The following is a 58794-nucleotide window of genomic DNA, read 5'->3' as shown; positions in this document are numbered from 1 at the left end:
TGAGGGAGGTGCTCCAGTCCCCTGATCATCCTCGTGGCCCTCCTCTGGACTTGTTCCAACAGTTCCATGTCCTTTTTATGTTAAGGACACCAGAACTGCACACAATACTCCAAGTGAGGTCTCATGAGAGCAGAGTAGATGGGCAGGATCACCTCCTTCGACCTGCTGGTCACGCTCCTTTTGATGCAGCCCAGGATACATTTATAGGTACAATCAGGTTTGTTGGTACAAATTTGAGGAAGTATGAGAGCTCCTATTAAAACTCCTTTGTCTTCCATCCTTTCTCTTCCCCTCTGTGCTCCTCCCCCTCTCTCTGTTCCTCTTGTCAGCTTGGGCTAGGACCATGCAGGGAATAAGCTTACTGTACGTTTTCTGTGCGTATATGGCCAACCAGGTCTGTTCACTTTTCTGTATATGAGCCCAATACTCTTTTTCCATCTCGTGGATAGGGTTAGGTATCTCCGTGTTTGAAAGCAACCACTACTTCCATCAAAGAGCTAGTTAACAGGCTGCTAGAGAATTGTTGCCCAAGATGTGGGCTGTACCTATTAATAAGGTTGTAAGACATGATTGGGAAGGTAGCTGGGGCATGAGAAAGATCAGCTGGAGGTAGATTAATACATTATTTGAGTAGTTAGGGAGAAAGGTATGAATGACTGAGTTTGCCTAGAGCATAAGCATGGAGCAAAACCATCTAAAAGGCTGCTGTATAGCCAAGTCAGTAGGAAATACTGAAGTTTTCCTTACATCCCACTTAATCAAGGTTGTTAGAGAATCTTGTGTCCTCTCAGGAGTTCTGTGTGACTACTGAGAGAGCTGGGCAGGCTTCACCCTTTTGCCAAGCAACACAGCGAGATGGCTGCAGCTGGTCTAGCAGTCTTCTGTGCAATGCTATTGTGTTTGAAGGGCTCGCACAGGAAGCTGAAGACTTCAGTTCAGTTGCATGCTCAGCCACTAGCAACCACCCCGCAGGAGGAGCCACTAGGCTTGGTCAAGGCTCTCTCGAAAGGAGGCCATGTGTAGGCCTGGTGACTGGGAGTTTACCTGCCAGGGAAGAGGTCTGAGTGGTCCATGTTCTTTTCTTCTGTAGTTTACTTGTGACTGCTGAATGACTGTGAATACTGGTCCAGGCCCCAAACCCCAGGACTCCTGACCCAGCACCTGCCTGCTAGGATGCAGCCCTTTCTTTCTCCTATGCCCTCTTCTCAATTAACCTTCAATTGTGCAAGAGCACAGCTTCTAACCCGCAAGAAGCTGCCTGTCTTCGGTGCCAAATCATACCAGAGACTGTTTTCTCCCTGGCAGATGTGAATGCTCAGGGAAAGAACATGAGAAAAAGCTGATACAAAACGATTCTTCCCTGACATATTTCCCACATGCCAGCAGCCTGTGGTTTGGGGATTTCCTTGCCACGTCAACCAGAATGCTGAGTATTAAAGCAGATAATAACAGTAATAGTAATGACAATGATGTTGATGCCACTATCTAACAACTGTAGCTACATTTTTTCCATTGATTTGGCTAATCACCTGCCAAAACCTGCCTCTATAACATCTTGCAGTGATCAGTTCCACAGTTAACTTAGTCGATTTAATTCTACATACACCTATCATATTAACCCCTTCACCCCCCAAGATGTCTATTCTCCAAGAGAAAAACTTCTAACTTATTTGTCTCCCTTGTTACAAAAGACCTTATAGTCTTCTTAAAACCCCCTTTGGCCTTGGTCATCTCTTGCTCTCTTTTATGCTTTTTGAGGTTAGGCAGGAAGAACACTGCGCAGTAATGAAGATGTCAGCACATTGCATATTTTTACAGGGGTTTAAAAACATCATTTGTTTTGTTCTCTGTGGTAGCAAAGTCCAATAAAAAAGATGGAGACTTTCCATCCTGTCCAGATACCCTTTTAAAAATATGTTAAGGAATTTGTTTAGATACTCTATGTGAAGATGATGTGCACTTGAATCCTCTGAGGCAGCAGAGCACCTGACCTTCCACTTTCTGAGGAGTGCTCTCAACACAAGGGTCTCGTATGAACTTTGAGACATCTTTTTCTGCTAAGCCCTTCTTGAGATAAAGAAAGCAACCACAATTGCAATTCGTGGATTGCCGTTGCTTGTTGCCTACCTTCCAAACTGAGTCCCTCTGTCTGGGACTTGGGGATTGCTGGTTTGGGCAGTTGTGTTTTAAGCCTATACAGGTCTCTTGGTGCTCTATCTAGAGAAGTGTGCTCTGAGATGCCTGGGAAACTTGGAGGTCAAATGTGAGAGGAGTCTGGAGCTCAGACCTCTGCAGAAGACAGCAAAGGAGCAAGGGTCTGATCATAGAATCATAGAATAGTTAGGGTTGGAAAGGACCTTAAGATCATCAAGTTCCAACCCCCCTGCCATGGGCAGGGACACCTCACACTAAACCATGCCACCCAAGGCCTCATCCAACCTGGCCTTGAACACCGCCAAGGATGGAGCAATCACAACCTCCCTGGGCAACCCATTCCAGTGCCTCACCACCCTCTCAGTAAAGAATTTCTTCCTTATATCCAATCTAAACTTCCCCTGTTTAAGTTTGAACCCGTTACCTCTTGTCCTGTCACTGCAGTCCCTGATGGATAGTCCCTCCCCAGCATCCTTGTAGGCCCCCTTCAGATACTGGAAGGCTGCTCTGAGGTCTCCATGCAGCCTTCTCTTCTCCAGGCTCAACAGCCCCAGCTTTCTAAGTCTATCTTCATCAGATGGGTCTGATGCCTCGACCCATCTTGGAAAAACATGTCTACATAAACGGACTTGTACCACTCTTTATCTGGATAAAAATACTGCTGTAATCCTGCGAGGAGCCAGTGCCAAGTCCCAACATTTCAACAGAGACCAGCAGCCTGGTGTCCCTATCGAAGTGCCACTTTATCACAGAAATGCTTCATTCCTCTTCAGTTTCTATCCACCACACAGGAAGAAGAAGAGGGAGGATGGAAACCTTTCCTAAGGAAGAAGGAATTGCTGGGATTTCTGGAGAAGAGTTGCCAGTTTCATGTCCAAAACCAGTTCCACAGTAGCCAGGCACAGAGGAGTTCTGGCCTGCCTTGCTGTGTGCTGAAGCTAACAAGGTAAGAGCACGCAAGCATTCCTTGGCAGCCACTTGAGGATGTCGAAGTTGGAAGGAGTGGCTCAGAATTAGAGGAGCTTCTCTTTCTTTCTTTCTTTCTTTCTTTCTTTCTTTCTTTCTTTCTTTCTTTCTTTCTTTCTTTCTTTCTTTCTTTCTTTCTTTCTCTTTCTTTCTTTCTTTCTTTCTTTCTTTCTTTCTTTCTTTCTTTCTTTCTCTTTCTTTCTTTCTTTCTTTCTCTTTCTTTCTTTCTTTCTTTCTTTCTTTCTCTTTCTTTCTTTCTTTCTTTCTTTCTTTCTTTCTTTCTTTCTTTCTTTCTTTCTTTCTTTCTTTCTTTCTTTCTTTCTTTCTTTCTTTCTTTCTTTTGTTTTATTTTAAATGTAGTATTTTGCAAACAAAAAGGCCTTCCATCCCAAACTATATGCCAGCCTTGTCTCCCTTGGACCATCAGGCTTCACAAACATTGCTGAACTCTCCCTGCTATCTAATCTTCCCTGGCTTTCTCCTGTTCTGGCCACTCTTGGGTTCCCTTCTGACTATCTCCTTGCTCCACCAGGAACCCTTTGGTGGGTTCTCCTCACCTCCTCACCTCTCCTGCATGGCCTGTGTGTCTCTTTTTCTGCTGTCTACTCTCCTCTGGATAAAAGTGGAATTTCATCTGTCTGTCTCCTTGCTCACTCTCTATGCCAGACCTGCTGCTGCCTTCTGCCCACACTGAATTTTCAGTTCCTTTGAGATAAGCTGCCAGATAAGTGATCTTGGCCAAACTGGAGCTCTTCAGCATCTGCCTTGTTTCTTTTCTGTCTTCCTTTTTGGTTTTACTGGTTAACCAAGAACAAAAAGACAACACACATCTGTAGCTTGGCCACTCGTTCCCTGTGTCCAGGCTGCCTAAGCCTTGCAGAGTCTTCCTTTGTAATGACAAGTAATGAGTCATTTTAAGATGACTATAGGGCATCCCATGCCTGTGTCTGGCTCTTTACAGGTCTCTTCCACCCTTAAGCAGTGGGAAGCAAGGATGGCCTCCCAGTTTGCATCCTTAGGGAGCAGGGTTGCCGGTGTACAGCTGCAGAGGGGCAGGCAGCCTTCTTCCTCCAAGGCAGGCAGGGTAAAAGGAGACAGAGTTTATAATAGGAGCAAAAGAAGCAGTTGGTCAGGAGACTCTACCATGTCCTACCTGGGGAGAGGGAGGGAGATGGAGGAGGTGTGCAGAAGGTAAGACAGGCAAAGAGGGAAGTAATGATGAAACTAGCCTTTTTCCCTGAGAACCATCTTTGCGGCTCCTCTCAAATAGGTTTAGCTTTGCTTCTGGGAGCAAGCAGAGCTTATGGGAGCAGTAGGACAGAGCAGCTGGGATTTGCTGGGCACATGTGTTTTTTTCTCCTATGCCTACCCCCAAGGGAATCGTCAGGCAGGTCACAAAGCTGGGAATTTGGTGTTACTTCCTTCAGTCTTTCCTACCCCAACAAAAAAGTTTTGGAAAGTAGCTGCTAAATCGCCAGCCTCTGCTGTAGGACTTACTTATCATAGCAGCTGGTCTCCAACTGGAGGTATGCCATGAAGGCACAGCACGGGTATTTAGTGATTTCAGCGCTGCTTGCAGTATCCCCTGGGAGGCACATGCCACCTGTGGTGTCCCAGGACACAGCCCACGGATGTCTTTTCTTGGTAGGTATCATATAAACACACAAGTCTGGCTGATTACAGGTCCTCGCTGCCAGTGGGCTCCACCAGTAAAAGTTGTTTAGAAGGAATTATCTAGTACAGGCCAAGTTTCTTCATGCTCTGTGTTTATCCATTATAAAAGCTAGGAAATGGGTGTGCAAGGCTGTTCACTATGTCATCTCTCTCAAACGCTGGCATGGCTGAGAAAATGTTCTAAAGACAGAGCAGTTTGATAATAAAATTGATCATAATGAGTTTCACTTTAATTGCAATTAGAAAACCATACTCAGCACAGCACATCATCCTGTGGGCTCTTCTAGGTCAGCATCATGCCTCTGATTGCCATACATCAACAGGAGGCTCTAACTGTGCGGTGTTGTGGCATGCCATTGCAGCAGCAAACACGCCTGACACCAACGTTTTCATACTAGAAAAGTCTGTTGGCTGCACTAGGACAAAAGGGAGATAAAACCTCCCTTTCAGGACGGAAGCTGAGCTGGAAACAGAAACCAGCTCTGCTGATGTTCTGACTGGTGATGTGCCTGGCAAATCGTGCCCTTCAGGACAGCATGGTCCTGAAGGAAGTGCTCCTCTCCCCCAGAGAACAGCTTGCCCTGGTATATCTTAAACTGCATTACAGGGCTTTGTGCAGACATGTGAGCACAGAAGGCAGCTACTGAAAACCAGAGCAGCCTGCAGAGCTTTTCCCCTGTATACCCTTGTTGCACAGTTTGAACCTCCTGAGTTTCCTGTTGTGTGGATTTTGCTTCTCCAAGGTATGGTGAAAATTAAAGGCTTGTCCTAGTGCTGGGTTTGGATTCAGGGCAGCGTCATTCTATCAGCTCACAGCAAGGCCAAAATACGCTGCATTGCTGGAAGCTGGAGTCACAGACAGAGAGGATCTGGCCCACCCAGCCATGACACATCATCAAATCCTTGTGGCCTGCATGGGAATGGGCAGATAGCAATAACATCACATGTGCTGGGATGATTGGGAAGTGGGAAGTCAGAATGAGTTTCCAGGAACACATGGACACTCCCTTCTAGAGCTCTGCTGTTCACCTGTGCCTCTGGAAATGCCCTATCCCTGTCCCAGCAGAAGCAATGGGATTTGTGCCAGTCAAGCCGTGGCATAAGTAGAGTGGAAAGACAATTTGAAATGTGTTATTTTGTGCCATTCTCTGAGGAACCTGTTGTGGTTTAAGCCCAGCCAGTAACTCAGAACCACGCAGCTGCTCACTCACTCCCCCCTCCTTCCTCCCCCCCCCAGCTCCCGGAGGGATGGAGAGGAGAATGGAAAGAATGTAACTCCCATGGGTTGAGATAAGAACATTCCAGTAACTAAGGTATAACACAAATCACTACTGCTACCACCAATAATAATAATAATGATAAGGGACATAACAAGGGAAGAGAATACAACCACTCACCACCCGCCAACCAATACCCAGCCTGACCCAAGCAGTGATCTAACCCTTCCGGGTAACTGCCCCCAGTTTATATACCGGGCATGATGTGCTGTGGTATGGAATACCTCTTTGGCTAGTTTGGGTCAGGTGTCCTGCCCCTGCTTCCTCCCGGCTTCCCCTCCTCCCTGGCAGAGCATGAGACTCACAAAGTCCTTGGTCAGACTAAACATTACTGAGCAACAACTAAAAACATCGGTGTTATCAGCGCTGTTCTCAGGCTGAAAGTGAAAAACCACAGCGCTGCACCAGCTACTCAGAAGGAGAAAAAATGACTGCTACTGCTGAACCCAGGACAGAGGCCCAGACAGATCTGGTTTTAAACAGTGAGTGAAGTTTGTTGTCTAGAATTGATTACTTTAAGAGCAAGACCTAACGGCATTTGAAAGGGGAATCCTCCTCTCCACCCCACATGGCTGTTCAGGATGTTTCATGTCTGGCAGTGCTTGGATGTTGCACATTCTAATTCAGATGGTGGCAGGTTTGCTCTCAGCAGAGCAACTGTGCAGCTGAACTGAACCTCTGCAGGGGACAGGGTGGTCTATTTCCAGCCTGTGCTGTTGCACACCCTCTGAAACACACACCGGGTCTGCCCTGCTCTGGGACGTTTGCACACCCCGGCAACCCGGAGGGCTCGTGGCCAGGGTGTCCCGCGGGGCAGCCCCTCTCCTGGGGCAAAGGCAGCAGGGAGGGTGCATAGTCACTGGGGCACCAGGACGTGAAGAGGTTTGCACCGGCCGCAGAGACTGAGGCTGAGCCCAGGAGTAGGAACTTGGGCCAAAATGGGCAGAGGGTTTGGACCTGAAATACCGCTGTGGCTCTGCCTCCTTTTTCTCATTACACCCCAGAGAACAGTTAATTTTCCTCCTCCAGCCCGCTGCGCTGTTGCTTAACTTAGGAGGACACCTAGGGCTGGCCCTGGGCGTAGCAGTGAGCTTTTCCCTGCCTCATCCCTGCCTGTGCCACCAGCACGCCCCGGCGGGAGCCCTGGCTCGTTTTCCACTCTCCGTGCCGGAGTTATTGCTGTTTGCTTGGCGATGTTAACACTGCTGTAGCTCAGGGACCACATCAGAGTTTATATTGCGCTGCTCTAGTTCACCCCGCAGCGGTGGGGAATTACAGACAGACATCGTTCGTACCAAGGAGTCCAGTTTGTGCCCGAGGCGAAGCACCACACAGACACATCTCCTGCTCACCAGCATCAGGGGCGTCCGGAGACCCAGCTGCCAGCGTGGCCTCCCGCCAGTAACATCTATCCTACTGGCGTTTAAAAACAGATGTGCTATAGCTGATGCCAGAGGCATGAGTAATGCACAGGAATGCTGCAGGGTGGGGTGAAGGGTATGACATGTGGGTGATGCCAACCCTTGCTTCCCCTCAGTGGAGAGGGTTTTTTGTCTAGGAGGCTTTCCTGTTTTTCATTAGGCAGCTGTGTGACAGTCTCCGGGCAAGGAGTCCCAGTCCTTACACTGCCAAGGAGAATACTGCAGGTTCTTGGCCTCTGAATGCCCATGCTGTGAGTCAGCTGGCAGGGATTAGATGTCCAGCACTGCCAGATGGAATGGATGGGAAGGCATATAGTCCAACCTAGTAAATGGTTAAAGGGAAAGAACAAACCTGGTTTTAAAAGCTTGAGGTTATCTTGGCACAGCTGCTTCCCCAGCGCAAATCAGAGAGTGAGGAGAAAGTGGGATAGGCTTCACCCCTTTATGTGTTCTTCCCTGCTGCCCCCAGCCTCTACTGAACATGACCTGCCAGAGCAACATACACAGAGCAACTCCTTGCTTCCACACAGACTGGCTGTAGACAGAGAGCAAGGCACTCTTTAAGATGCCTTCATCAAAGTCTGTACTCTCATAAAGGACTGCTTTGTTGTGATCTAATGCGTTTAATAGGAGCTTGGACCTTCTCTAGGATAGGAACAGTTGTTCTTGCTTACGTGTTTTGTAAACTAGCAGTTTTCCAGCCAGAACACAAACTCTTGGAAATCAGTGATGAGGAGCCGTCAAGCACCAACACTTTCATTTGTGTTTTTTGAACACAACGTGCCTCTGGATATTGCCCTCACTTTGCTTCACTGGGGTCACTTTTACCTTGTCACTGCCATCCTGATTACAGCTTTCCCTTTAGGTCATGTAACAGGGGTAGCTGTAGGAGTATCTTTGAGATACATAACTAAATTAACATACTGTATTCTAAGTCAGACTTTGAAGACTTCATTGCCATTTCTTGCTTAACATAAGCCATAGATTTCACCCAGTTGTTTAATTTGTTGCCAGCATTTATGGACAGTCACACTTTTCTTCAGGAAAGGCATTGCACTGTTTAAGGGGAAAGGAGATGCTGTCACTGCCATCTCTTAGCTCATGTGATGGGAACCACAAAACTCGCTACTCAGTCACCTGCCCACAGCGGGAGCCACACTGTCCCTCTCTTCCATCAGGGTTCAAGTATGCTCATTGCAAAGGTCACAGTTTACAAATGTTGTTTCTCTACAAAGTGGCTTCAAGGTTCTGATGATGCATCAGGTCTTTCAGACCTTGGGAGCCTAGGTTTCTGCTGTAATGCTCAAAATGCATCTTCTGGCTTCTGTTCTCTTGTAAAGCACAGGCTCTTGCACTGCTCAGCATTACAGTCATCTTCCCATACCCCCTGCAGCAAGGGGAACTATTGTATTTCTGATCTCTATCTGCTGTCCTGGAATAGAGAACATCCACATTAGCCTGTTATTGCATGGGTTAATGTGCTGCTGTTTATCCTTAAGAGCCAGATAGAAGGGCCTGGGTCCTGGAAAGGAATTGCAGCAATCCTTTCCTGCTGAAATCCAGCTCACAACATCCAGATAACTGCTGAAATAATCTCAGCTGTCACCGCTCCTCTGACCAGTTTCCCATGCAGCAGGAAGTCTCTCACAATTTGCTATCAGCACACCAAATATAATCCACTTCAAATATTAAACAAAGTTATTGCAAACAAAAGGCGAGGTCATTTTCCAAGAAAGCCCAGTGCACCCCCTACAAGCTGCATGATGCTTGTTTCAGAGGTCAGATTGCTTTTGCAGGACTGAATTATCATACAAAGCTCTTGAAGCACCAGTACCCAGAAAGGCAAACTGCTCACAGAGCTCTGTGCACACACAAAAGGAACCACATTTTCACGATCTAGGCCATGATAAAAGCATAGCTAAAATAATCCAGAAATAAAGGCACTCGTACTCAAGGAGTTTGACTCCCAGGAGAAAACTGGGTATCAGAGTACTGTTTATAGACCTCTGGAAATCCCAACAAGATCTTCTAGCTGAGAACCGAGTTGAAAGCATAAAGCAAATTACTGGCGTTGAGCTGGGGCCAACACATTAGTGATTACAGGAAGTGCCATGACTGATGCATTACTAAGGTCTTTGAGCAAGGAACAATCATGTTTCACCTCAGGTGCTCAGTGCTTCTTCCTTTCCCTTTGTTCAGGTGGCTGTTGGAAAGGTCACTTATTTCCATGGAAAAACCTCATGACCGCAGGACCAGGAATCCTGAATTCATAACCCAAGGGAGCTTCTCATGCTCTCTGCAAAAGGGCAGCCAGAGCTTGAGGCTCGGCCCAAGGCTCGCTGCTTCACCTTGGAGCAGGTGCTGATACCACACAGCCACTTCTAAGGCATATTCAGAACTAATGGTAAAGCCTGTCCCTCCCTGCAGCAGCTCTGGTTTGCCCAGAGCCTTCACCATGCCAGACCATGGAGAACAGGCTGGAGCACATACCTTAACTCTTCACCTGGGGAATGTAAGCTCCTTAAGACACTGCAACCACAGACACCTCAACAAATAAGCAGCAGCTTTGTGTTTGACCTTCCTCACCCTTTCCAAAATCACACATGCAAGAATTCATGAGGGAAACTTTCCAGCCACATCTCTCAGGCATTATGACAAAATTTGCTTTCACTTACAAGACACACACTTGCAGCCACCTACAAGGTCAAGAAGGGTGACTTAATGTCAACTGAAAGGGAAAAATGACATTTGCTGATGCAGTAACAGCAGGAAAACATTTAACTATTGTAGGGGTCGTCCAAGCATAGCAGCTGAGGCCACGCAATCAGACAGATGCTACCATGGCAATGGCAATGTTGCAGAGGTGGTAAACCATTTTAACGTGAACGAAGCGAGTCTAGGCAAGATGAGCTGCACTTGTCAGGTACTGCACTCCTCCTTCTTTTAATCTGAAAACATGGGCTCAAGTCATGCAAGTGACCAACATGTACTGCAAATTTTATTTTTTATTTCCTTATTACAGAAACTAAATGAGCACAGGCCTACAGCTTGAGTAAAACAAATCCACCACAGCGACAGAGCTCTTCTTATTCTCTAAAGCACACCTGTGAGCACGGAACAAAGGCTAATGTCAGTACATAAAAGCTTCTTAGTGCACCCCTCCATTGCAGCTTCTCCATTAGTTCTTTGTAAAAATTCATTACACCGTAGGTATTTCATGTGTGCTTGCATAAAGCTTTGCATTATCTACCCATAATGCAATTCACTTCTAGAAGTCAGTTAAGAAGCTAAATCAAAACGGCCCCATTAGGTTGCTTTATTTACAGTTGCAATGGCTAAATTTTAAATACTTTACAGTCACTCCGAGCATCGACTCGCACTTCAAAGGAGTAGCTGTAATTTCTTTATAACTATTTTCTAGAGGAGATTAAGTTGTCCATACCTAACGGACCTAAACATGCTGACAGAAGTATTTATTATAATGAATGACAAATGAGAAACTCAACTTTCAGGAAGAATGAACAGATGTTTGGTTTTGGGCTGTACCACTGTTGCCTGTGGGAACAGCAGCAATGTGGGAGAACAAGCAGTGAAGGAGTGCTGAAGGACAGAGCAGGACTCTCTGGCTCCTCTGTAAGGAGAGCTTTATGTTCAGCTCTCATTTCCTCCTCCCTGTACCATGCCTGCGCTGTTACTGGTTTTTTGTTAAATCAGACAAATTTCTGACCCACAATAGTGTACACATTTACTTCAGCAGGGAAAAAAATAACAATGCGTCTGCAAGTTATTCAAATAAAGACAGATCTGCTCCTCTGAATTTTACAGTTGAAGGATGCAGGTCTTGTGGCAGCTGAGAAACTGCTGTAAAGATTAACAAAGAGGATGTACATGCATTTGTGTGTTCTTACACGCTTTCAAAACCCAAATGGAAGGAAGAAGTATCTGCGATTCAGGTAGGTCCAGAAGATTTTTTCCTTTTTCTTACACAAGAAGGTAGATTACTTAAGCACATTCCAGGTTAAAAAAATTACAGTAAACATTCAGTAACTGGAATGCATATAATATACAAGTACCATTACATTTACAAAGGACAATTTTTCTTTCTAGAATAGGCATAAAAAAGTTGCAAGCTAATTCACAATAACTTTAGATACAATGTTATTAAAATACATTGATGTTAATCATAAAAATATTTTACTATTTACATGTATATTGTATAAACCTTAAGAATATGCCCATTTTAGGATGCCTTAATGAATATTTAGGCAGATTGGCCCACTTTATAGTGCAGTATCCCTGTTTTGGTCTTCACACCATGAAACTGTACCAGATTCACAGTATCTTTGCTAGTGCTTTGCTAAAGGCTTAAACTTTCTTTTAAGAAACATAAATTCATTACAAAGAGCCTGTTTTGTTTCCGCTTTGTTTCTTATTAAACCCTATCCCCAATAGTTCAGGGCACTCTGCTTGGCCTTGTGCGATTTGGTTGCATTTCCAAATAAGGCTGTAATTCATTTCATCAGTTATCACGCTGTCTTGCTTGTAGTCTGGATGCTGTGCGATAAATTCCCTCATCCATCGAGCAACTGTCATCAGTTCTCCTGTGGGCGAGGGGAAGTCAAATCTCACAGTTAGACACCTACTTTAGCAGTATGACACCTCAAGTTCTATGCATTATGTACACAATTAATGAATAGCCCATGCTTTAATGAGAAACACATTCCAATATATATTTTTTTCCTGGATACAGCTAAACTGCAGTCATAAATAAGCTATGGCCGATATAGTCTAAAGCTCACTTGTTCAGTGAGATCTTCAAATTTTCAGATGTTGCAATGAGACAGTGCAGAGAGAAATAGCAACTGGAACAGGTGTTACCAACCGATTTTATAGCAAGATGTTTTAAATATGTCATTTAACAATCTGGCTTAGATGAACCAATAGACATCCCTACAACAGCTGCATAGAAATATATAGGTATATATAAAACAATTTTGTAGTTGATCCATCCAACTCAGCTGCTAGTTTTGCTCTGTCTACCTTGACTTACTATTCTTTCTCCCTCTGGCAGCTCTCATAGCAAAAACCAGGCAAGTTCACCATTATACCAGCTCTTGGTTTGTTAACTGTGCAGTAAGAAGGGAGAGCAGCCCAGCTCTCACCAACACAGACACCTAGTGGTCAGGCAGACCAATCCCTCCCCATCCTTTGCAAAACCATGAATGTTGATGAGAAGCGAGTAGAGAAACATTATCCTACAATGTAGGAACTAGAAGGTATATCATGAAATAACTGTGAAGAGCATTTAAACATGCAAAACTACAGGAATTATGTGCCGTTTGAAAAAATGGAAAATTAGTATTTCTTATTATATGATGTTATGGTGACCAAAAGCCTAACTGCGTGAAGACGGGTAGGGCAACAATCACAAAGTCACATTTGTGAACAGTCAAACACTGCTATTATTGCACCACCTTCGGCCAAGAACATGCTGATGCTGTAGCCAGCCAGGAACCAGGACAGCACATCAGGATCACTTGATGCTGCTGTCATAATACTGCCTTCATTAATATTTAGTGGTGGTCAGCCGCTGCTGCCTGCCTACCAGTCCGTAATATCACTGAGAAGTGTCAATCATGTACCAGCTAGACAAAGACCAAGAGGACAATACCTAGCTGTGCTACGGGGAAGATGCAACTGAAGAACAGATAAAACTACAACAGAGCAAGGTTAAAGCCACAGCAGCTAAGGTGCCAGAGTTTAACTCTGAGTGCTTTGTGTTCATCATGTGAGGAGAGAAATCTGAAAAATGGTCACTCTCCGTGGACATGTCTCATGCTAGACAGGCTGCAGTTAGGAGCATTTGATTTAAGATTGCGATTAAACTGGAATAATCCAAAACTCACAACCGAGAAACATCATGGCACAGTAATACAATACCCTAATGCCTTTTATTCTGGGAATACTGGTTCATAAGAAGCATCATTTAAAAATCATTTCAGCTCACCAGAGTTAAGATACAGTAATAAAAACTTACTACCATTCTGAACTACTGCTGAAGTACTGAATTACCAGGCAAGAGAAAGTCCTGATTTCTGCCTCAGCTTTAAAAAGGTCTTCTACAGCAATTTTCAAGAATTACAGAGGAAGAATTTATAAAGGAATAAACACTTTAGTTTAAAATTCAGGTGAGGTGGGGGAAGGAGTCCTGACTTATGAGGTAAAATCAACTGCCTAGCTAAATTTACAGCAAGGCAGGCGTACATGGGATGTGTACACAGAAAGGTATAAAGCTGCTGCAGACTTTGCTTACGTGCCCAGCTCTGAATTCCCCAGTTTAGCCTGCATCTTTTACTCATTCTACTGCTGCATTTTAAAAAGGAGCATAAAGAGTCATTATACTGCCTGTCTTCAAAAACACTGCAGCATGTGGAAGAAGGGAGAAGTCTGGTTTGCTCTGCCTTGAAGGAATTTTGCTACTTACAGAAGGGCTTTCTTATCAGAGAGCTAAAGACAAGGTCCCATGCTCTAGCATACCAGAATTTAGACTTATGAATGATTTGGAGTCATACCAGTAACACTAGGCTATTGGACCCAGTCCCACATACTCTTACAATAATCAAGTGACCAGCAAATGGGATTACTGTAATGTGCAAACTACTAAGAAGTGGAAAATACATTGGGAAAAGCAGCAGTAAGTGCTGAAAAGAGCAATCTTGGACTGGAGATACAATTACAGCTTAGAAGGTAATGTAACTGTATCAGTTACTCCTAATTTAAGTTCTAAAATGGATCACAAAACAATCGGAATTATACAGGACCAGATTTAAGCCAGAGAACACACTCCAGTCCTTTGCTCCTGTAATTTAACACTAAACCAGACAGCCACAGCTGCCACCAGGTTTACCCAACTGAAAACTACAGACCAGCCCAACTACCATCCAAGTAGAAAAATGCCAGGAAAAATCAATGTCCAACAGTGTCAAACATACCAGATGCTCTCTTTTTTATTAGCTTCAGGTAGTTTAGGATGGTGCACCTTGTGTCCACATCCACTTCCATGTTTTCAAGATAGGAATTCAAAATTGGGATCAAACCAGGAAAGACTCCTTCCTGTGTAAGAGAATAGAGTCAGCATACAAAACATACTCAATCTGGTTTCTGGGAGGGCAGAACAGAGGGGAACACGTTGTGCTCCAGGCAGAATTGGCTATGACCTTCCCATTGATAATTGTATCAATGCTCATTAAGGTGTACTCTTCGGCACTGGTGCCTGTCCCATTCTGTGCAGAGCTACATCCATCCACAACAGCGTTTCCACCTTCATGGATGACAAAGGGAAAGGAAGAAATGATTAGAAGGCAGGAGATGTACTTATCATCCACAAGAATGTTAACCAGATTGCTTCTTTTCCTACCTTTGCAGATATCTTTTCTAAAGTAAAACATTCCCTGTCGGACAGCATCTCTTTTCTGGGCCACCGTCATGTTTTCATCCACCTGGCAAAAGAAGTATTTCAGAGATTTGTGACATTTTTAGAAAAATCAGGGTTCTCCCAGACCCCCCAAATTTTGGTCTTGTTAGTTGAAACATCTACTATTACTATTTCATCATACAAGGTTAAGCTGTGGAGTTTTATTTCATTCTTCAGTGCTCCTGGACAAAACCACAAAGATATGATGCTCTGTGTAACTGGGTCTCCAGCAGAAAAAGTAATGGTGTTACATTAGAACATGCTATGCTAGTATTTTAAGTTTGGGTGAAAACACAGGAACAGCTGTGATTAACAAATTGCATCCCACCTGGCAGACTTCTTGGCATATTTAGATGCAATGTGAAAGAGTACAGGAGAAAAATCACACTTCCCTAGCCATAGTTTGCTGCTTTTATTAACACAACATCATTGAAGTCTTTAGAAGAGCCCTCACTGTATTAAGCAAACTTACAGAAACGGAATTCCAGTAACTTTGTATGGGAATCATATCTATTCCATACCCAAACAAACACCAACTTAGACTGCTAGTAAAGAAGTTCTAAATTGCAGGCTTCTCAAAAAGTCAAACTACAAAGCACTGCTCATATGTTCTGCAAATAGCATAAGCACTGCTCTGTCTTTCTGAATAGAAGATTTTTGTCCAAATTCTTTGGTTGGTATGTTCTCATAGATTCAGCATCACACAGCTTTCAGACATTAGCTTTACTGTATTGTTTTCCGAAGAAGGGATATGATCTACTGAATTATTTGTCTGACCTTTTCCTAAGGGCAATGCAAAATCTTCACTTCTTACCTTTCAAACCTTTGTTTTCAAAAGTGTTTTCATTCATTTGATATTATGAAACCTACTTACACAACAGGCTGTTTTGAAAGTTTGAAAGCACTGCAGTCCTAGTTGATGGGAGTACAACGCACTCAATCCGACAGCAAAGATTAGTGTGAGGTTAGCCCCATAAACCCGTATTATTTACTTGAAACAGGCAGGCTTACCAATGGTTGTGCAATTCTGTGCTGCATTACCTGCCAAACTGCTTGGCAAGCTCAATTCTATGCCCTCCCCAGCCCCCCAAAATTCTTATTAATGTTTTCAGCACCTCATCTCTTTTTCAGCCTTACCTAGTATTCATCAGTTAAAAAATTTGTGCTTTTGAGGTATTCCAAATAACAATGTAATTATACACTCTAAGTGCTAAATTGCTGCTCTATTTATGAAGTCTGAACTCCCTGACATCAGGAAGAGAATTTCTCCTTTTAGAAATCATACCAACTGTATAGTATGATTACTGTTAATTTACAACTTAGGTATTTCTCTATTTTAATTAAAAACATGAAGAAAAACCACACAGTTATGTGCTGGTAGTATTTTCTAGTATCTGGTCTGTTAAAAGCCTTAGCCAGTGCAATTCTGCACTGATTTTACATATAACATTGCAAAGCTATCCATTTTAAAAGACATTTTCAGGTCAGGTGCCTGAGAAAGATGATGTGCAAGGACAGTTTCACACAAAACAGTTCAACAATTGTGAGAACAAGATTAAGGAAAAGGCACATTTTGCATGGCCGGTCTGCCTAAACACAAGTCACAGCTCTGACCAGAATCAGCAGTATTTGTTTTCACTCAAATATACTGTAACATTAAGCATGCTGAACTCCTCCTTTCCCTCTCCATCTGATACAAGCAAAATAAAAAGTAAGACACAGGCAACAGCCATGTTAAAATAAGTGTCTAAAGTTTTTATTTTGACCTCCACAGGGCATTTCCCCTCTCATGTGTAAAATGGTGGAAACATTCCCTTTCCCAGTCTCAAAAGCAGTCTCATGACAATGGCATTTCTCAGCATTCCTGCACTAGTCAGACACTGTTAGGCACCACAGAAATTCCAACAGTACTTGCCTATAAACTTAATTCCATGCGACAGCAGTAAAATATCCGTTTTAACACTGCAGAGCTGAAATTGATTGAAAGTACTGGTACAGATAAAAACTGACTGAAAAATAAAATTGACTATTCTGTAAGTACACAAGTGTTATTAGTTCCTAGCTTGCAGAGGATAAAAATCAGACTTGATGCAAATACCTTGCATTTAGCTCTAATAGATCTGATCTTTCACACCTACCTTGGACAAAGGAATGAGAAAATCCAGTTTGTATGACAGAATCACTCTGGTTAGCAACACCACAAACACAACATATGCAGAGTTTTCAAAGTCCGTTAACTGGACCTAGACATGAAAGGATTAGAGATTAAATTAATTTAGTGGGAACACACTTACGGCAGTAAGTAAATACCTGGGAGAGTTTAAAACAATTTGATTTGAACGTTCATGTTGGTACCTGTATTCACACACACTCTGCTAGCAGAGATGGTGATGGACAAGCAGGAATCATCCAGTGACTTCAAATGCACAACACACACACATCCATCAACAATTAATCCAATACCAAAACACACTTGGATTTCAAAAGACTAACAACCTCCATCTTCAGGTTCATTGTGTAATTACAAATGTACAATAGCTTTTAGGTTTCACCTTTAAAAGGATTAAATTCAGAGAGCTCAGAAATAGTTATGAAATAAAACCACTTGTGAAAAACAAAACAATGACAGTGGAATTATTCAGTACCAGGAAAAGTACTACAGAAATACAGTCCCTGGAAGCTAAATGGGGATTTGTTTACTGTTGTTTAATACAAGCCTAATTCCTTTCCCCATCATTCAAAATCCATTAGCATGCTTTGCTCTGCTGCAGTGGATTCCCCTGTCAGTTACATTCCCACAGTCCATGTCTGATTAAAAACTGCTGTCCATTTCACTTGCATCCAACAATTCAGAGGGGAGAAAACACTGCATAAGTAATAAGGGTTTGAGACTGGATATCAAGATGCCTGGTACTTCTCCACTTAAAAGAAAACATGCTTTTGTGCGTACTGATGCCTTTCTTACCTCCATAGGTCTGAATTCCACTCTCCATCCAATATCTGAATTTGGAGGAGGTGGCTTAAACCTCATTGTCTGCCAGTTTGTAGACTGAATATTCTGCAAAGCACATGAAATAATCTGTCAGGATCAAGATATTCATCATTCTATAATATAATCAAAGAAAAAGCAGGTAACTAGAGCCCTAATATTTTCCCAGGAACAGCCAATCGAGTTAGAGAAGTGCTTCTAAACTAAGTGGCATGACTTCCTAAAAACCATAATATAACTACCCAACCTAGGAGCAAATACATTACACTTTCTCATGCTATTTTGTTTGAGGATTACATATAAGATACTAAGGGAGCTGAGATTCAGCTGACTTGATTAAATAAACTAAGGCTTGATGCATCCCAAACTAAAAATACCTAATATTACCATAGTAGTTATTTCGTAAAGCTGTGCAAGAGACATTTATAGACAAATGTAATGCAAAACAGTTTTTAGGAAGCCATGAAAATAACATCACTATAGTTTGGGCTCTTCATATTTTATTTGGTTTAAAGTATAAGCCACCACCTTCTCCTAAATAAATCGTAAAACAAATAAATAAATAGTGATTATAACTGCAGTCCTATGCTAGAGAACTAGTTGAAGTGAAAAATCCAGGAGAAACCTTCTTCGCTAATATAGCTATGCTCCAATTAAGCAGTACTATAAAGAATAAGCAATTTCATGTATATATGTATTAAATTCCTCTAAATCAGACACAACCTCAAAATGGTCGGATTCATTTGCATCATCTAGATGTATTTTCTCCTCAAACAAAGTCAATGGGTCTCGAATGAACAAGTGTGCAATATGCTGTGCCAAAAGGTGGTCAATACCTAAAAATGAAAATTCAAACAAACAATTCACACATAGCAAAGCAGGCTCTAGGAAATGATTTGTTTTACAAGACTGAAAACATCCAACTCTGCAATGCTACCTCAACCCACCACATCCTGTTAAACGATGACTTTGGGAAGGAAGGAAATGATTAAAGAGGAAAAAAGAAAAACCCAAAACAAAGCAGGTTCTTGTTTGGAAATGGCAGCTGAACACTGGTGTGGCTGCCATTCTTCCTGTTTTCTGATGCACCTCTGTGCCATGTTTCCTACAGCAGTTCTGCTCTCTCCACAAAGATAAAACATTAATGGGTCAAATGCTGAGCTTCTCAAGCTGGAACTGGGGACAGTTTCTGTTACAAACGAATACTTTTTAAAGAACTCTCAAGACCATGCTACACAGGTACTTCCTGAGTAGGAGTCACTGTGAGGGATGCACAAGGATTGAAACAGACAAGAACAAAAATGTAAAATATCCCCACACACTGCAAGCATAATTCTTAACCTGCTCATAATGAAGCAAACACTTACCTTCCTTTATTAGATGCTCGTAGATATCTTTGTCTATTGTCAAATCAATGTCATTGTATTTCTCACCACATTCAGATAGATAACTGTCTATGGAATCATATCTGGATTTACTGATTCTATAAAGGTTGTTCTTCAGTGGCTATATAATTTAAGAATACAATATTTAACAGCTTGTTAGCAATGTTACCTAAGTTTTGCTCACTAATGACACTTATGTGAGATTTATTATCCTATTTAAAACCCTACAGCCTCAATTAAAATTATCCAAAGCACAAGTATTAAACAGGCTTACTAGAAAGCAATCCTGGAATTATGACTGTTTTGTTTGCAGATGTATGTATCTGAGCCAAAAACCAGTCATCACACAATGATTAGAGTTCTCTAGTGGAAAGCATTATTATACCTATTGCAAAACATATTAACACACAGTTTCACTATGCACACATTACTAGAGATGCTCTTAAAATTGGTAGTTCAAAAAATACTTCAAGTAGGTATTTTTATTATATTCTTTTTTCTACAATTATGTAAGTGCCTTGAATCCCAATTCCTGCTTGGAGAGACTCCTTAAATTCTGACAACTGATCTTTTCACATAGTTCTAGTTTATATTACTGGGTTACTCATCAGCACATGCTATTTAATCCAAAGCAATTTTTGCTTTTTGAGCTCAAGCACAGGCTGCAAAGTTTCATCACCGCGGGACCTTCCAGCAAGCTGTAGAGGAGTGAGTGGAATTCTACTGGGATTTCATACCTAACTAAAAATATATATTTGCTAATGTAAATTGTACAGCCAAGGCGAACGTTCATACCATCTCCTCCATTTACCATGAAGACTGCCATGTTCCCTTGTTAGCGATTTTGATGAGCACAAGCAGAATTTGATACTAAAGGAGATTTGACTTTTTTGACTGAAAAAAGTCAGACATCTGCTGCCTGACATTACTTACCTCTAGCCCCCTTTCTTCTCGCGTTCGATCATCTACAGATGCAGAGATTACTCCCCAGCGACAGTCAATATCAGACACATAGCCTCTGTAGAATGGAGATGCAGCACTCAACGCCATCTAAAATAAAACAGCCTGATATGAGAACAAAGGACAAGCCGAAGAACCAAAAGCAAAATATAATCCCACTGGAAAAGGAAACTTGGTGATCCAGAAGCAATTCAAGTATGTACTTCATTTTAACGTACAGCCAAAGCCATATAGCCACAAATCTCTTTACTGCCATCTCCAGAATATGCCTAGATGAAGGGTTAGTATTACTCAAAGAGCATTTGACTCTTCAAATTTATTAAGTCTTCAGATCAGCATTTAAGAAATATGAAGATGATACAGGCAGAAGCAGTTTCACGAGGAATCAGCAAATATGCTGCTTGCACACTTCCAAACTCCAAAAGCTCACCTGGCAATCATTTTGTTTATTTTTGTTTGGCCAAGCACCTTAGCAACAGTGCTGGAATATACCTCGCCTGGAGCACGATCTGCTCACCACTGAGCCCAGACCAGTACTTCATTTTCATAACACCTGTTTATGACCACATTCTTACAAAGGGAACAGATTTAAACAACTTAAGCTGAAAACCTTTGTAACACCAGAGTTGACCCATTAAAAATTGCTTTAAGGAGTGAGTTTGTCTTGTTTTTGTGAAAAACTGCCCCAAATGTATTTCTAGAACTATTCAGCAGGAGTCTCATGCACGTGGGAAGGAGGGCAGAGGACAGAAGAACCAGACATAATTCATTTTGTGGTGTCATTTGGACATTAACTGAATCACACTGCTCATGTGACAACCTAGGAAGAGACTGACACTTCTCCCAGAGTACCAAATTTGTGAGCAGCATTCAAGTTGGGGGGTTTTTTTACACTAGATTCTGGTTTTTCTTTTTACATGTAGCAGCTTTTGCACAATGTAGAGCTGATGTAATAGAAGTCCATTACTTACCACAATGGGACAGATCGTGGCTAGCTGATCATAGAGATACCTTGCTTCAGAAATGCTGCAAGCTTGGAACGTCACCTGTTGGAAGAACAGCAACTCCTATCATAACTTCTACAATCATAGCGCAAGCACGGTATTCTTAGATTCAGAATGTGTGATATAATAAAACAATTTAAATACCAGGACTTTTAAGGGGGTTTACGTTTGGTTGGGTTTGGGTGTTGGTTTTGGGGTTTTTTTTGTGGATTTCGAACCCCAATTCTTGGACAAACTGTTTTCCCCATCTATCAGCAGTGTGCTTATCACAAGCTTCTTTCCACACCATTTCCATGTTCATTAGAAGATTTCAGACCACAACACTTTGGCTGTGAGGCTAAACCACTTGTCAGAACCAAAGAAAACCGAGTCAACATCTACAATACATGTGGGTCAGTAATGCACCTTTAGGACCTAAGCCAGGAATCTATCTGCAACAGTCAGAAACTATTGTAAATGTGGTATTGGTTTTATGTGATAGCTAATCCTGGTTTATAGGACATTTCAAGACTCCCTTTGATCTGGAAAAAATGCAAAAAATAAGTCTTAGTGTCTACTGTAACCTCTATTAAAAACTCCCAAAAGAGTTCAGTTTTGCATGTATTACAGGCCAGGACATAGTGAAAGATGGAAAAAAATTTATTTGCAGAAGCCATTGATGATGTGGAAGCCCTACCACACATGGGCCACTGCAAAATGTAACTCCTTTGCAACTTTTGGTGAAATTTGCTCAGAGGAGCATCAAACAGGAGATGCATTTCTAGTGCCAGGCCTTAGCTTCCAAGACTTCCCAAACCAACACTTCATGCAGTTTAAAAATGAAGAAGGGGAACAATCACCGCAAAACTGTTAAAAGATGCTAAACTGAAAGCCTCTCTCTCCTTCAGTTTACATATTCTAGATCAGATGATAATGTAGATAGGAGTGTACCCCTGTACCATATCATCATATCATACTACAGGCTTCAGCTCTAAGCCACTAAGTGATGCCTGCTGGTCCAGAAGAATGCTAGCCAAACACACATCTTCCTTTTCCATGGATTGCAATTAGAGTCCCACAAGACATAGAGGTTCTTCTCAGTCTGCCACTGAAGCCAAATCTAACCCCCAGTAAGCCGTAAAAAACCCCCCCAAAACCAAAAAAAAAAGCAACCCAACAACAAAACACCTAAACACCTCAAAACCTCCCGAGTTCACTGGTGGGCTCAGAGATGGATTACTTTTGGGGGTGGGGTGGTGGTGTAGGTGGAATATAGGATTTGTTTGAGTTTGTTTTGTTTGTCTTCTTAAATTTGCAGCCGACATTCATTAAAACATCCCAAGTTAGAAAAAGGGCGGGTGGCCGAGAAATGCGTCTATCCTTCAAGCAGCTATCAGAAAAGAAAACCCAACAAAACACACTTCGAAAAGACAAGATTATTGCTCTGGCAGAGAAGCAGCTAACTGATTTCTCATCACTAATTTCGGATTTTCAGCACTAGGAAGCTTGCATTGGGATGGAACGACAGGACACCTACACTCCTTCCCCTGACAGTGGTACTGGACTTTCCTTCCTGTTTATTTCAGATCACATTAAATCTGGGAATCAACCCAGTTTCTAGCCAAACACCCCATTACAGAGGAAAAGTGCACAGCAGTCTTCTCCAGAGAAGGGTTGCAGGCAGCACAAGACTGCAGAGGCAGCACCTCCCACCCCCCAGTTGCTGTGGGCTGTCCCAGCCCAGCTCATCAGGACATTATTTTTAACCTTGGAAACATATCAAAGTTGTAGCTTGGTGCATAATGAGAAAAGAAAGCAAAAGGAAGTTGCTTATAGCACCTGCCAGCCTTGTTTTCATTCTCCCTTTATGATAACAAGGCTAAAGTATTAGATCACTGATTACAAGAAGGGGAATAGTAAAACACTATTCCTTAAAAAGGATTTTAATATATTTTTAAACAAGTTCTGAATAGTAAGGCTGTGTTTCTTTTACTGATCTTTAATAAGGTAGTGCAAAATACACCATACCAAACTTAACACCTTGTAAAACCACGCAGTATTATGTATGCTTTACTACTATTACGTCGGATTCTCCCCAGTTTACCCTTAGCTAGAAGAAATCATACTCAAGGAGCTGTCAAGAACATTTCATTTACTCAGCTTTTGTAGTTTCTCAATTTCAAAGGGAAGTGCTTTGAATGGAGTTATTTCTGCCACTGCTGTGAAACAAGAGATTAGAGAATTTCCTTTAATCCCTTAGAGACTTAACACTAGCTACTTCCTAGCTCTGCTTCCAAGACTGCAGTGGCAACAGACAGATTTTTCTCAACAGTCAAATATAGCACTACTACCTAAGGTACCAGCCCATAGCATCAGGCTACTGCCGTAGGGAAACATTTAAAATAAACAGATATTGAAAGGATTAAAGCACAACACTTTGACTTAAGCAGAGAATACTATAAAACTGCAGTAACTCGGACAAATGAGTGAAAACAATACAAAGTAGGCACACAAAAATGGGAGAAAACAACCAAGAATGTCTCCCAGCACACAATAACAGAAGACAGCTACCCATGTGGATTTGGCAGCTTCATGGTACAAGCAGTGAGGAGACTTCTTAGCAGATCGCTAAACGTATTTAAGAAGTTTTATACAGGAGTTCATGTGGTTTGTAAATAAAATAAAACTACACAAAAGAGAAAGCTCTGCTCCTGCAGCGGCACAGCCTGCCTCACTGTGGCTGCAGCGGAATCTCTGCTCTGGCACCTGGAGCACCTCCTGCCCTTCTTCTACACGGACCTTCATGTCTGCAGAGCTGTTTCTGACACATACTCACTCCTCTCTCCAGCTGCAATTGCTCCTGGTGCAGTAACTTTTCCCCTTTCTTAAATACATTACCCCAGAGGTACGTTATACCACCATCCCTGATGGGCTTGGCCATGGCCGTTGGTGGGTCCATCTTGGAGCCATGTGGTACTAGCTGTACTGGACACTGGGGAAACTTCTAGCAGCTTCTCATAGAAACCATCGCTGTAGCCCTCCCACTACCAAATCCTTGCCATGCAAATCCAATACACCTGATTTTAAGACTAGATTACTACGTATAAGATTTAATTTGTTGTTTTATTCCCTATGTTGCCATTCTGAAAATGCATCTGTTGAATTAAGCTAGAGAAATTAGACATAAGGCAAGTCTTAAGAAGGGAAGAATTTAGGAAAGACACCTTGATGTATTTTACCTGAAGACAGCAGTTTCCCATTCCAAATCCCATAGCATCCATATATATGTAGTCTGGCTTAGCTGCCTTTGCTGCTTCTCCATCATCATCAGGAAATGTTTCGATAAATGGTGAAGGCGTGTTCTTATCTTTAAAGACTGAGTGGAAAATGCAGGTACTCAGTAACCCAGAGCATTAGACTGAACAATTATTTTGAAAAAGAAAAAGAAACAGACTGTTTACTTACTTGGTACATTTATCACAACCTTCTCTCCTCTTCGGTGCCGAATGTTTCTGGTCAGTGTGCTACAATAAAAGGAGTTTTATGAAATATCTGAAAGTTTCTCTTGCACTTAGTTTCTCAGCAACTCTCAAGGTTTCAGAATGTCAATTTTCTATTTATTTTGAGCATTTTACTTTTAGACACTTATTTTCCTAGTTTAAGATAGATCATAACAGATCCAATGCTGAATTTCTCTTCAGTAAAGCCAGTCTTACTTTAACGGACTTCACAGTACTATGCTGATAGAACAGGCAGAAGCAAAAGGCTACTGACATGAAGCATACAAGGGCAAGTGAAAATTGTATGCCTAGTTTCTAAATACAGTGATTTTCTGTCTCCAAAGTTTCGCCTTACAATGAAAACTCCTCTCAGACTATACAAGCAGCTTGACACCATGCTCCATTTCAGAGTTTCTAGGGCAAGTTGATGAGTACACTGAGATGTTGCTGGGACATACCTGAGTGAGAGCTGGATTAACTGTGATGGAAGCAGTTAGCAGTGGGATTTCAAACTGGAAACAGTTCTGCGGTAGCACAATCAACATGAACTACTGTACAATCAATAGCATCAACTGCTATGTAAAGTTACTTGAATGTAACAGTTTACTTTAAGTCACTTTGACAGAAAATACATGTCACAGCCATTTCTGTCCAAGTCCTTGTGGTATCTGCAGCAACAAGCCACAAAGCTCTCTATTCCAGTAATGTAAAGAAGTTGCAGGTATGCTGATGACATTTAGGCACAGAAAAATATTCAGCTTCTCATTCTTATTCCCTGAACCCTCTTACCTAAATCTAGGATGTTTATTGATGGCTTCATCTGGAAAAAACAGGGATTTTGAAGCTCCTCCTTCTACAGGCGTTGGCTTATATTCCGGCACTGTAAACCCAGGACACCCTAACCTATGTAACACAACAATGAGATCCAAACTGTAATGAAAACAGACTGTGATTTTAAAATGGTCAGATGATTGGAGATTAGGATTGTAGAAGACAAAGGCATGAAAACAGATTTTATCTTTTTTTTTTTTTTTTTTTTTTTAAACGCTTACATTTACTGTATTTCTGAAGTGTTTTTCAAGACTGCTACCTATGCATGTGGAATTGCCAGAAAGATATCTTAAAACAGTTGCCCTTACAAGGCCCTTACAACCAGCTTCCTGGTGGATGAAACAGACCCTATTTTTTTTTAACCACTTCTCTATTATCATTACAGTGTAAACATGGACCTTTACAATAGCAGAAGCAGGAAACTTCATAGTGTTATGCAGAGCACACATGCATTCTTGTGTGTTAGCAACTGTTATTAATACTGACATGCAGCTGCATTCTAGAGGGTTCAGGCTAATGTTGACTGCTGAAGTAATTTATTCCAACAATCTACCCCTGTTAAAAAGATGTATCTAACCAACTTTATGAGAATTAGAGATAGTTTCAAAGTGATACACACATCCCAAGCCTCACATGGATTTGTGATTTTAGAACTCAGAAAAATCCCATGGGAGAAATGCAATAAGCAAAAAAAAAAGAAAGCTATTAGGTGTAAAATGCAGAGATATTCAAATAGATTAGAATATAACCCTCCCCTCCGGAAACTCTGTTGTAAGTTTGAGAGTCATTGGAAATAAGAATAAGGAGGCTTTCAGTACAACTGAGACAAAGGAACATTTGAGAAGTTGGAGGTAGAGTTGTAGATTAATTTAGAAATATTAATTTCCCCATGCTGCACAGTATGAAGAGCAAGACTTGTGCCATTTCAAGCTCTGGTATTTGGCTGTATAAAAAGGGTTAGCTGATACAACTACAATCAAACTATTCAATATACCAGGAACACGCACATTTCTGGAAACACTGTTTATGGTCAACATGTACTTCACTATTGGTTTCTTCTTCTTGGTTTAAGTATGCAAGCTGTCCTACAAGATGTACACCCAACCTCATCACTTACATAAGAACAACATTGTAAATTTCATCACTCCTCGAGAAAGAAAACACCTTTCTGATCCAGGAGCGAGAGCTCACAAATTTAAGAACCAGGGATACTCAAGTTAGCTTCTAAACTGGTATTTATTTATTTTTTTTTTAATATTTAAGCATTTTCAGGTTTGTTCATCTTTAACTGAGTTACGCTAATTTGAATAAGCCTACTTCTTTACCTTTCTTCTATTAGCACTCTACCAAGTTTCTCACTTCAGATGCACAGATTTATTTTTATTATACACACATCTATACGCACAGATGCAGACAGGCATATGTACACACTGTTGCAAAGAGAAGGTAGCCAAAAAACCCAAACCCACAAAACTCCAGTCGAACCAACAGGGACTTGAGCGGCAAGATAGCAAAAGGCAGAAATAAGAAACTAAATAGGCTAGGGAGAGAAATCTCTGAAAGATGAAACTATGTTTGGGATGATCCACATGTAATAAGCTACATTTTATTATTTACTGGTTTTCACTGAAGTCCACTGTATTGCTCCTACAGTGATGCAGAAATTATTTATCTGTATTGACAAAGTGATGACCTCCTCCCTTTACTCCTTGTGAGACTGCATCTGAAACATTTGTATACAGAATTTATTGACTGACAATCTATTAGTAAGGTTGTAGGGAGAAAAAAAAACCCTAATTCTGTAACATGTTGAGAACTAATCATTAACTACTGGATTTTAAATAAGCTCTTATTAAAGATTTCTAGCACAGCTCTCATAAATAGGAAGCATATTTTGTCAAGAGTGTTCTCAAAACAGCATTCATGGGACATAATGCAAGCATTTTCATACCTGAACTTTGCTGCTAAGTCACATTTAGTACCATTCCTGCTCTCAGCAAGCATTTAGGGCCACTGTGTTCCATACCATACAAGAAACCAGCTAGTAAAGGCTGCTTCTCTTCGACTGCAGAGCAATTACTATTTATTTTTTTTTTTTTACTATTTTAAGCATAACTATCTTCATCCATTTGACTGACCAAGCTAGTGAGAGAGAACACAAATGCCTGACGTTTGAAAGGAAGGGTCACAGAGTACAGTTTCTCCAGGATAATGAAGCACATCCTAAATTTAACTTTAGGAGTCTTTTTACAACAGTAAAAATGAGGAAATCTATCCTCTGTAAGTGTGTTATGAAGCCAGGAGAGATGCTCTTCTTTCTAGATTCAGTAAGCACAGCATTATAGAAGTTTGAAGTCTTCATTTTGTAAGGATAATAACATTCCTGTTCTCCTGTGTGCTCCAAGCCACCAAAACAAGTTTGCATGTGCTTCAATGAAGAAGTAGCGTTAAAAAAAAGACCAAGTTAGCCATGTTTTACAAAACTGCTATTTATAAAGATAAAAGCTTGCAAAATAGGTAAAAAGAAACCTTTTGCATATGATTTTTACGTATGAATTCAAGACGGCAGACTACTCTCTATACAATACTTTGTTACAAATATTCAGGTATTCCCTCTTAATACAAAATCATCACAGATTACAAGTAACTTAAAAATATAAAAGATGCTTAATTGTTTGTCTTACTGCAGTAAAAATTTTAGGAAAAATGACCGGAGCATTAAGTCAAGGTACTTCAAATGAATTGTGTTTTCCTCTGTTTCACTACACAGTGCAGCTATATACAACAAGGACAAAAAGAGTGTAAGAAGAATACGGAACACTTCAGCAGCCATCTCACCTTGGAAATGATGTCACAGTGCAAATAGCCTCATTTTCTTTGAGAACAGAAGCGGCCTCTTGCCGTCTTTTCCTCATGTTGTCCTGCACAGTGTTGAATTCAGACATGGTTCCCCCATATGGCTGCCCAGGCGTCCCTTCAATCATATAGCTTCCATATTCTGGTCGCCAGAGTGTTGGGTGGCTATAATGAAAGAACAGCCTCATTTAAATATTTCTGCAACTTCAGAAAAAAAAAAAGAATTATTTGTGAGAATTTCAGAAATGAATGCAACCCGCAAGAAAAATCTCCTAAATTTGATCATTCAATAGAGTAACACAATGCACTTTCTAATGTACCTTTCTAATGTAAGAAATTAAAACATAGTTTGGCAGTAGAAAGTATGGCTGTATAGTGTAACAAGTAGGATTTGCCTATGTCAAATTTTAGTCACTTTTAGTATCTGTCTCAAGCTTTGTTCCTTGGGGTTTTAACTGAAACTGGAAAATACAGAATGCTCAACTGCTTTCATAGTACAAGGCAAGGCAAAAGTTACGCTCAATTTCTTCTTTCTACTGCCTGTGAATATCTATCTGGTTTTGTTCCACAAATTTATCAGGTTAAGAAATTAAAAGAAGGTTGAGTGCACCTAGTCACCCCTGAAAAGTAACACCTTCCCATCCCCTTTGGGAAGCCGTTCCACCTCTATGCAGCACACACGGCAAAGAGACAGTCACATCTCCCCTACTGTTTTTCTGGCAGTGGTAGTTTTCAGCCTAAACGCTAAGGGATTCCTTCTTGCAGGGAGTACCTCTCAATAGTACCCCTACTAAGGAAGACAGGGAAGCCTTACTGGAAGACGAGGCTAAGGTACCTAGAAAGAAGTAGAAAGGCCCACAGAACAAAAGCCTTTCATTACTACAGCAGTTTTTATGCTCCTGTTAAGGCGTCACCTGCTTTGGCTTTCTTCAGCCAAAACACTTTGCTGTCTCTGGCTTCATTTCTCTGTGGCTATCGGTTAAAAGGTAATTCACAGTTCTCTAGCTAGTTGAAATTTAATTATTCTCCATGGGAGAGGATGGGGAAGAATTGCCCTACCATCCTTACACCTACCTTCCTAATTCTGCCAAAAATGAGCGAGTGCTCCAACAGACAACAAGCTTCCACATACAGCCCTCGCTTGCTCCTGTAGCCACAGATACAGGGGCAAGTGCACACACGCATATGCTTTATGGGGCAGGGAAGGTCTAGTACCAAATTACTGTGTATACACAGACACAAAACCAGAGCAAGAAAAAAACAAAAACCAAACTGTAACTTCCGTGGGCTCGCCATTACATCTTTCTTTCTTCCAAGGCATAACAAAACGTGCATGGACTGCCTGCAAGTGTGATCAAATCTTTCACTTCCTGCACCCCAGATTTATGTAAAAATATAGTTTTAGTGACAGCAGACAGTTAACACTTTATGTACAGTATCACAGAACCATAGAATAGTTAGGGTTGGAAAGGACCTTAAGATCATCCAGTTCCAACCCCCTGCCATGGGCAGGGACACCTCACACTAAACCATGCCACCCAAGGCCTCATCCAACCTGGCCTTGAACACCGCCAAGGATGGAGCATTCACAACCTCCCTGGGCAACCCATTCCAGTGCCTCACCACCCTCACAGTAAAGAATTTCTTCCTTATAGCCAATCTAAACTTCCCCTGTTTAAGTTTGAACCCGTTACCCCTTGTCCTGTCACTACAGTCCCTAGTGAAGAGTTCCTCCCCAGCACCCTTGTAGGCCCCCTTCAGATACTGGAAGGCTGCTCTGAGGTCTCCACGCAGCCTTCTCTTCTCCAGGCTGAACAGCCCCAACTTTCTCAGCCTGTCTTCACAACAGAAAAAATAAAAATAAGAAACAGGAAGCAGGTACTCACTTGGGGTTTACCTTCTCCCCTTTGTCTTGCAGTGTTTGAAGAACTTCTTCACCGCAGAGCGTCAAGCGCACTTTCTTATTCTCATGGTCAAATTTCACTAACATATATTCCACCTTGTAAATAACAACAACAAAAACAATAAAATGGTCAGATTTTGTCCACAAACATGTTGGCATATAATTTTAAGGATTAAATAAATAAACAAAATGGATGTCAGAATGAACTTTATGGAAGCTTAAAACCCACCATTACCTGAATGCAGTAAACAGTACTGGAGATGGCAGCAGCAGGCTTATTTCATCTTGAATAAAGAATTAAAACTCCTTGAAATCAGCCTTGAAATTTTTTCCCCTCCATTTTGTCGTGGTTTAAGCCCAGGCCGTAAATCAGAACCACGCAGTCTACTTCCCCCCCTCATGCTTTCTTCCCTCCGCTCCTGGAGGGACGGGGAGGAGAATCAAAAGAATGCAACTCCCACGGGTTGAGATAAGAACAGTTTAATAACTAAGGTATAACACAAACCACTGCTGCTACCACCAATAATAATAATGATAAAGGAAATAACAAGGAAGAGAATATGACACCTCACCACCCTCCAACCGATACCAATACCTCGCCCCCCACCCAGCAGCGATCCAGCCCTTCTGGGTAACTCCCAGTTACATCCCCGGGCATGACGTGCTGTGGTATGGAATACCTCTTTGGCTAGTTTGGGTCAGGTGTCCTGTCTCTGCTTCCTCCAGGCTTCTCCTCCTCCCTGGCAGAGCATGAGACTCACAAAGTCCTTGGTCAGGGTAAACATTCTGACCAGCAACTGAAAACATCGGCTTTATCAGTATTATTCCCAGGCCGAAAGTCAAAACCACAGCACTGCACCAGCTACTAAGAAGGAGAAAAACTGACTGCTGCTGCTGAACCCAGGACACATTTCCAGTTGTGGATATTTTGCAAAGAGATTTCTGAATTTGTATTTGCCTCCACATTATTTTTCAGACAAAAAAAAGAAATAAAACACCATGCAAGCCATAGGGGTTACCTACAAACACCTCTCTGTAACCCCGAGTTACCGTCTCTGTTACTGACAAAAAAACCAGTCATTCTACAAACAAGACATCCATTTACACTCATCACTTATTGGAGCTATTTAAGGCTAGCATGATGCCTCATGTACACCATGACTGTTACAGACAGCATCAGTCCTGCTATTAACACACTCCAGCTTTCATCACAGCATGGGGGTTTCACCCCTTCTTGATTTCAGCTTTGCTGCCACCTTCTCTTTCCCTCCTGCCCAGCAGCGCTCCTTGCCCCAGACCACTGCCTCCTTGTCCCTGTACCTGCTCCAGGGTGAAAGCCACACTCAATCCAAGAAGTCACTAACAACAGCAGTGTTGCGTCCCAGCATTGGCAAATAAGCTGTTTCCATAACAGCTTATCTGAAAGCAGCCAAACCTGGAACACCCTCATGTCAAACTTTCTAATCTCCATGCATACTTGCTATCAAAGCTCCCAAAGAGACTTCTAGAGTGCTATCCAGCACAGCAAACCAACATCTGCCTGCACCTTGTAGCTTTTCAGTATTACTGATACAATCTACTTCCTGATGCCTACTTGGCAGGGGATGCTTTGCACTGTTCTGGAAAACATGAAAGACAAAACAGCCCCCAAGTGCAACGTGTCGCCTACCACGTAAAACCAGAAGTCGTACATGGAAATGCATCACAAGGGTACCGGCTTTGAAAACCCCTGACTGGACCAGCAGTGATACACAGTGCCTTTTGTTGGAGGCTCTGAAACTGGTGCCTCCAAAACTTCCACAACTCATCTCTTACAAACATCAGCATGTGGTTAAGAATTCAAGCTGCAGTTCCACAGCTAGAACCTGTCACAGATTTTGCACTGTGTTCCTCAGTTTGGTTTTCAGACACTGCCTAGAGCTGCATCCAGCAGCACTTAACCAAACACCACTGCTCCAGGCCCGGGAGTTCAGACTCATGCAAGATGATGATGTTAAAGTTGCAGCATACCAACTCATGGCAAATTCTGTTTGGTACAGAAGTCTGATGTGTACAGGAAAACAGCTTGCCAAAACACAGGGAACTTGTACGGTGTTTTCCAGCACACTGTAAGTGGATTTGTGGGCTTTGTGTTCTTTGGTTGCTTCCGTGTTCATGACAGAATTATTGCTTGCTACCATGACAACAAATATAATCCTCTGTTGGGATTTGCGATTAAATCACCAGCAGCATTATCCAAGAGTGTCTGTAATTCTACAGAATCTGAACAGACACTCTGGAGGGACTCATTCAGCAGTTACACTTGCTTTCTATATTGTTTTAAGGTCAAATTTTAATCCCTAAAAGAAAAACAGTGATTTCTAGTTTCTGTGCAAGACAGCATTTTGTGTGGTATTTCGTGGTTTGCGTGTATTATGATCTACTCGAAGTAAATACAGATGACAGTCAACCAGGACGCGTTCCAGTACTGATTTATTATCTAATACCAGTCTCTCCAGCCTGACCCATGATTATTGGAAAAAATAGTGCTTACTCTCACACCTTCCAGTTTCCACCACATTCAACATAATCTCTTCCTGCTTTGGAAAAGCATCCTCCTCACTCAGACCCAGCCTAAACTAGAGGAGGTAGACAATCACACAGATCTCCGAGTCATATAGATGCATGCATGAATGGGCATCAAGCCCACCTCATGCCTGGCCTCGTACCATACCGTCCAACCGCGCAACACCCACATGGATGGGCAGCAGAAGGGAAGGCAAAGGAACTGCAGCTGCCTTTGAGAGACCCCAGAGCTGAACATCTGTCCACCATCACATGAGTATGTTACTACGATTAGCCTCCTGTCTTAAAAACCCTCCCCAAGTATAACTGCAATGAGTCGGTGGTGAGAACACTCTGCTTCTCTATAAACCATATGACAAGTTCCACAAAAGAAAATAAGCCAGAAGTGTAAAGAAGTATTAAGCCAAGAAGGTAAAACCGAAGAAATCAAGATGTTTCATAATCCAAGCGCCATAGTGAATATTGCATTTATGCATCTAGCTTTAGAAACAGCTACTACTCTTGCCTCTGGAAACATTGACTAATCTTCAAAGCTGTCTTAACACACAGAAGATCAGCCATTAATTTTAATGAGAAAAGAAAAAAAAAATCTTCAGACAGCTGCCAACAATTCCAAGTAACCCGCAGAGTATCCTGCCAACAGAGGGACTGCCTGAATGGGCATCCTTAAAGAATTTAGTTTAAGCTCATCAAAAGGTTTAGCCTGCAGCTAGAAAGAGAGAAACAAATTCAGAATTCACACATTTTCACGTTTAACTTCAGCTCGTCATTCCTAGACTTCTCACATGTTTTCTACACACAATAAAGTTTGAGGACTGCAGCGAAGTTGAAAGCATCAGCATGCCTGGCAGAGCTTCCAGTCTCAAAGCCAAATATGTGAGGTTTCACCTAGCATTTAGAATGCATCATTTTGCAAGCTCTTCAGAGGTAGCTTTTTTCCAATTTTAACTAGGCTCCCTAGCAAACATCCAAATACATGTCAGGTCAAATTATTGATGCAGATGGCTGACAAGCAGTCTTGCTGAGAACCAGCTAGGAAAGCACACCCTACCATGGCAAGAAAGGCGGCCACTTTGGACCTGCACGCCCAGCTGGTGCTCGCCTGCAGCAAACCCTGTGCATTTCTCTTGCACGTGCTTCAAGGCTGCTGAGGACAGGAGGTGGCCTCCCAACTTCTCCCTGCAGACAGACATGCTCAGCACTGCTTCAGTGGGCCAACCTCTCCAACCAGCCCAGAGAAGGAACATCAGTTTTGCCAGCAAGGTTGCAAAGCAAAAGCTGTAAATCCACATACCCATACAGAGCATGCCTAAAAAAATCGTTCAAAGTTAAATGCAGTAAAAAAACCCCAAATAAATTCTAAGTTAAAGCAAATATTAAGAGTATAACAGATCTATCTGTGAACCAACACAAAGAAGAACTATTCTTTAGAGGCTTCCTTCCTCTCAACTACCAACTTGCAATGTACTGCACCTTCAGAGTACTTCCACACCAGCTCTGCTTCACTGCTGTAAGAGTATGCACCATTAGCGCGTTCTGTCTTGCCAACAGGACAGCACCTATAACAGCATTACTTCGCTTGTTATGATTACTTCTCAAAGTCTGCTACCAAGGAAACTCTGGGCTTTTGAAAACTCTTTGATGTTGCCTCTGTAAATACAACCACAAGTGAGTCCTTGAAGCCCCTCAGCTGGGGAGGATCCAAACCACTCTCCATGCATTAAGCCAAACAGTTGTGCTGGACTTGCCCAGTGGCAAAGTGAAAGATGATTGTTCTCTGGAAACGGGTAAACATGCCTGAAATCGTGTTTGAATGCCCAAGTTATTTGACCATAATTACACATATTGTTTCACACTACTTAAAACTGCAGAAGTATCAGTTAAGTGACTCTTTAGTAGCAATTCTAAGGAACAAGGGGAACCAAAGTTGACACACATCCCACATAGTATCACTGTCCAAATCCTTGTCTTGGCAGTGGCCTGCTTTCTAGTATCACAGCCCTTTCTCACATACACAACACCATCATGCTAAGTACACTGGGAACAAAACCTATCTAATAGTTGAGAGTGAAGCCTCTGCTCTAGAGTTAATCTTAAAACCCTTTTGACGTTCCAAGTATTTGCCACAAGGTATTTCTGCATATGCAAACACAGGCAAGCAGTCTGGACTTTGGTAAGCTCAGAAGGTGCTGAGATTATACAGTAGGGGAAAATAGTTTAAGAATGATGATCTGTGATCTGAAGAGAAGTTTTTCTGAGAGGAAAGCAGCGCAAGTCTGTATGCTCTCTACCTGTGAAAATCAGTTCCCTGAATTTACCTTTTATCACACTCCTGGTCATATATCACAGCTGTGGATGCCCCATTACTGGAAGTGTTTAAGGCCAGGTTGGATGGAGCTATTGAGTATGGAAGTGGAAAATGTCACTGCCCACTGCAGGGGGCAGTCAACTAGATGACCTTTAAGGCCTCTTACAACCCAAATCATTCTGCAATTCTAAGCGAGCCCTGATCACATGCAACTTATGTATCACTGCTGTTCCTCAAGGGCAATCTTATTGACAGTTTCTTTCTCCTTCCACTGGACAACTATTGCCACATATACCTGGGGCAACTATTAGCAGTCCTCTCATACGTACCCTCCCTCAGGCCTGGAACTTTAAAGAGAAATTGGAAATATTTTCTTAACACCCAGTGAGGTGTCAGAGCTTGTGTTTACTATTACCAAAAGTCACTACAACACTTAGTAGTTTTATGCAGTATGCGTCATATTTATGTATGGAGTAGAAAATAAAATTGAGGTGAACTTTCTTCTCAAGAGCATCAAAGAAACAAACCCCTTTTCACTAGTTATTAAGCTTCATTATAGCAAAAAACCAAACAAACCAACCCAAGTAGTTCCCACACACATTTATTGGTCAGCTAATACACTATTAAAATATCCTGTATCATTAAAATGATAGCCTACAGAAGAACAAAGTTTTAATAATCCAACTGTTCATTAAAGAACCTCTGCCACAAGTTTCCAGTGTTAAGATGGAAAAAGCGGATTTCTTCCACAGGTACACATAACTCTGATGAACATAAAGCATAACAGTAAAGATTTTTTTTAAATACAGTTATTTTCTCACCACTGCTGTGTGAAATCATGGAGCCACAGCAATAACCAACTCATACTGTACCTTTAATGATAGGTTTACTGGCCCACAAAGGTAAGCATAAGCCCTGAGGGAGCAGATTTCAGAGGAAAACAAGTCTGGAAGTGCCACAGAGGCCATTCCTATGCCTATAATGTGAGGTATTTCTATGCCTATAATGTGGCTGTTCCTAGCCGGCACATCCCCAAACCACATACACTGGCACATGGATAAGCCACTTCCATGCTCGTAAGATTACTACAGGTGTTCCCTGCCACAAAACAAATTTAAAGTATCTGCCATAAACAGCAGAACTAAGGTTCAAATTTACTTCCCAAAGTTCTTAATTTTGATCAAGCAGATTGAAGGGGGACAATCCAACGAACAAAGCAGCTTCCAGCTCCACACGAGACCGACTCCCAGAGACCATGCCCTAAAAACAAAACACAGCTGATATTTTATGACATTGACAATAAGCAAAAAACTAAGAACTTCTATGCCACACTAAAGACAACCATAGACAAGGAAAAGGAGGAGGATGCAGGGGCTCTCATCGCAGTGATGCACAGCCAGCCCCAGCTAAGTGCTCAGGCCTGTTCCCCCTCCCACTTGCCAATGTCAGGGTTGCAGATTTTCTTTTGCATGTGATACAATGTGACTAGAGGATGTCCTGTGCCACACATACCACAAACCAGGAAGCTGGATTATTAAAAACTAGAATCTAGAGGTTACAAGCATTTGCATGCTTCTAAAGAACAAGATGTGGCACATTAGAGAGCAGAGTGTCTCTGACTGCTGTACCATGTAACACCTAAAGTTAATAGGGCTTTGAAAGAAAAAAAAAAAAAAAAGATACTAGGGTAATGTTAACTTTAGATTTCTACAGCAAAGGCAACTTTGACACTCAGTTATGAATGTTCATAGATTTAAAACAAAAAAGAACAGGAGTTTTTTGGCACAATGATATTTTCTGTTCCACACAGGCTAGATGTTTTTATGTACTATTAACAGACCACTAGATCAACTGTGAAACAGGATGCTGCAAGCTTCTAAGTTGCCTCTTGCATCAGAAAGCAAGACCACAAAAAACACCCCAAAACCAACCAAGCAACATCAACAACAACAAAACAACAACAACAAAAATCATTCTTGCAACTCACCCTTTCTCACACTGTTAACTAAAATAAGTTGTCTGTACAGCAAGAAGAGGAAGCCCTGTGGCAAAAGAGGAATTGCAACAGACAACAATCCCGTGACAAGACCATAGCAATTCACTTGACACCCACAGAAAGACGTTCACTGTGAACAGAATATTTATCAGAAATATACAAACAGCAGATAATTTAAGCTTTGAGATCAGGAAGGAGGAAATCAATGCTTATAATGGGGATGGTTACTATTTAAGACAAACTGCAGCTTGTTTAGGAAAAAAACCCAACAACCAACCAAAACAAAAACCCAAACAAACAAAAAATATCCTTTCCAAACTGCTTTCAACTGAATTACAAAACTAGCTTTTGAAAAAGCACCTCACTATAATTTACAGCAAGTCCTGCACTGTCATACGCACAACACATCCAGCAGCAAAGTTTACAGGTAGGTCAGGGGTGCTGCACTACAACCTCATCACCTGGCCATGGAAGAACAGAGCTGAAGCAAAATAATCAGTTATTGGGGAGGTCACCACATCATGCACATTTGGAGAGCTAGAGGGTTTAGATGTAATTCAATTTAGGTTTTCCCTGACATGAGGATTAAAGCCAAGAAGAAAAACTAGTTTCAGAACTGTCAGCCAAAGCATCTAGTGAAGGAATAAACATGGAGACTCTTCAAGGGCACCCATCTTGTTCAAGTCAAGATTTAAGGAGTTGCATTCGCATGCATGAGTGTACTCATTTGAGAGGTTGCATATATATACTCAAGGCTGTCAAGCAGCATGAGCTGATGCATTAACATCATACCTTCAGACCCTTCCCCAGAAATGCCACTAAGATAAATAATAGGTGCAGTTACAAAACATTAAGAAAGCATTAAATCTATCTGTAAGCAGTCAATGCATTGTCCCTTTATTTAACCAAATAAAGCTCGGAGAGAGAGGATGAACAGGAAGACACGTGACAAACAACCAGATGATTCACGAATGCTGCTTCCCCACATGCTGTAAGCAGGCGAGTACATCGATTAAGACAGCTCCCATTCAGATGCATCCACACATGCCATGTTTGGCAGGAGCCCTCATGAGGAATTTCTGTATGAAAGAAGCCCAAAACCACATTCTGTTCAGGGAATTTTGCTGGGGAAGGAGGAGACTAAAAGTGATTGCCTTAAAATGCCAAAAGCTCAGATGTAAAAAACAATTTTGGAAGGTGTTGGGCTATGTTGGCTTTATTATAATCATGAGATTCCCATAAAAACATTAAAAATACAGCAATTTCTGCATTCTGTATATTGCAGCAATTTGTACAAAGTGAGAATGTGAGATCACCAGAATACTTATGATGATTTTGTATAATGACTTGGCTGATATTTCTTTTCAATAAGATCTATTATCAACAGCCAGGAAAATACAACAACTATTTTTGGTGATTCTGTTTTATAACACATGCAGTAAAAAGCTAGTTAGAAAGTTTCAGATGAACATTAAAGAAACCCCATGAGTCACTTGCCAATTATCTAAGTGGTTTGGATAGAGGGACATGCATCTTGCAGCGTGTGGAGTTTAAAGAAACCACAATAGGTTGTCTATTCTTGTTACTCATGTAAGTGTGTCTCTGCTTCAAAGCTATCATGCAGCATCTTGTTCCACAGAACATCTAAGCTTTCTAAAGTAAGAAATTATCTTAAAGGGACATCTGCCTCCTGTCTGTTCTATCAGGTTAGCCAAATTTCTTGCAAAATGAGAAAAGGACAGCATCTGTCCCGTACACCACAATGCTCTCTGAACCTACCGCTTCTTTTACCAGCCATGGTCCTTTCTTACCTCTGCTTGACCTTTTCCACATGCATACGTGTCTTTCACCAAGCCTCACTGTCATATTTTAGCAGAGAGGTGACCAGAACTTCACCTGTGTATATGAGGGATTGTAGCTGTACTTACTCTATGCTGCTGGTGAGCTAGATTCATCACTGTTATAAAATGTCCTAGACTTTGTTCCCGATTTTAAATGGCTGACAAACAGGAGCCTCAAACTGTGTGCATCTGAACCCAAACCTACTTCCTTAAGATGCAGCTTGTTATTTTACCATTTTGAAGTTCTGCAGACTGTAATGCAACATCGCTGATGATATCATTTACACATTGCTACTGCCCTTGAAAAAAAAAAAACAAACCAAAAAGCAAAACAAAACCATGCACGCTGTAAAGTGCAGCAAGACACTAATGCAACAGCTAGGTACCTGGGAAGAATCATTCAAAAGGAAAAGCAGCTTTTTTCACAGCCCAGCCTTTCATTAGGAAGAAAGAAAAGGCTTGAAAGAGTCTTGTATCTTCTAATCAGAGGCCACACCTTTGGGACATGCTACTAAAAAACCTCTGGCCTCTCATAGAATCTGAGAGGGGCTGCTTTGCTTCTTGCACGAGGAAGGGCTGAATAGCAAATGTTCATTTTAGTTCTTATTGAACTTATTTATAAGGTATGATTAAAAAACTAATGGATAAGGAAGGGAATGAATCTAAAGTAGAGAAGAAAGACCAAAAGAAGGTTTAAAAAAAAAAAAAAGAGCTAACAGGCAAGCAGTGCAGTGGCACATTTTTCACACTGCCTCATACAATTTATTATCAAACCCATTTTAAAGGCCTCCAAATTTCACTTAAAGTTTCCACGAAGAAAACAACTTTCTAAAAGCCAAAGATGCTTATTGTGTGCTATGTTCCGACACTGACAGGAACAGTCTGATATACAACAAAAGGGTCATTATGTCCAATTTCACTAAACAAGGCTGGGCAAGTCATTCACATATACTTTCAAATAAAACTGTCATGTTTTGCCCATGCTTGCTTTCTACACCCCTCCTTCTGAGCAGATCTCCCTCCAACATGCCTTTCTCAACATTTTCCTCTTTATTCTTCACTGTTTCTTTGTCCCTGTCAATTTTCCTTTTTCAGCTCTTCTTGCTTGTATTGTTTCTTCCCAGTGCAGATAAATGTCCAGCCTGGAAAACAAACAACCTGTTCCATTTAGCAGCAAAACAGAGTGCAGAAGACAAGTATTACATGCATGTATGAATACATACATATAGGTAGTTATGCATGAAGTGTCACGACTCATATACATCACAATATACATGACTCATATACATCACAAAGCAATGGCAGTGAGCCTAGCCAAGGGCCAACCATTCCACTTGTCTGATCCGAGTGTCCACATTAGGCTGCGAAGTGAAATTTAAGCAACATCCGTCAGCTAGAGGAATGCAATCAGCAGACAAGAGGCACTGAACAACACAGGAGACTGGTAATGTGCTGGCACAGAAGAGAGCTTTTTTGGGACAAAAGCTGGGAAGCAACAGAATAGGCTTTGCCTTACTCTCAAAAACCCTTTAAACTCTTTTGGTACCACTAACATCTGCCAAGCTGCACAAATAAATTGTTTCACGTAATACCTACTAACTCTACTGGAGTTTTAAAACCCAGTACAGAAAAAGTGCAGATTTTTGCATCTGCTGCACAAAATACTAATAATGAATGCTACTCTGCAAATACAAACATAAGCATATGCTGTTGGATGGGATAGGATGATGAAAACACAAGGAGACTGTGAGACCATACAGGTTAGTGTGATGGGGTCTTATCAGCAGATCTAACTGTTGACCAACTTTCATAGGCATTAAGGCAAGGATAATAAGGAAGGGCTTGCTGAGGGATAATGAGACAGTTCCACAGTCAGGAGAAGCCAAGCATAAACAGGGAGGCCAACTGTCAGTTTTAAATGAGGCAGAAGGATGATTAAGACACAAAAGACCTTTTCTTGCAAACACAGCTTCAAAGAGACCTTTAGAAAGATTTGATTTTTTTAACCAAGTCTTATTCTCTGCTACACTCACATCTGTAGGTTTTGGGTTTGGTGTTTTTTTTTGGTTGTTTTTTTTTTTTTTTACCATTGCAAAGGCTTCATGGTTGTGGAAAACAGTAAAAAACTGCCCCCAGGAAAGGCAACAGCTCTTGGTTCCACTAACCCTGAAAGCAAGAAGATAGCTGACTTTTCAAGAGGCAACAGAACCAGTGTTTTAACCTTTCCAGCTCTTAGTCAGGGGAATATGGGAGCACACTAGCGAATGCTGCCCTGCTATGCAAGTTGTGATGCTGCCTTGCTTTCTTGCCACCATCCTGCTAACACTTTCAAGCCTCAACACTTTTGCCTAGCACTGAAGAAACAGGAAGTATATGATCATTCCCCACAGTTTCATTCCCTGGGACCACAGGGAAGGTTATAAGCACCCCAAAGGACCATCACAGTCTTATAATGAGTCTTACAACACACATTGAGAAGTGGAGTCCTGCTAAAAAACAGATCCAAAGAAGAAGCTCGTTCTATACTCTAAAGCAACATAGGATTTCTTTTTCACAATGGCATCAGCTAGATGGGGACAATCTTTACAGATTCACATATCTGCCCTGAAAGACAAACTCAGGATGTGCTGAGAAATTTGAAGCAGTCCTTTAAAATAAAGTTAAAAAAACCCAAAACCAAAAGCCTTTCACCAGTGTCTCAGAAACATCTCTTGAACACAAAGGTAACTGTTAATTCTGATTTAATCTCTACCATTATAGGAGGGCTGTCATCTTCATTCTCAACGTCTATCTTCAAGAGGTTTTTAAAACAACAAAACACCCTCAGGCTGTGACTTTATACATGAAGGCCAAAGTACACAAAAGGCTTTTAATGAAAATTCTCCAATTAGTTGATTCACCTAAGCTGCATGTAAATGTGGCGCCACTTTCTAATAGCTAGGTATTTGAGAGGAAAAAAACCAGAAAACAACTTTACCACTTTCCCCACTTGCCTGTCTACAGCACAGCTGAAATAAGTTATGGAGACAGGTATGCTTTTGTGTTTGCACAAGAAGAGCAGGCTGGCAGCAAGTATGTGATACACTAACATACTCCTAAATGCTGTGTTACATAAAAAAAATAAAATTGCATAATACAGTATAACAAAAATAAGCAGCCACACCTGAGCTTATTCCCATTTGCTAAAATCAGAGGTAGGTGATAAAATGAGTTACCTCTCAATGTTCACAGGCATTTCAAATATGGCTCTTACCTCCTTATCAGAATTGTGGCTGTAATCATAGTAATCATACTGGTCTTAAAATTCTGCCTCTTGCCATACTGGGCATGACAGAAGAAAACTGAATCTCCTTAAACATGACACACCACCATTTACCAGCCGGTTCTGCTCGCCCCTTTCCTTCACATACCCCTGCTACCTTCTTCACATTAAGCAGAACTTGCTGGATCTCACAGTGAACCAGAGGAAGCTCTGAGTAAATTAACCACCCTAGAAAACTGAACAGGAGAAGAGTTTTCTGCTGGGTTAAGCTCTTGAACTCACATAGCCAGTAACAATGCAAGGAAGGCAGAAGAAACACGAGCCTGGAGCGAGAAGAGGGAAGCTGAACCTGCTTGCTTGCGGATCAGCCCTAGCTATCTTGTGAAATCTCACCCTGAGAAAGCAAGGGCAACTAGAAAGTAATGCCCACTGAAAAACGAGTATCCCATCTTAAAGATTAATGAGAAAACCCCCAAGCTAAGTCTCAGAGCAATAGGAAGGCTCTGCTCCATCTATATTCCTGAACTTAGAAGAGCCTCACAAACAGTCCTATCAGCATAACTTCAGTCATACAAGAGATGAAGGGACATAGAGAACTCAGATATGGATTTAAACTTCCTGAGCCCACATCACTGACTGCAATACCCTTCAGTGCAGACTAGACGTGCTAGCAGCATTAGTCCCTTTACAGGACATATTTTTAGCAGCTAAGCCCTTATTCAGTCCTCTTGAAAGCAGCTCCTGTGCTCCAATGCTTGCCTTGTTCAGTTGTGTGAGATATGACACCAGTTCCTTAAAAGAAGAACAAACTTTAACAATCAAGGTCTCTTGAGGTGCTTAATGGAACAGCATTTTCCTCTGGCAAAGAGCATCTGTGAAAACCTGTTGTTACCCCCGGATTCTCAGAAATACCTTTGCCATTCAGAAAGGAAATGGAGCACAAAACAGAGGCACACAGAGAAGCCCCTGCAGTCACATCGCAAACACCTCAAAGCGACATGCTGGACCACGACAGCACCATAATGAAGAATGGCTACTAGTGCAGCACATCCAAAGCTACTCGCTGTCTCCAGGGAAAGATGGGACCCTTGGGAAATCCTGATCAACAGAGGAGGGAGCTTCTGCTCCTCATAGAATGCTGTCAGTCTGGGACACAATTCAGTACACGCTTGCACGGCTAAGACCTGCAGATAAAGTTACGGTCCTCGGGCACAAAGCACCTGTAACAAAGTTCAAGTCATGACCTGAGCGACTGTCTCATCCTTGTTCCAAAGACAGGCTGACTTGTGCCAGAAGCCTGGAAGACTGAAGTAAAATAAAGGTTTGGCAGGTCCCTTTCCACAGGGACAAGCCAGGACCACAGAGGAACCTGGTGTGCGGTGAGAGGGGTGGTCCTGCTGAGCCCACCTGCCGTCCGTGCTTTCCTTGCTCCCCTTTCAAGACCAAGGCACTACCTTGAAGTTTAGACATACACATGTTTTAACCAGACCTCACTGCAGAGAAAATAAACAAGCTCACGGGAACGAGCAAGTGCTGCCAGACATCACCGCTCACAGCAATACACCTCCCGAGGCGTACCGCCGGGTTTACCGATGCCCGACGGAAGCGCTGAAAGTTGTGAGAGCGTTTAGAAATCACCAAGTAGCACCGGGGCAGCCGTGCTGCGCAGCCGGAGGCGGCGAGCGAGCGACAGTATGTGCGTTGGAAACAAAGCCCCGGCGGGCAGCCTGAGCGCTCCCCTCCCGCCGAGAGCCGCGGCCGAGCTGCGGGACACCCTGTTCCCAGGCAGGGCCCGGGCCGCACTGGAGTGGAGCGGAGCAGAGCAGAGTAGCGCCAGCCCCGCAGCCGCCGCGGCACCTGCGCCCGGGCGGCGGAGGCCGCATCAGGCCGTGCGGGTCCGGTGCGGTGCGCGCCGGGGTCTCACCTCGTCGCCCCACTTGAGGACGTCCTTGTGCCGGTCGCGCAGGGCGCGGTAGATGTGGAGGAACTGGAGGATGCCGTGCTTCCGCACGTGCTCCGCGTACCGCCGCGTCTCCTCCCAGCTCAGCGGCGAGCCCTGCGACAGCAGACCCATACCGACCCGCGGCGGAGCGGAGCGGCAGCGCACGGAAGGTGAAGGGAAAAGACGAGCAGAGCCTGCGCGGCGGTGGGTACACTCTGCGCCCCGGCGGCAGCGGGAGCGCAGCCCGGCGCCACACGTGACGGCAGAGCACGTCAGGCCGTGACTCAGCACTTTCCGCCGGCAAGCCCCGCCCCGGCCGGGGCTCGTTGAGGGCAGGCTCAAGAGCTACCCGGCGGTTGCGGCGCAGCTGCCGGCTGGGCGGCCTGGGGGGGGCTGTATCCCAGCGCTCACGGGACTGGTGAGGAAGGAGGTGCCTCCGGGGAAGCAGTGGCTTTGCGGCGCTCGTGTGCGTGTGCGAGCGTTGCTGTCCCGCTCACTCCCCGGCGCACGCCCCGAATGCCGGGGGAAGTGTCCCTTTGCCTCCTGCGGAAGGCCTGCTGAAATGGCGGCTTGAAGATGTCCGCCCCGACGGCGAGTGGGACCCTGCTAGCGGCCAAGGGTGCAGGAGCGGCGAGTCACGCTCTCTGGTGTGGTCTGGATGGGGTTCCTGGTGGAAAAGGACCCTGATGTGGCTAAAAGTCCCCAAGTATAGGTGCTAAAATATGGACGGTGGACTGAGGGGTGTTGTAGACTTAGTATAGATTGGAGCACATGTCTCAGAGAAAAGGACAGGTTGAATGGGGCTGTGAGCAGCCTGGTCTAGTGGATGGTGCCCCTTCCCATGGCAGGGGTTGGAACTAGATGAGCTTTAAGGTCCCTGCCTATCCATACTATTCAATGATTCTACGGATTGGATGCCTATGGATGCCTCAGGTGGGTGGAGTGAGACTTCATGGAGACACCTCATGACAGACATGACAGCTCTGGCTGTAACGACCGCATCCTGCGGTGCCAGGAAAAAGTCTAACTAATGAAGATGTCAGGGATGAGTTAGTTACCTGGGAATTGTCCTCAAGGGCATTGGAACAGCAGTCAGCTCAGGAAAGGGGAAGCAGGGGCATGTCATAGTGTGTATTTGATGTCTGATACAAGACGTAGGGAAGGCCTATCAGGGCTACTTGAAGAGTTTTGTAGATGAAGAGATAGAAATAAGGAATTAAACATTAAAATGAAGAGAAAGGCTCTCGCTTCTGAGAAGCTGGACTCTTGGTTTTATTACGCTCACAAAAGTCTTTCTTTACAGTCCTTGAAGACGAGCATAGCTGGTATACAGTAGGATTGCATAGCTAAGGATTTAAGAATTAGTAGACTATTTAAATTGTGGTATAGCCCACTTGATGATCTGTATTATTAGATATTTCATTAACTGAATGACTATATTGACAGGAACTGACTAATTGTCTTTCTTCCAGGATATGAGGTGCCTCAGGGGTAGGACAAGCTCCCAACACATTAGAATAATAAATCTGAAATGCATTAGTGCAAGATACCAAACGTTAAAGTAAAACCACTCAAAAGTAAAAGGTTTTGAATCTTGGTTATTTGGTTATTTTTTTAATTAAGTTTGTACACAAAGGGCAGCATTGACAGAACAAGAGCAAGCAGTGACCATTAAAATTACAAACATTTAATTTATAATGTGTTGGTTTTAGGGGCTCATGACTTTTTTAGCGTTACATTTTTCGCTAAAATTATAATGGCTGATCTAACTGAAATCAGTGCTGTTGGTACTGGTGTAGATCTGGAGGAGGGTTAGTTTGAGGAAGAAGAAAACAATCTTTAAGTTAAAATCCCTTTGAAAGGATTTAAAAGATTAAAGTGTTTTTAATTTTTGAAAAATCAGGACATCAGAATATCTTGCACTTGGCAATGAGAGTCAGATGAGGCGTAACCCTCATGTGAAAGCCAAGTTGTACTGTTATTTCAGATCTGAGAGGACAAAGAGACTTAATGCACCACCCTGCACATTTGAGGACAGTTGCACCAAAAGATTAAGATTCAGCGTTGCTGCCACCATGCTGCCATGCAGCCTCAGGTTTTCCACGGCCTTCAAGCTGGAGCACCTGAGGAATACCAGCAGTGACCAAGTGGCAGTTAATGTCTTTTCTGCCAGCTGTTTTAGCCCCTTTCCTTCTCTTGGGGCAGTCAAGCTTCGATTTGGTTGGAGCAAACGTTGGTATATCAGAGCAAACTTAACATTGTCATCTTATGAATCTGAGCAAACCTGTCCGTGTTACTTAGGATCTGTGCTCCCAGCTGGTTTGGCTGATGTGAGAACACTGTGGTTCTGAGAGACGTTTTTGAAAGAACTGGGTATTTGGTGTGATCCCAGCTGCTTGAGTGTGCTGCTGTTTATAACTAACGGTAAACATTTCCAGCAACATACACAACATTTCCAAACTCACATCAGCTTTATTATAATGCAGGCTGCTATTATGCAGTCAATACCACTGACCACTAATGCTACTCTTTCACCTGAAATTCAAGAGCACATTTTCAGTGTCTTTTTCCACGTTTAAACTCAGCTCGTTGTATTGTATCAGTTCCATTATCTGCTCTGTTTCCAGTCCTGTGTGCTTAATCGTATCAACTATAGCGTGAGGACATTGCTGATAAGAGAAATCCAAGATACTTTCCTTCTGCACTAGTAAAATGGTAAAAAAGTAAACTGTTTCCTCACATTGTAATCTTTAGCATAACAGCATGGCAAGTCAGCTCTGTTTATGATGTGTCTACTGTCTTCACCTGCAGCCTTTTTCACTTCAATTCTAGTGTATGTGTTCCAGCAGTGCAGGGCTATCTCTAGTCCTTTTCCTTTGCAGAGACTGTGGCATGGAGGAGGACTATAAAGCGTGCTAAGGCTGACAGAATGCAGAAGCGTTCATTTGCTCATCACAAAATATGACTTCAAGACGAACCACCATTGTATAATATCTGCCTACGTACATAATGTTGTGTAATTATTTCCAGTACACTTAGCAGGAAAAAAACCTTCTCTAAACATGCAGGCATTACTTCGGCTGATGTTATTAGTTTAGCTCTGTACCAGCATTCCCAGCCCCAAGACTTGCCTAGTTTCTCTGGACAGTTCAAAGGAAAATCTTACGGAATAAACCTGGAAATAAAAAAAAAAAAAAAAAAAAAAAGGTTTGCCAGAAAAGCGTTTTGTGGAGAAGAAATATCTTCTCCTGAAAAACATCCTTTGCCTAAATGCAGCAACATGGAACTTTGTAAGAGTAGACCCAGCCCAAATTCCCCTTAAACCCTCCCTTTGCTCCAAGATCTGTTTTATAACTGGGCCACTTTGTTATTTCATTGTCTTTTGAGTGCCAGATAGGGACCATTCCTCATTCCTGAAGTATCCACTGATTACAGAGGAAATTAGCATTTATTTGGGAAATGTGACCAGGGAATGTGACTTTAGTATATTTTCAATATGTTATTTGTTTTTTTTGTGTGTTTGGTTGGTTGTTTTTTGTTTTTTATAAAAACTATATGTTCAGCTGAAGCGGTTACAATAATTGCTTTAAGCAACTTGTATGTTGAGTTAACCACATACCAGCTTTTTGTTTTGCTCTCCTCACTTCTCTGCTGTAGAACAGAAACTTACTGGAGAAGCCTTGCCTTGTATGAAAAGGAGCATGAGTTGTCTGCATCAAGTTGTCAAAAGGAAACGTTATTTTTTACAGAGATGGAAAATTTGTTTCCAGGTGAGATTCAGCTATTTGTTTATGATAGTGTTGATGCAGCATGACAACATTCACTCCCTTGTACAGACCCAGAAATGTCTGTACAAGGGAATGAGCATATTTTAATGCCACCTGCAAGAGTGGGGAGCTGTCCTTAAGGTTCACATGTGCCTGCTTTCCTTCACAGGGGATAACTCACTTTGTGTTTTGTATATCTGCAAAGCTATTCAAATCAGCTAAATCTAAATAGAGTGTAAATAGAGCTTGTCACTTTGAGAATATACCCCCTGGGAGAGATGAAAGATATGTAGACTCATCGGTGAGACCACTCATACAGAATCCTTTCTTTTACTGGCTGTCATTAGAAGTAATAAGTAAAAAGTAGATGTCTTGTGATGAGGCTGTTATTACAGGGAAGAACGAAAGTGTTATTTTTCTTCATGAATCATCTCTGAAAAGTTTTTAAGGTAGCATTATTTGAGGTGACTGTCGAGCTCACATTGCCGAATATTGTGTTATTCTCTGAATAAAGCAGAAAGACTTCAGATGGAACAGTCCACTTCAAAAGTTTTGGAATGTTATGCTTCGTAGAAAAAAAGATAATTGTCTTTTTTTTTTTTAATCAAATTCTTATGCTTCCAATATATTCCAATAATTTATGATGTGCACCTCTGTCCAGTATAATTGACTGAGGTGAGCACCAGATGTAACAACTGCTTCCTTTTGAGCAAGGAGGCCTCCAGGCATTTCCTGAGGCGCTGGAGAGATCTGTGCTCAGGCAATTATTTCTTGATGCAGAAAGTCTTGCTGACTAGCAATTTGGATTAAATAATCTGTTTGAGGGGAAGAGGGGAGCTACAACCTGGGAAAGATTCAAATGAAAGATTTTATGAAAGACCTTCAAGAAAAGGTCTTCCTGCTCTGCAATGAGGAAGATGACTAACAGACTTATTCCAGTCAAAGGTAGAATGCCTGAAGCTAATTTCTCAACTAGCGTATGAAGGCCATGGTTGTGACTTCTCAGTATTGCTTTAAAAGTTCTTTTTCTTGCTGTCACCTGTTGTGTGGAAATGACTGTAGTAGGATTAAGTTATGTCATGAGTCTGAGTAGTGCCGTTCTAGGTTTTTTTGTGGGATTTCTCATTCGTACAGTTGGTTTCGAGGGTTGGTTTTTACTGCAGTAAGGATGAATTGTGCATTTCAGTCTATAAAGTATCATCAGTTTATGTCAAAGTGAAAATCATCACATTTTTTCATCACTTTGGTCTGTATCAGCATGTTCCTTTTGCAAAGAACTTAAATTTCTCATTTCTCAGTAGCCCACATACTCTTTTGCTGTGACTGTGGTCCATACATGATCATGCCTTGATTGAGTCTGGCATATGTAATCATGTCATGAATGCTGCTGATGGTAACAGCAGAGGTTGTAGTGTGTGAGTTATTCTGTGTGCAAATTGCTGAGCCACTACCTGCCAGAGGAGTTTAGTGTGGTGACTGATGCCTGTTGCATCCTGTTCACCTTGGAGATGTTCTCTTCTACCAGTTTACCTATCACTGTGTCCTAGTCTCTTCTAAAGAGGCTTTTCTTTGGTAATGCCAGTGAGATACAGAGTACTTCCAAAGAAAGTAGGAACTTCCAAATTTTTTCCCAGTTTATTTTTTTTCCAGCATTTTCTAAGCTGGAGAATCTGTACTACAAGGTTATCTTTATATTCTTTACCACAGGCTGGCCTTTTTTTATGACTAGGTGACAACTGTGTACTTCCATTGCATTCAGGTCAGGTCCAGCTCAAGATACTAAACTGCTACAGTATTAAATCTGCAAAGCTGGAAATGTCACAAGTTTCCCAAGACAGAATCTGTCCTACCCCTCCCTGCCCCTTGAGTCTTTGTTCATTGCCTGGCAGCTTTTTGTGCATTGCAGTTCTGTCTCCTTTCATCATTCAATATTGTTACTGCAGTATAAGTTATGGTGGATTGATTTCTGGTGGGAGTAGTCAATATTTACAGGATCGCTCATTCTGTAGGCTTTTAGTCGTATAACTGAACCAAATGGGAATAATCCTCTTGTGTTTTAGCTGGCTGAAAACAGGTGTTCATATCTTACGTAAAACAACAGGAGGAGACAACCTAACCTCCAGAAAGAAAATGAAATAGCAGAGTAGGTTTTGATAAGATGAGAGTTTTTAAAAAGCTATAGTGAAAGCTTTCTAAGCCCCTAAAGAAGTCCGGAGTCTCAAAAAAATGATCTGATTAGAACACTTAATCTTTTTGTCAGTTCAAAGCAGGGATGGTCATACAGGATTGCATGTAACTTTTCTTGTACTGATATTTATCCAAAATACTAAGTCCCAGACAGTAGCTTAGTATCAAGAACTGCATCTAGTTAGTAAAGGCATAGGCAGTCACCAAATACCTTTTGGTATTTTTCTAATAAGCAGGAAATCATTTTCCTTAAACACTAATCCACTCTTCACATTGCAAGAAAAATATTTTTATATAATAGTGCTACTTAACAGCGGTCATTATAAAAGTATTGAATGGCAATCACAAACTTCTGTTGAGTGTCATACCTTATTCCTCTGGCTGTTGATGCCTAGTGGAGACTAATCTATTTGCAGGCGTAATATTCGACCAAAGTATTTTTTTCAGGAACATAGTGAAAAAGAAGATACATTAAGTAGCAGAAATGGAGAATATAATCCAGTAGTAATCACACACTGCGTAGTCTCTAGAGATCAATTATGCCTCCTCAATTGCAAGTTTATCTCCAAATCTTTAATTAACAAAGGATTTTCATCTTGTTTACTTCATATTGTATACTGTGTAAAATCTACTTCATGTGAAGGATAAAGTTGTACTGAAAACTTGAAAACTATTGGAAATGCATTCTCCTTCTCTTTGATGATTTTGATAATTTGATAATGATGATTTGATAATTTTCTAGATGGTTTAAAGAGAGATGAGTGCCAAATCAAACTAGTAAGAAGAAGCCTTGAAAAGGAGAACATTGAGAGAAAAACCTCAGTATTTCTTCTACATATTCTTTGTAGGTAACTTATCACCATTCATACCTCCCAGGTATTTCCGTGAGACAAGTACCTCTCAAGGTCTCTCTTCCAGAGGTAAGTTAAAAATGTATTGGAGACTCTATTTCAAAGAGAAGTCAAACAGAAGGTGTTGAAAAATGCCCATTGTGAAATTTCTCCAAGTGGACTACTTGATGCAATTAAAGAAGTTGGCCTAGTAGTTACATTTATATAACTTTTTAATATATTGTTGTTACTTATAGCACTTCTGAGGAACTGGCAAGTGGTCTAGTGGTAGACAAGCTGAAGAGCAGAGATGTCAAGCTGCTTTGGGTGAGATCCAGGATGCAGAAATACCTAGACTTGTTGTTTACCTTACCCACAGGCCCCCAACTCTAGGGATTGATCCAGTTATCTTTGAGTAAGAGCCTCAGTTTCCCATAAAATCTGCCACAAAATTACTGCATAAGAAAGAGTGGAGACAGCCCACCATTGGTGCTGGTAGCAAGGGGTGACAAGCCTGCCTGTGAGGAGAGGCAGCCTGCAGGACGCCAAGCATTCAACAGCAGGGCACGTAGCTTCTTTCCATGTCGTGTGCCTCCACCATATCTCCTTTCCAGCAGGGCCCCCCGGGCAGTGAACTGGGCGGTGGTTTAACAGACAACGGTTTCTCATCCTGCTCTCTCCCATCGTCTCTGCTTGCATCTGCATAGCTAACAGGAGCCAGGGACTGGCTAGTGGCATCCCTGCCTTGTGCCCTACCCTTTAAGCACTCATGAAACTGTGTCCTTGGTGGACTGTTACTCAGAAAGGAGTTTAAGACAGAAGCACCAGTGACTGGGAAGTGGAGGGGAGAGCACTGGGTCAGAGAGGACTGTTGAAAATGTCAGGGCTACTGAGGCACCCATTGGTCTGAGCTGTATATTCGCTGGCAAACCTCTGATGTGGGACTTGAAGAGGGCTTGTGACCTACTAATCTCCCTGTGCAGAAGGTGGGAGGAGCAGGTAGATGAAGTGTGTACTGTCCTCACCCCTTCTCAGACTCACTCCCTTGGGAGGGTTGACAAACCATATTGTTCTGGCCATTCAACAGCTGATAATAAAGCTATGATCATAAAATAATAAAGGTATGCAAAAAGCTTTTAAGATAGTGGTACACCTTTATATAACCAAGTCTGTGTTTATAACCTGGCTTTGCACAAAGCTCAACTTCCAGTTGTTCCTCTTCCGTGTTTCAGCTCAGGCTCTGTTACATGTATATGCCATTCAGGTGGTGTTCAGGAAGATTTTTCCTTAAAGTATGAAGAAACAGTTGAAGCTGATCAGGTGAGGTGAGAGTTGGAACCCAAGCCATGCTTTGCATTGCTAAATCTCCCAAGGCTCCTTTGTTCTAGTATTTGAGGTTTATAGAAAATAACTGCCTGGTTTCTCTCTTATGCCTGTAAATGATTATATGCCTCACATTTCTAACCCTTGCTTATACTGCCAATAACAGTAATACAGCCTCCATGTGGTAACCGAGTTGCTCACATCCATATATTCTTTAATCTTTGTCCAAATCCCCATTTCTGCCAAAGAATGCATCAGACACCAAGATAAGACTAGGGGAAATATCACCCTTGCCCCAAATAACCTGTAATATACTGTAATGTTTTATTACAAGAACTGTACTTTGCACAGTTGTGTAAAAAAGCAACCACGTGCCTGCCAAACCTGCAGCGCTCCCACGCTCCGTGGCACTGACATCAGGATTCCCAGGTTTTGCCCATGGAATTAGCTGCTGCCATCTGGTTCTTTGCAAAACTAGGGTCATAGAGTAGCAGTGCCAGGGCAGTGTTGCAACCATGCATGGTGCAAAGGGGCAGAGAAGGCTGCAAGGTTTGTTCAGTGCAGGCTGTTCTAGTTGTATAGCGGCAGAGCTATAAAGAAAGAACAGCAGATACAGCCAAAAGACTCTGTGCTCAAAATAATTCAGTTTAATGCTACTTATTTTCTTAATGGGCTTTGATACAGGAATTATGGTACCTCCCTTTCAGTGGATGCATGTGTGCAGTTTTGGTCATATGGCCATTACAAACCTTTGTTCATCTCTAGTTCCAGCAGTCTGCTCTATTCTTCCTTTTCGTAAGAGCTGTATACTTCTGTGGCACTCCACCAAGGAGAAGGCTTTAACTAGATCATGAAGTAATTGTTCAAAATCCGAAGTAGAAACCTGTTTATTTCTATATGTAGCTGAGGATTAAATTTGTTAATAAGCCTAAGCATGTTCCAGGCATCTCAAGAGTAAAACACAGTATTACCTAGCTCAGCAAATACTAATGAAGCTGAAATGCCAATTTGCAAATAGACCAGCCGTATAAAAAATTGAAACATTTGCCTTCCATTTAGTAAGTAGTTCAGCTACTCAAATAATTTTATATACGACTTGTACCTTTCTTTGGCAGCTGGTATTCCTTGATAGAGCTGCAGGTCCTGAAGAATGGGTGTAATATGAGCTCAATAGCTCTGCTTTCTCCCTGTGAGAAAATGTGTTGTGTGAGGGAACAGCTTTACTGGCTGCTGTCTCAGCACTGCTCCCATACACTGCATAAACACTGCTGTTGGAAGCTGCCATGGACCATGGGCTGCAGGGTCTTTGGTGGTGTTACCATACTTGTTTCTGGGACTGTGTTGTAGAGAGCAAGACACAGTCCTAAATGAAAAAGGAAGTTGTGTGGAGGTGGGGGCCGGGTTCTTGAAGACAAAGATGCTACAACTATAAAGACATGCACAGCTCTGCAGGGATAGCTCAGTCCTTTGGAAACTCAGTAGGTGGCCTCTAAACACATTTCATATCTGGTTTGCAAGACAGTTTTCTTTTGGAGTTCTTTATGTTCACCATATATCACTTCATTGCTCAGTCCTCTGAACTGGGCTATATAATTACTGACAGGCTGCAGATGGGTGTTAAGACAAGTCTACAGAGCACATAACAACGAATTAAAGTGTCTGCGTGAAGCTGCCACAGGTGAAATTACACGTTTGGACTTGAGATTGTCTTAACAGCTCATTTCCACATAAAGAAGTTTTGGGCCCTTCTCCCTGTTCTCCTCCTGTCTTGGCCCTCCTCCCCTCACATGCACTGACTTGTGTTTTCTGACCCCACACCAACTCAATTCAATTTCCTGGAATCAAGAAGGTATTAAACTGGAGAAAAGGTGAATTGTTTGTCGTGTCATATGGAGCTGACTCAAAGTATGAACATACTGAAGAGCACCAAAGCTAATGCAAAGGGTGGGATAGGATTGTGTGACTGGGTCTGTGTCTAAGGAAAGGAAGTGAAGGAAGAAGAAACAAGATCTTTATAGCAGTGGAAAGCTGGTTAATCCATTTTGTGGTAAAGTGCCACTACCCTTGAATAACAAATGACTAAGTTCTTTTTATGCACAGCCCACCTTCAGCATCATCCTGCATATACATATTATTTTTATTTGTCATTATGGGTTTGTCTTTCACAGAAGGGATATAAGCAGATAAAGCTGGGACTGCAATATGACAGATTAGCTAGTGAGACAGCAGCAACAAGCGTTTGCTCTAAGGGAAGATGGTCAATAAAATCTGCATATTTTGTAAGCTTATCTCTCAGCTCCCTCCAAGAGATAACTGCAGTCTCCCATCTCCATAGGACCTAGGTAGGCTCTCTTTCTCTATTTTTTGTTTGTTTGTTTAGCTGGGCTTTTTCCTATCATATATTCTGGAAACAGATCAGCTTTTCATCTTCCTCTCAAAAATCTGTAGAGAATCTATGATGGTAGACAGCAAATAAATAAATGGTAATGAAATGTACTGCTCATAAAAGATTCAGCATACTCGGAGAAAAAGGAGGAAAAATTAGGATTGGCAGCAACTAGTAATCACTCTGGTGTTTCAGAGTTTTTTGCAGATTAACTCAAGACATTTTCTGTTGCTATTGAAGTGAAAGACAATATTTCCATTGGCTGCAGTTGGAGCAGTTTTGAACAGTTGTGTTTTTCAATCTAAAATAATAAAGTATGGTATTATTTCAAAACTGAGTCAGTTATCTGATGTGTGGATTCATCGTTCATTTTAACACTTACCTGACTGTTTGCTCATTCTTCTGCTGAGGTTAGTTTAAAACAAAAGGCACCTCCCAAGCTATCCTCCCTTGAAAGTTAATCTATGGCTTGCTTTTCCATGTTTTAAGCTCTGTGGGAAGTGCAGCTTCAGCCCCATTAAAAACAAACCACAGCCAGAACAACCCAGGTTCCTCATGCAACAGCGTCTTGGGGTGAATGCCGCAATGACTCACTGTTGCCTTTGGCACCCTGCTTTGGCCGGGCAGGTGCAGCTGGCAGGTATGTTGGAGCATCGGGTGCACGGCAGCAAACCAGCGATGCATGCCAGAACACTGACAACATCAGTTGTCATTGAGCAAGGCTGATGCCTGGACATAAGCTACAGAGGGTAGCAAACACATCTACACAGTGCTGCAGATATAGCATAGGACCTATTGGGCCCACATGCCCTCTGTGTTGGTGGCTGGAGGCTGGGCAGGGTATCCTAAAGTACTCAAAAGGGCATTTGCATATGAAAACCTGCATCTTCCTTGAATATCCCCTAGAGCTGGTATGTTAAGAAGTCAAGGGGTGAAAGCGCTAACTCATACAGAGAGCGTATTTACTAGTTTTCCTGAACAGATTCTTCTCTGAAACCTTTAAATGGGTTACGGGTTTCCACTTCAGCTTCTTTTTAAGAAACAGGCTATTTGTGCTGGGTTTTTTTTCCATTGGCATATCGTATTAGACCTCTTGGCAGTCTGAAGGTGGAGGCTCCCATGATGCAGTTGTCACAGCTTAAAAGGCAGCTCTAAGCCCAGTGCTCCTGGTGCCACAAATGCCTTCCAGTATTGTCTCCTGGGAAATAGGAGGGATGGATTTGCCTTATTCTGTGAGTGTTGGTCAATCTATCCACTTTCAGGATCCTTTGAAGAGAGGAGTCCATTCTTCTGTGTGTATGCATGTAGGCATTGGATATAGTAGTCAATTCTGGGAGAGATGAGAAGGAATTCCAGGTTTTCCAACTACACATTTCCCTATGATACTTTCAAGTATTCTGTAAGGTTCTGTACTGTGCAAATGTATCTGACAGTCAGCCTGAGGACATTGGTGTAACTGTGCGGCAAGAGTAAAAGATGTGTGTTTTCTGGAGTTAGGCTGAAACATACTGCCTTCTGAAAGGTCGCTGCTATGTTTGCTGCAGAACGTGGCCAGCTCTTAGGGTCGAGTGGGGAACTGTCAAGGAGAGTGGGAGTAGTATCATAGTGAATGCAGCTGGACATGGCTGTGTCACACACACTGTGGGACACAAGACCTGAAAACTAGGTTTTCACAGCTTGCTTGGTCTGCATGTTTTAGCTTCCTATCTTAGACTACTGAGTCTTAGCACTCAGCTGCAGCTGAGCTGAACTTACAGGATAATGACATAAAATACTACTTTTTAAATGTTCTATTCAGAGCTGTACTGGGAACGACTTCAGTAAGCAAAAGAGGGTGCAGAAAGGCAGTGCTAATAAAAATCCTGCCTAGATTCTCATTAAGAAATCTCAGCTGTTCTTGTGTATTGAAGGAAGCAGGGATCTCTTGAAAGGAGTATGATGCAGTTGTACTATAAAAATAGTGTATCATAATACATACAAAACAGGATGCCACATCAAAGACAAGCTTAATTCTGGCATTTTGTGACATTAGAGGGACTAACTGTGCAAAACCAGATTTCTTTCAGTACAGGCCCATTTTAACTGGGAGTGTGTATGTGAATAACCTCCTGGGTTTACAAAAGAGAAGATGAAAATGCAGACCTCCTATGTCTACAGCATGCGTATTGACATTTATGCATTCATCAGCAAGTTAAGATGGTTTTGATTCATAACACTGACCTCTCCCCTTTGAACTTGTGCACTAAGAGATAGGCTGTCCTCCCCAGCGAGTCAGTCCCAAAAGGATGCTAGGACAAGTGTATTCCCACTGCCTTTCATAGATGATATGCTGATGAAAAAAACCTGTTTATTCCCACCTCCAGAAAAGGTTGAGATGAACTGAACACAGCACTGTCCAGCTATTTGCTTTTCATCGTTTGTGATGTGTGTATCTTCTGCTGCTCTGTTGGCTCCTTGGCTGATCCTTGCCTTGGAGCCTTGGGTGCTGCATGGGGATGACACATCTATCAGACCCCCCTGATTTCAGAAACCCTCTCCACAGACTGGAATAGCAGGATCTCCTGAGCACTTCCAACTAATATTTGTTGCATGCTTGGAAGTTGAGGAATTTCTCATACACTGCAACTCCACCTCTCCAAATGGGAAATTCTCCATCAAATTCATAGGTACCAAAGAGCTTCCTGAAGGATCAACTGTGGTTTTGTTAACCTAGAAAACATGGCAGTTTTCCCACCCATTCACATTCTCAACAGTGACTGAACCCCCCAGAAAGAAGGTGTATTTCATGTCTTGTCTTATTCTCAGCAAAGGCAACCATTTTTGTCAGCATTTTGTAATGACAGGCACTCTTAATGATACCAAAGGTGCAAACTTCAGCTGTATGGAAGTTTTGCGTAGTCAAATGAGCACCTGCAGATGGGAACTCCTGGACACTGCTTCCTGTAAATGTGGTTGCCAGTTCTGTGTACAGTACCAGTTAGAAAACACTAAACAGAACTCAGAAATTGTTGGTTTCTGTCCTGGTTTTATCATTTAAGTGTTCCTTTTCCTTAAGGCATATAACTTCATTTTCCTCACTGTAAAATACAGATAATAGCTGCTATTCAATAGCATATTACACTTGTATTTGTAAAGGAAGCAAGTTTATGCATCTCAGATTTTGGTAGCCTGTCCCACTTGCATACTGATTCTCCAAGACCCATAGAGCCAATCAGTAGTAGAATCAGAAATAGAATTAAAACTGAGAGAGGAATCAGAAGACAGAAACTGCCCTAGTTGATGGAGACATGTTTGTTTGACTGCACTAAGGATGTAGTCTATTTAAAATATTCTCATCCTTTTAAAATACTAAGAGTTCTACAAGAAGAAACTGCAACTTTGAAATGGAACATTGTTCTTTGTGCCAAATTGGGTAATTGCCAAAAATCAACAGAAATATGCAGTTGTTTTCTGGCAAGCACTGACCAAATAGAGGAGCTCTCCTGAATCAAGCTGTGCTTTAATTACTGACCCATGAGAAGGATCTTTGCTTCTGAAAGTTTTAACACCACTTTTCATAGCAATCCCATAAGCTGCTGTCTTTTAGTGACTACTGACCATTCTCCCTGTTACTTCTGGGAACCTGACTAATGCTTCCATCTCAGACCACTTGGAGTTGAAAACAAAGCTGTGGATGCATTCCTTTGTGGTAGTTGTTTGGACATACTATGTTTATGTAAGCAATATGACGTGTTCATCATAGTAAGCTACATCATTACATGACAGCTGTGCTGTGAAAATCAGGTCTCCAAGTCCATAGTAGTCAGAGGCCCAAAATGATGCCATTTGGAATTGCCTAAAGGGATCAAATCTTCTTTAAGGAAACAAATGAGCAGACCCTTTTTTACCAGTTCTTTTTGGTTTTCTGCTGATGTATCACCAAATGATACCAGAAATATATGGACTTCTTTTGGGAGGAAATAGATCCATTTCTTATCTTTGTAAAACTTTGGCAAAAAAACATCATTGAGCAAT

At 42.1% G+C, this 58794-nt stretch overlaps 1 protein-coding gene and 1 long non-coding RNA gene across 8 annotated transcripts; one reads left to right on the top strand and one right to left on the bottom strand.

Moving 5' to 3' along the window:
* Positions 1-10479: 10479 nt before the first annotated feature.
* Positions 10480-44538, bottom strand: GCLC (glutamate-cysteine ligase catalytic subunit). 4 transcript variants are annotated; one of them, XM_080614509.1, is made up of 17 exons: positions 44270-44406; positions 30609-40225; positions 30357-30469; positions 28453-28635; positions 25573-25686; positions 24749-24807; positions 24523-24659; positions 21272-21346; positions 20274-20390; positions 19323-19461; positions 18679-18791; positions 17932-18024; positions 17105-17209; positions 14910-14991; positions 14710-14813; positions 14485-14605; positions 10480-12093 (listed from the first exon to the last, which is right to left on the bottom strand). In XM_080614509.1, exons 3-17 carry the CDS (start codon positions 30458-30460, stop codon positions 11888-11890), a joined length of 1752 nt encoding a protein of 583 aa, XP_080470635.1. In that variant the 5' UTR covers positions 30461-30469; positions 30609-40225; positions 44270-44406; the 3' UTR covers positions 10480-11887. The 4 variants fall into 4 exon arrangements, with proteins under 4 accessions (XP_080470635.1, XP_080470633.1, XP_080470634.1 ...); XM_080614507.1 differs by lacking the exon at positions 30609-40225 and having other exon boundaries at positions 44270-44538; XM_080614508.1 differs by lacking the exons at positions 25573-25686; positions 30609-40225 and having other exon boundaries at positions 44270-44538.
* A 94-nt stretch (positions 44539-44632) lies between these two features.
* On the top strand, positions 44633-55185 carry LOC308219877. 4 transcript variants are annotated; one of them, XR_013956600.1, is made up of 4 exons: positions 44633-45220; positions 46275-46711; positions 47945-48057; positions 50984-55185. It is a non-coding gene; the product is annotated as an uncharacterized lncRNA (long non-coding RNA). The 4 variants fall into 4 exon arrangements; XR_013956599.1 differs by having other exon boundaries at positions 46589-48057; XR_013956601.1 differs by having other exon boundaries at positions 46275-48057; positions 51090-55185.
* The last annotated feature ends 3609 nt before the right edge of the window (positions 55186-58794 follow it).

This window comes from Psittacula echo, assembly GCF_963264785.1.
Source record: "Psittacula echo genome assembly, chromosome: 4".
NCBI classification, from domain to species: domain Eukaryota; kingdom Metazoa; phylum Chordata; class Aves; order Psittaciformes; family Psittacidae; genus Psittacula; species Psittacula echo.
Note: the sequence above shows the minus strand (reverse complement) of the source record. Positions and strands in the feature narration are given on the sequence as shown.

What these genes read in the sequence shown, in the direction of transcription:
- GCLC (XM_080614507.1), bottom strand. Translation starts at nt 44,419, where the DNA reads ATGGGTCTGCTGTCGCAGGGCTCGCCGCTGAGCTGGGAGGAGACGCGG. An exon ending in AATAAACATCCTAGATTTAG is followed by an intron (nt 24,808 to 25,572) that starts GTAAGAGGGTTC and finishes CTTTTATTGTAG; the next exon opens with CACACTGACCAGAAACATTC. An exon ending in TGGGAAACTGCTGTCTTCAG is followed by an intron (nt 21,347 to 24,522) that starts GTAAAATACATC and finishes TTCTTCCAACAG; the next exon opens with GTGACGTTCCAAGCTTGCAG.